Source organism: Siniperca chuatsi, linkage group LG16 (genome assembly GCF_020085105.1).
Source record: "Siniperca chuatsi isolate FFG_IHB_CAS linkage group LG16, ASM2008510v1, whole genome shotgun sequence".
Lineage (NCBI taxonomy): Eukaryota > Metazoa > Chordata > Actinopteri > Centrarchiformes > Sinipercidae > Siniperca > Siniperca chuatsi.
In genome coordinates, this window is record NC_058057.1 from 7,046,238 (window position 1) to 7,107,185 (window position 60,948).

Here is a 60,948-nt window from a genome sequence, read left to right on the forward strand (position 1 = left end):
GTTTGCAGGGGGGGAGCCAGGTTGTTCCAGCCTTGCGCAGCCTCCCTCTGCAGCAGGTGAACTGATGTCTTGTTCTTGTGATGCCCACTATCCACAAATGCTTTTCCAGCCTGGACACAGCTCTGTGTAGACACCTTTAGACAGAAGTAATGACATAATGAGCTCTTAGTTGAAATCTGCAACAGTTGCGCTCGTTGTGCCTTGCTCTAGTCCACTTCAAACACTACACTTCCAGTCAATAAATTAACAGAAAATGACATGGACAGAGTAACCCATACTCTGTTTAGGCCTTATTTGGGTTAAGCTGTTTACATGAGTCTTTGATACTCTGAAGCTGAGGCTCGCTGTTGCCATCAATAAAGCAGTTAGGAGAATATTTCCTGTCCATCTGTGGCATCCTGCCTGCAGACAGCACGATCTGCCAGCTAAACAGTATGAAAAGGATGTGGGTGCCAGCCTCTGACCAGGCCGTACATTACGTCTAACACAGGGGGAGGAAATAATGGTCCATTTGTGGGAGTGCTTCCTTTTTCTCAGTAAGGGTTTAAACTTTGGTGGGTGTGACCTTTTGCTTAGTGTAATGTTCGTCCTATCATCAAAAGCACCCATAATGCGATGCAAGTCTGAATTTGAGAAGTTTAAAACCAACATATTGCTTCTTGGTGACCGGTGACAGCTACATCTACTTGTGTTTACAGGAAATGCCTGGGCGACTGAATGCATGCAATGGATGGTGACAGGTGCGAATGAATGAATGAATCAGTAAATCACTGTATAAATAGAGGGTTGGATTATTGACAAAACAAAAGAGTGTGATACAATACATAGAAAATAACACATTCATCATCTCAGTTAACCTGAATGGGAGTCTCGTCCCTACACGTCTGCTCACCAGAGAGTGCTGCATGTCAGGCCCTTTTCTGTTGTGCGTCGTTGTAGAGATGCAGGCCTGTAGTGCCAAAGGGCAGACTGACGCCCCGCCTGCCCCTGCTCCAGATCTGTCCTCAGGTCCCATAGCTGCCATGGTGCTGCTGCACACAGTGAGGGGACTCAGTCACACCTCCCTGCAGCCAAGACACCAGGGACAACATGAGATTTGAACCAAGCAAAATATCTGACTGCATTTTCAAATGTTTCTACAATATTCCTAAATGTTCTGTCTGTTACTCACTCAATTTAGTTTTGCACTTCCATAAAGAACTCACAAGAGACAAAAAAGAATGATTGAAATTGAAGCAGCAGAGGTCGAGATATCCTGACTTAGTCTGTAGTGAGGGTCTAGCTTCAAAAACACTGGATCCTACATTTCCCACAATGCAACTCAATAGCGTTTCATTCAAACCTTTCAAACTCCACACCTCCAGTTTCCATCAAGTAATCCTGCCATAGACTGCATGATTCCTACTGACGAGCAAACTGAACTTCGTGTGTGAAATCGGTGGAGTGCCCCATGTATAAAATATATAATATTCCCCATAAATGTCACTTTTGTGGCAATATTTCAACTGCTTCCTTCTAAAAAGCATTAACCAATGAAGGTTAAAGGAAGCATATGCTTGGAATGAACCACGGCATCAAATCATAAATCTTATACTTTCTCTGATCAATAAAGATGTTGATCTAAACAAAAGGCCGACTATAGAGTGTTGGCAAACACTCCATTCCATCTTGCATTTCTGCCTGACAGTGCAGAGCAAAAACACCACATGGGATATGAAAATGATTGCAGGAACTTGAAGTGAACACAGACTTGTGTGGATTTAGATAGTGGCTGAACCAAACTCTTGCTGTAGTTTTGTTGTCTACTCTAATAAAGTACGTGACTGATAACGTGTTCCGGAGACGTAATCTGACGTTTGGGTGCATTCACTGTGGCTTGTCGTCCATAGAGGTAAAATGGGGGCAATGCTGCATTCAGGGCACGTAGGAATAATGAAGTGATCCAGTGGCTCAAAGCAGTGATTTTGCAGCATTCACCATCCATGATTTACTATATTTCAAGTATTATGGCAATTTTAGTCTGTCAAACTAAATGACTGGAGTTTCCTAAAGCGTCCGATTGGTCCTGATGAGCTATTTCACACTTGAACCACTACTTTCTGCAATTTTGCAGACTAACTGAAAAAACAATCGACAGATTAATTGATAACTAAAAGTAATTGTTAGTTGCAGCCCTAAACAATAATAATAATAATAATAATGTTTATTATGGTTATGATGATGATGATTTGTTTGTAGTACTTTTCTGTATTTGTTATATTATTATTATTAAAAATTAATAAAAAAACAACAACAAATAAATCAGTACATAAACACAGCTGCACTCCAAAATACTGTAGTCCTTATACTGTTTTGTATTTTATAAAATGTGGCTGTCACAAAGTGAACAGTGTCAAAAATTAGCAGTAGTTTATTTTGATAAATCCCTATGACAGGAATTTACTATTACTACTGATTTTCAAATAGAAGTGGAGGTCCGGTATACCAGTGCCACGTTCTCAAGTTTGTTACCATTTAAAACCCTTCGCCTAACAGTACTTTCAACGAGAAAGGTCAACTCTCCCATTATTTTCTATACACCCGAACGCAGCCTTAAGCCCGATTTTCTCCACCTTTCCACCAATCAGCGTCAAGCTTCAGTAGTAAACAAGTGCCACAAGCGGGCGGGGAGCCGCCGCTCATTGGCTAGGCTCTTATTTTCAGCTACACACCCCCTTTCTGACAACGTGTTCAGACACGAGTTTCGCCGGGGGACTGCTGGACGAGGGAATACTGCAGAAAATAACTTTATTTTGAACGCAAACAAAAATAGAAATGCACTGCAAAAAGTCCCAACTCAACATATGACACATCATGTAGCGATTAACAGAAGGATGAAACTGTGTAAACAGTGTTGCTAAAATAAAAAATAACATAACGTCATCACCCCACTGATGCAGTTGAGGTAAATGCAATTAAACTAATATTTATGGACACACATTGAAAATAGGCTACGGCAGTAAAATCCCTGTGAGTCCCTGTAAGTAAGCTACTGCAAATTTGATGCAAACTGCACACCATGACGGAGCTTTAGGGAGCAATTAACACTTTTCCAAACAAATATAACATTAACATTGTTTTTAGTGGTGGTTTTGGTGTGTTTTAGGATCATTAACCGACTAGAAGTCAGAGTTTATCATCCTTCAACAACATCACTGCTCTCCAACCGGCAATGCAGATTGAGATCAGGAGAAACACCCCCTCCCTCCCCAGCTCACACCGCTTTAGGAAAACAATATTGTTACTGTGCTCGCTGCATCATAAAAACCTATCCGATTAGGAAAAAAAACAACATATTTTCTCGTAGCTACTTACTCGTTCGGTGGAAACCTGTGTCCTGTCCGTTCCGTCGTAGCTGCATCAGCGGGTCGTCGCTGCCTGGCTGTCCCGCCGCTAGCCGGCTCTTCAGTCTGCCGGGGGAAGAGGGGGTTGGTCAGTCGGAAACGCGCCTACGTGTGTCTGCTTGGTGAACCAATGCAGGCGGTGACAGCTGGACAGAGCGCAGAGATATCAACCGGCAGCGCGCTGTGCACAAAAGGATGATCTAGGTGAGGGGTTACCAGAGCATCATCCTCACTCTCTGCCTGTCTGTCTGTCTGTCTGTCTCAAGCACATAGAAATCTGTATGTTTGTTCATCTGATGTTTCTCAGTCACATGCGCATTAGAAATGGTGTTGATGGTTTGGTTTCTGTCTGGATAAATAAAGAAATAAAATGTGCAAAATGAGAGTTTCAGCATTAAATGCATTGCACTGAAATGAGATTTTAGTGTATTTTTGAGATGCTACAAATATCAATGCAAATAAACTATAATATAGATATAATACCAAAATGGATATTCCACAAACTACCATGAGGTCACGCATACATCACTATTTAATAATAGTTACAACAGTTTTAATCCAATAGCTCAAAACTAATAAAACTGCTGACACCGTGGCATACAGCATATCATCAACCCCCAACATCACATGAGACATTGCCTGCATAGAGATCAAACACGACTTGCATGTGTGTTTCCAGTGTGTATGTGTGTTGCAAAGCCCGGGCTGTGTGTGTGTGTGTTTGAGACTGGATTAGTGTCGGCTGTCTGCACACTCTCCACTAGACATCCAGTCAGCAGGGATTTTAGGGTCTGAGCACTAACACAGTCAGAGGGAGAGAGAGAGAGAGAGAGATAGAGAGAGGCAGTAACCCAATCCTAGTCCCAATCTGATTCCTAAACCAGAGAGTATTCCTTCTCTTCCCATTTCATTAATTCATAACACCATGTAAGATCGACAGGCCTTCTGGCAACTGTCTCAACTGGTTAGACAGATTGAGATGGATATAATGAACAGAGAATTAATTTACATAGCAGGAGTTACCAAGTAAACATTTTCAAAAACTAGACTACAGTAGATTCTAACAAGACATTAAAGTTTTATTGTACAATAAGTATAAATGATTTTAAGGGTAGGCCTTAGTGGTCAGCAGGCAAATGTTGAAGTCAGTTTAGATGGGTGGTAGTGTTGCCTACAGTTTGGGTGGGGCCTAAAAATTGACCAATTTTAGGTCATTACAAAATGAGATATCTTCCATTTGAAAAAATGGCACCTACTCTTAAACAAGACTAAGAGACTACAGCCACACTAGAGAATGACATTGCTAACATGCTTATGCTTAGCAGATAAAATGTTTTCCATGTTCACCATCTTAGTTTAGCATGCTAGCATTTGCTAAATAGCACTAAAGATAAAGGACAACTGTTCCTGATGGGAATGTCATTCATTTTGAAGGTATCTGGTCATAAACCAAAGCACTGGACACATTTTGACCTGATGATGTGCTAGATGATTACAATTGATCACAATTCATCTTGAGGAGAAGGAGGGAGACACAATGCAAATACCACCTAGAATTTTTAAAATAGTAATAATGTAATTGTAGTGGTAACATTAATATTAATACATTAATAATAATAGGAATAATAATGACAGTATTAGTAAAAGAGCCAATAACAACAACTGTAGTAGCAGTAGTCGAGCAGGAACACAGGGGCAGCAAGTGGCTCACAACCACATATCCACACTCTGCAGCTCCGGAGGCAGAAATAACTGCTGAAAGCAACAGAAGGAGAGAGGAGAGAAACGAGAAAGCACAGAACTACGGGAGAAAGAAGATGTCAAGCTAGTAACATGCAGTAATGGGATAAAAATGCATACAGATGGAGAGGGAGAGGAGGAGAGAGGAAAGAGGTGCATCATGGGAACTCTCACAGCAGTCTAGGCCTATAGCAGCATAACTAAGGGATGGTTCAGGGCTCACCCAAGCCAGCCCTAACTATAAGCTTTATCAAAGAGTAAAGTCTAAAGCCTACTCTTAAATGTGGACATGATGTCTGCCTCCCGAACCCAAATTGGGATCTGATTCCAGAGGAGAGGAGCTTGATAACTGAAGGCTCTGGCTCCTGTTCTACCTAGGAACCACAAGTAACCCTGCATTCTGGGAGCGCAGTGTTCTAGTCGGGTAATATGGTATTATGAGATCTTTAAGATACGATGGTGCCTGACCGTTAAGAGCTTTGTAGGTGAGAATAAGGATTTTAAATTCTATTCTGAATTTTACAGGGAGCCAGTGCAGAGAAGCTAATATTGGTGAAATATGATCTCTTTTCCTAGTTCTTGTCACTACACGTGCCGCAACATTCTGGATCAACTGGAGAGTCTTAAGGGACTTATTTGGGCAGCCTGATAATAAGGAATTGCAATAGTCCAACCTAGAAGTCCAACCTTATGTCCTTGAAGTTTAACTAACTGGTTAGTTTCATCTGGATGGATCGATAGATATAATTGGGTATCGTCCGCATAACAATGAAAGTTTATGGAGTGTCTCCTAATAATATTGCCTAGAGGAAGCATATATAAGGTGTATAGAATCGGTCCAAGCACAGAACCTCGTGGAACTCCTCGTGACTAACTTTGGCGTGCACGGAGGACTCACTGTTAACATGTACAAACTGAGATCAATCTGATAGATAGGGTTTAAACCAATTACATGTTCCAGTCTCTGTAATAGGATGTGATGGTCAATGGTGTCGAATGCAGCACTAAGATCTAACAAGACAAGTACAGTGACAAGTCTATTGTCTGATGCAATTAAAAGGTTATTCGTAATTTTCACCAGTGCTGTCTCTGTGCTATGATGCACTCTAAATCCTGACTGAAAATCCTCAAATAAACTATTGTTATTTAGAAAGTCACACAACTGATTGGCAACTGCTTTCTCAAGGATCTTAGAGAGAAAGGGAAGGTTAGATATAGTGTAGGTCTATAGTTGGCTAAAACCCCTGGATCAAGAGTGGGCTTTTTAAGAAGCAGTTTAAGAAGCATTAAAGTCGGTAGGATTCATCCTCTGAGGAACATGAAAGTCTGTACAAACGTTCACGGAAATCCATCCAATATTTGTTGAGATATTTCATTCTGGACCAAAGTGGTGGACCGACAGACATTGCCATCCCTTGAGCCATCCCACTAGGTTGGCTAAAAATTCTTGTTAAAGCATCGGCGTCATCAACATCGGGCTTCCGGGGCTTTAATGTCTTTTGACTAGCCCCAAATCTTTCTGACAGAGGAAAACAGCTATAATCATTACGAAATGTAAATAATTTAATTCCCAACCACCCCCAACCCTTGCTGCCTGTGTGTGGATGTAGAGGGAGTGGGCGGGGCTGGGTAACTACCATTGGTATACAAGCTCAATCAGTCCATCTGCAGCCCTCTTTTGGCATGGATGCGCGGCGTGCAATGCTGGTTCTGCTCGGCTGTCGGGCTCACACAGCAGCAGTAAAAACTCTACAACAAAAAGGTAACCATTGTTTAGCTCATGGTATTTAAGTGTTTAAGTATGTAACATTATGCTACCTAGTTGGTTAATGGTCATCATGTGCAGGCCATTCAATTTCAATGTATTTTGCTTTCTAGATGTATAATACATCATAAAAACAACATAAAAACTTACACCCATGAAAGACTCACATAAAATTGCATTAAAACACAAACAATGCCATAAATAAAAAAGAGCAGATGTGTAAAGCTGCATTAAAAAGTAGTGACAGTCTATTTGGTCTTGTTTCAAATGGATATTGCAGTGGGAATGAAAGAGTTTTTGTAAGTTCACTTTTTGGCCAAAGGTACTCTGAAGCGGCTGCCTGATGGGAGTAGCTGAAAGGAGTGGTGAAGGGCGTATGAAGGGTCCTTAGTGATGGAATCTGCCTTCCTTTTTACTGCGTAACTGTAAAGGTCTGAGACTTGAGTTTGAGTGGTGCCGGTGATTTTGGTTGCATGCTTGATGATTCTTATGATTTTTTTTCTTGTTTTTCTCTGTGAGGAAGTTGTACCAGGATGCAATGTTGACTGTTTTGTATTAGAGCTGGGCCAGCTTGGTTTTGTGCTTCAGCTAAACAAGTGTTTCAATTCAATCTACTGTCATCAGGCTGCTGGTTTACTTTATTTGTACAACACAAAGTGCCAAACATTACAGCAGTCAAATAAAAATGTAAAAACAGAATAAAAAAGTATAGTAGCAATTATTTTCAGCTGCCCTGCAGATGTCTATAGCTTTTTCAAACATTTTTATTAAACTCGTTTTTGCAAAGCAGAAAAAAAACAACAATACACAGACACAATAAACCAACAGAAAATACAGACATCCAAACAAAACAAAAGGAGACAAAACAAACCAAGATAAAAACAACAAAAAGTGGGAGTCCATGGAACCCATAGTGGTAAGCCATCCTTACATCTGGAAAACCTGATACACTTTGCACTTCAATATCATACCAAGCTATAATTCCACATCCTTTTTCCAGGCCAGTTCTTCCACGTATTCAAAGAAGGGGTTCCAGATCCGGTAGAAAAAAGGGTTTATTCTTAAGGCTGTGGAGAAAGCTTCAAAAGGGATGATACTTGTTACAGTATGTGGCCACTGATTTAGAGGGGAGCTTTATCAGTGATTCACATGACTAGGATACATTTCCAAGCAGAGTGCAACAGAATATGCAAAAGGTATCTGTTATAAAAATCAGCAGGTAACTCATAATTTAATCCCAGCAGGCAAGCACCAAGATGTACATTTTATTAAGTTGTTTGTTGTTCGAACAATCGTAGTCCAATACCGCCAGACATGAGGCAGCTCCACAAACAATGAAAAAATGAACCAACAGCAGATTGACATTTAGTACAAAGATCTGATACAGTAGTTCTGGATTCATTCTGTGTCTGGTTTAAGGAGTAATATAAAGTGTATAAAATCTTAAATTGCCTCTGAATTGCCGCTGAATTAGATGCTAGGACAGTAAAAGGCTGGCTGCACAAGGCATTCCAGGCCTCTGGTTCTATTATGGTGCCCAGATCAGATTCTCACTTGCCTTTAACTTTGTCAGAGTTGTCCGCCTTGAGACTGCAAAGTATATTATAAAGCCATTTGTTATGAATTTAAGCTTCATATTATCTACCAACAGAGACTCTATAGGGGAGATAGCGAGTCCACCAGTGAACCCTTTTAACTTAGACAGAATAAAATTCCAAACCTGTAGAAATTTAAGAAAAATCATCATTATTGACACCAAACTTGTCATAGTTTGAGGTTTTGTCCTCTTTCCTATTTTATTTTGTAGTGTTCTCCTCCCCTTGTGTGTCTTGTGGTTTTACTTCCTGTCTTTGTTTGCTTTCCCTCCAGTTTAGATTGTTGGCCCCTCCTTGATTGATTGCACCTGTGTCTCGTTGTCTCACCTATCTCAATGTATTTAGTCCGGGTCTTTTGCTATGTTCCCCTTGTCCTGTGCATTTTGGTTGTGCGTTGTTCCTGTGTCATGCATCCTGGCAGTTGTTTCCTGTAAGTTCTGTTGGATTGATTTTATGTTTTCTTGGACCTGGCCTGTACTGTGGACTTATGTATTTTGCCTGCTCCCTGTTGGATTTGTTTGCTTGTTGGACTTGTTCTCGGTTTTGGACCGCTGCCTGCCGGTGGTCGTTCCCTGCCAGTGGTCGCGGCTTCCGGGTTCTCTCTGATGTCTGTAAAAGCTGCCTCCCTGTTCTGCCTGCCACGCTACACTAGCCAAGCCAGAACCACACTCGTCTCTGTCCTGAGTCCAGTGAGTTCTCCACTGACTACAAACGTTGCTACACTGCACTCGCCCACTCTGGAAGAGCGCTTATCAACCTTATTGCTTGCTGTATTACAATAAAACTAGTGCCATTACAATCAGTCACAACTTCCTTGCATTCTGCATTTGGGTCCTTAAATTGTGCACATAACAAAACTTGCCTTTTACTTGCTGAAATGTGAAGATCGAGTCTCCCTGAACCATGTCTCTGACTACTTTGATGCCTCTGCAGCTCCAATCAGCGAGTCCAGCCTAAAGGCCAGGTGGAAAGTTGGGGTTTTCATGAAGAGTTAATAAAGGGGAAAAACAGTTACTGTTTCCTGACTTGTTGCCATATATTAATCATATTTTTAAACATGCAAAACCATTGTTTTTAATCAGTATTGAAACTTTACCAGGAGAGATACAGGAGGTTCCACAGGGTGATGCTATCTGAAGAAGCTGATTCACAACTGAGCCAGATAAACTTAAGTTCATCTATGAACCATTCAAAAAGAAATTTGAACTGTGTACCCAATTGGTAAAATGGGGGGGGGATGTTCATTTTGATCAGATGGATACAACCCAGTAAGGCTAGGGGTAGGCCACACCACCCATCAAGGTCATATTTTATTTTATTTATTTATTTTTTTTTTTGTTAGAGGGGAGCAAAATTTTACCAATTTAACTTTTAACTATGGGGAGACTTTTATACCTAGATATGAGAAGCCTGCTGGGTACCAGCGACATGGTCGTGAGATGTTTGGGTCTAACATTTTGAGCTACAAAGTGCCATGGCTTCACTCTTTGTCGATTTTGTATCCGGAGAAAGAACCATAGTCACTAATTAGCTTAATTTTGGATTGCTCCCTCCAAAAGCTTTTTTTGGCGTCAAGAGAAACAACCAAGGCCTCGGAGCTGTACATTGAGGAATGCTGAAGGACACTGAGTAGTCTTCTTACATTGAGAAGAATACCTCCCTCATATGTAATCCGTCTGATCATTAGTGATGATAGAAGGGAGGACATTTTCTAAACGTAAAGCCAGGACTTTTGATGGAGGAAGGGCTCCAGCCTCAAACGAGGATTGTAGAATTTCAAATAACGGGCTGAATAGAATGGCGTTAATCCCTTTATAAAATTGTGCATTGAAATCATCAGGGCCCAGTGCTTTGTTGTTTGGGAGTAATTTAATACAGTTCTTAATTTCACTTTGTGTTAGTGGTCTACATAAATCTTCTCTCTGCTGATTTGTAATTTGTGGTAAATCTGCCTTAAAAAATTAATCATGTCTTGCTTTGAATAAAATAACTGCCAGGCATATAGCTGGTTGTAAAATATCTTGAATATTGATTTCTTATTATAGTTAAGAGTGCCCTTTGAATCTCTTATACATTAAATTGAGTATACATTGAGTATAGGCCCTGTTTCTAAGATTAGCCAAATAGTGATTAGGTTTGTTAACAAATGAATACATCCTTTGCCTCACTACAAAAATGAATTTTTCAGCTATAAGGTCTTTAAGGCAAGAGGTTTTGATTGTCAACTGGCAGAGGACAGATGGGAGATGGTGGAGCGTGGCTGGCTGGAGAGGTGCAAGGATAACAGGCAGGCAGGCAGATGTGTGGCAATCCTGAGGCACAACATGAGGAATAATTCTCAAGATTACTACACATAAGAAGCCTAAAGCACATAACTATCATTGTAGCTGAGACGATGATCTGATGACAAGTGGGAGTCGGGGTAAATATGCTGGAGAAGGTGATGAGCCAATGGGAGACAGGTGTGCAGGCTGAGCGAGGCGATGAGCTGATTGATGGCAGTTGTGCAGGTTGATCAGCGAGCCAGGAGAGTGAGAGCCACACAAACACCACGCCCACAGCACCGACACAGAGAGACAGACAGGAGCACAGGAGACAGGGAAATATAGGGAAACACAAGGGAAAATACTGGGGCATGGCCGTGACACATGGGAGATGAAAGCATTAGCTTTTTTTTTTTTTTGCTTCCTGCTTTCTTACAGTGCAGATGCACTTTTGCTGCTTGTTCTTGCCTTTGCTTGCATTCTTTTGCTGATATTCTTGTTTTTTTCTGCTAGAAATTATGAGCAGCTGCTCCAGGATACTGGAAATCATTGGGACTGTAATTTATTCAAATAAAGGAAGCTATTGCCATATCTTTTCTAGCACTTTTATGACCTCAGTACTACATCAGTGCAGCCTACCAACAGCACAAGTTTGTACTGCAGTGACTGGATACTTAGCTAAAGCTCATTAGCAGCAAGATGCCTCCCTTCTCCATGGACGATTTCCACAAACTTCTACAGAAAATTGCGGTGCTGGAAACCAAAATCCACCGGCTAGAAGTGAATGGACAATGTGGTAATGACACCACTTTACCATGGACTCAAAGCAGTGAACAAGAGCATGCAACACACGGTTAATAAGCACCAACAAGACTGCCAAGAAGCAGGAGGGCTGTGTACCAGGAAATAAATCTAAAAGTGGTAGTCCTCTCTGTAACTCCCTTGGTGCAAAGCCTAAGAGTAAATCATTTCCCTAGGCGCTTCTTCAACCCCTGTTCTTAGTAGGACACAGCCGTAGACAGCTGCAAAAGGGAGAGTTAGCAACAAACTTCCCCAACAACCAAGTGTGCAACTGCTGAACTAATTTGCTCCACTGTTGCAGGACCCTGGATCTCTGATGACCAGGATAACCTCTCATCTTCACACAGCAGGGTAGGGACTAAGAGTAAATCAGAAAGTAAAAGGGTGCAGGGAAAGCTAACGACTGGGCCTCAAACTCTGATTGTGGGTGATTTTGCTGTAAAAGATGCAAGAAGCACGTGCAGTAAAAACACCAAAATACTTGCTTTCCCAAGGATGTGGTCTTTGAAAATGTCGTGGAAAATATCATACTGCACATAGGGATCAATGATGTTGTGAAACTTAACTGCTGAAACTAGACTTTACATAGATCAGCTCTCTGAATGCTGAGGTGTTTATAAGTGGGCCTCTACCAGAAGAGGAGTTGAGAGATTTAGCAGATTGTTCGCACTGGCTCTCAACCGCCATGCACCATCCATTTAGTGCATTTTATTGACAATTTCAACTTTTTCTGGGACCGCAGACATCTTTTTAAGGCAGATGGACTCTGTCTTAACAAGTCAGGAGTAAAACTGTTCATCTCTAACACTAAATTTCTGATCTTCTGCTATGTTATGAACCATCCAGACCTGATGGGTCTGCTGTCTGTCCCCTAGGTATACGCATGTATACCCTGCACGATACTTTTTCAGTCTGCATTGCGTATACCCACTATACATTGTTTGAGAGAACTATAATGTTAGGTAACTGGATGCAACCAGCACTAATGCTAATGTAGCTCCTCAGTGATTGAAGCTGTTATTTCTCTAATTTTGACTAACCCGTGACAACACATTAAGGTTGTAAGGACTATGGCTGTCGGTAGTTGTTGTTGATTTTGTTTAAATATGCTGAATTGTAATTTTATGGGTTATTGTTGTTCCGACGATTAAGCTAAGATAGCTAATATGTGCTAACATCAGTTGTCACTTGTTGACATAGCATTGGTAAATATTCACATATTCTGCAGCCTGATGGAGAACAGTCAGACACCAGTGTCAATCCCAATTGAAACCCGGTGATAAAATGATAAACTGTCAGGATCCACACCACTCAGAAGTGGCAGCATCTTGTCCGCCATGTTAGCTTGACTGTTTTGGGGCGACTGAGACTTCTCCAGACTTTCTCTGAGTGCTTGGCATTCTCAGACTTCTGGATTCCCGCTCCCCTCTGCCGTCCTATGTCTGAAATAAAAACCAAAAACAGTAGTGCTGTGGGAGCCCAGGCGACAAGCTGCTACTCTGCCATTTGTGGCACGTGACCCCTGCAGATGTCCTGAGCAATTGTCTGAACATTACTATTAAAAAATGTAATTTCAAATGAAATGGAATGTTTGCAGTAGTCATACAATGCAGTAAAATGAAATGAAATTTAGGCAGTAGTGTTCCAGGCAGAACATGCAGGGACCAACCAAAAAAAATTTGGCTCACGCTCTGCTGGCGAACACACTGACCCCAGCCCCAGATGGTCTGGGCTTAGCCCCAGACCTTGTCAACTCCTAGAAACACCCGTGTTAAACGAAACTACGGCATTTTCTTACAACAGAAAGTGTCTGAGTGCCAACCAGCTAGTTACTAAAGAAAATAGTGACTGGTGAACAGGTAGGATATTAATCCAAAATTTTATATACAGTATTGCATTTCGCAGTAAACCCATTTTAAGACCCCAAACACTTTTGGTCATAGTTTGTTTTAGATTTCATTGTCTTTGGTGTGAGGGACTTAAAGCTCCCCAAAACTTGATTTCAAATCTTTTAATTTGTCTATGAAATTGAATATTAATGACTAAATAAGTAATCAAAGGTAATTATTTTGAGTTTCACACTCAAAAACTCAGCTTCTCTGCTTTATCAGGACTTTGTGGGTGTGGTTTGATTAGCTTGATTGCCAGTGACCAAACAACCCATGAGCTGTCCTCAAATATAGATTCAAATGTTGCTGAATCCTGATTGGTGTACTGACATATGTGACATCACCACTGCCCTGTCCACTTCAAAGTAGTGAGAATCAGACAATAATACAAATACAGAAATCTCTCATGTGAAATAACCAAAACTGTCTAAACTTAAGCAGAACCTTTTGTGTTCATGTAGGGCCACATTGCTCATAGTAGATGCTGAGAAAATAGGTTTTCAGGGCCTTTTAATGTACAGTGGCAAGAGAAGCAGTATCACTGACATTAGTGTTGTCTCACTTGGGTGTGTTTTATTTGGACATTTCAGTGGATTGATACAGCAATGAACAGCATGACAACTGGCATTACAAGAACGACAACTCCACCCTGCTTTGAGGTTTCGTGACCTTTGGTTCACTTTGAATTCTCAGTAAGCAAAGGTGCCACTCCCATCTCATCACAATCAGCCAGGATGGGATGGAAGGATGGCTTTTAAACTGTCTTTGTTTCCAGGACAAACAGACCTGACCAGAGTATCATGAATGCCATACATGTTTACAATAAAGATAATACTACAACATTATCTGGGCCAGCTGACCAGACCAGAGACTGTTCAGCAGCAGACTGAGAAACACTGGAATAAAAAGGGAAGAATACAAAAGAACAAATACAAACAGAAAGTTGATCCCTTCAGTGATAATGAAATTGCACCAAAGCTTAGAAAAATCCCCTCATCACAATTTTATCTTATCAGTGTCAGCACTTATATTACATAACCTAAAGTCACTTCCTCCACGATCTTCCACTATGCCATCCAGCACAACAGTAGCAAAAGTGTAGTTCAATAGTATGGTTTTGCATGTTTTAACCCCTATTCTACAAATCACATATACCTTACATTTTTGGCAACCACTTTGGATACATTTTTCTCACTGTTCCAGCCCTTGGTTTCCATTGATTTCCATACAGTATAGAAATCAGTTAGCAGACTGTTGAAACTTGCTTGCGTTGTGTGACATGAATTGATGGATTACAAAATTCATGCCAGTTTCAAGAATCTGCTAATTTATTTTCATACGGTACAGACATGAGTGGAAACCAGTGGCTGCCAGGAGTGGTAGGAATAATGCATCCAATAATATAAAAATTTACAATATGCTGTAGCTTGAAAATGGCTGGAAAAAAATATTAAAGACATAGTTTGATATTTTAGGAAGTATGCTTATTTGCTTTCTTGCCGAGAGTGAGAAGCAGCCAGTTAGCTTAGCACAAAGACTGCAAACGGGGAAACAGCTAGCCTGGCCCTGTCCAGAGGTAAAAAACATCTGCCTACCAGCACCCATAATGCTGACAAATGAACATATTTTATGTCAATTGTTTAATACATACCAAAACCAAAGTGTAAAACTGCCAAGTTGTGTTGTGTTTTACAGGGGGTTTTGTGACGGATTATTCTTGGCCGGGTGCAGTGACTTCCTCATCAACCTCATGGTGATAACGAGACTCCAGGAAGTCACTGGCCAAGAAATAGTTACAGCACGTAACCCCCCTGTAAAACCATAAGGTGTTGTTTTTATGCTTCAGTTTTTGTATGTGCATAATGTGTTAATTAGTGAGCTTTAGAGGTGCTGGTAGGTGATTTATGTACCTTTTGGACAGAGCCAAACTAGGATGTTTCCCCCTGCTTCAAGTCTTTGTGCTAAGCTGAGCTAACCATCTCCTAGTTGTAGCTTCATATTTAACAGACGCTTATGGGAGTGATATTGATCTTCTCATCTAACTCTCAGCAAGAAAGCCACTAAGTGTATTTCCCAATATTGAACTAATAAGTAAACACAATCTGTAGTAAGCTAAAAGTTTCACTGTAATGATCCTTAAACTGTTGTCTTCCATTGCATTCTACTCAGGAAAGAGCATCATGACAATCACATAATTTGATCAGCTCCCTGTACTGGGTTTCCTTAATAGTGGAAGGTAGTAATTTCCTAACTGGGTCTTAATTCATCTGCATCCTGGAAAGAGCAGGCTTACTGGCTGGACACCAAAGTCTCCAGTCACCAGTAATTCAGAGGTAATTCGAGATGTGACCGTTTAAGCGGCCACCCTAGAGTTATATTACCTCAAGGACTGGACAAATAAGCCTCAAATCAACACCTCAACTCCAAATATCTGTCGAGGTAAAATCAACACAGATGAACGCTAGTAAGTTTGCTGCTTTAATGACATTGTAACTGATTACAGCATTTGGCATTGTTTGGGCCAAGTCACAGCAAAGCGAGTTTTAAACTCTCAGAGTTAAATCAACCCAGACGATTGTATTTTGTGAATGATCAGTATAGTTCCTGTGTAGGTGATGACAGAAAAGAATGGTGAAAACATACAGAATCCAAACTCTTAAAAAAATCATAATGTAAAATACTCAATAGCTAGTCAATAGAAAGTCTTCAGATGAAAAGTTCTTGTCAGATGAATTCAGATACCATAAAGGAGAGACGACTTTAAAAAGAGGTTCTTCCTTTAAGACTGTATCCAGATAAGTAAAGCCTGACATCATGAAGACAAGGTCTGTGGATAATGGCACAGGCTGGCAGAGGACAGGGCCAACTTTCCCTCCTACCCTTCCTCTCTTTTTCCGTCCATCTGTCCATTTGGAACAATGTCAAGTGTGGAAAACTGGGGTTCTGTGCAATGGGATGTTGAGAGTGATTTGTCCTCTTTCCTTTTTCTTGCCTTCTGTGGTACATTTGTTATGTGGCTGTGGGGTTAGTGTTCAGGACTGTAACCGGGGCTTGTTAGTTGGTTAATGCGTGAGGTCTGTCCAGTGTGCTGGGAGGCATTTTGTGGTCCCTCCAATTTGAGTAGGCTACGGTATCTGGGTCTGGAAATTTAGATTAGAAAATGTAAGTGAAACGCAAACACTTGATTGAAAATTTGTTTCCATTTACAGAGAACTCACCGGAGGGTCCTCCAGTCTTTGTGCCAGCAGTCCCGTTGGCTCCTCCTTCTCCATTAGTCTGTCATAGAGAAAAACAGAAAGGATTATAAGGACAATAAGGACATAATGTACAGTATATATATGTTCAATATGAAGCTACAGCCAGCAGCCGGTTAGCTTAGCTTAGCTTAGCTTAGCGTAAAGACTGGAAACAGGGAAACAGCTAGGCTGACTCTGTCCAAAGGTAACAAAATCCACCTACCAGCATCTCTAAAGCTTATTAATCAACAAACTGTATCTAGCTTGTTTAAAAACGTGTAACATGTTATGGTTTTACAGCAGGCTATGTGCTGTATTATGGCCATTTGGACATATTGCAAATCGATATTTTCCTCAAATCTTTCAGCCCTAGATTTATGTAGCTATTTTACAACTGTCAGTAACTCCAACACCTAACTCAAGATAACCTTTACAAACTAAGCTCAACTTAAAATGATTCAGCATTTAGGGTCACAGAATTTTTGTTTTTCTGTGTCATATGTAAGACTGTAGTTTGAGGGCAGTTTGCAGTTTATTCCATTTAAAAGGCGCATAGTACCTGAAACCAGTTCTGCCGACATTAGTGCGTACATGAGGGTTATTTAAGGTTAGGTAGTTACTGGATTGTGTACTGTAGTTACTAGATTTAAATGAGAGAAGAGATGTGAGGTAGTTTAGAAGCTTCGACAGTAGAGCTTTATAGATGAATAACATGAGATGGCTATTTCTTCTTGACTGTAAGAAGTCCATCCAACTGTGTGATACAAGAACAATGATGAGTATGAAATTTGTCATTTGTGATAAAATGTAAAGCACTGTGATACACAGGATTTAACTAGTGAAGTGTCCATGGGACAGCATGACAATAAAGAATATCTTCATAGTCAAGGATAAACATGAAGGTTGAATGCATAGTAGTTTTACGGTTGTAAGAAGATAGACAACCTTTAATTCTTTACAAGAAACCTAATTTGATTTTTAAGTTTTCAGTCAAATGTTGAATGTGAATCTTGAATGATAGTCTGCTGTTAAGCCAAATTCCTAAGTATTTGTAGGACTCAGCAAGAGTAATATGGGTGCCATTTAAAGTTGTAATGGCAGGATAGTCAGAGTCACTGGTGGAGATGAAGAATACCATGTACTTGGTCTTTTCTGCATTTAAAACTAGTCTGTGATTAAAGAGTGATACTTGGCTGGGGTGGCACCTGGGGCATATAAAATAGTATCATCAGCAAAAAAAATGTACATTGGAGTATTTATTTGGAAGTATTATGTTATTTATGTATAACGTAAACAGCAGTGGACCAAGGATAGGCCCCTGTGGCAACCCATTTCTGATTTTAAGATGGCTTGAGTGAGTACCATCAGCAACAACAGTCTGAGTTCTAAGAATGGAACCAATTAAGCGTGGCTTCATCTAAATCTGTAGACTGTAGTTTGTGGAGTAGGATTTTCGGTATCAAATGCTTTGGAGAGGTCAAAGAAGAGGGCAGCACAAAACATTTTTGTATTATATAAAAAATATAAAAATATTATATTTTTTATTAATATTATATTACAGATATGCAAATGGTGAAAGAAGCTCATCAAGAACGTTTTGGAACTTGCTTTATGCATGGTATGCAGTAATGCCTATCAAACTCTCAAAGTGAGGCCACATCACAGGAAAGTAACAGCAACTAGAGTGGAACAAAACAACTTTTAACAACCAACAATGGGGTTTTTTTCATTGCAGACTGGCTGTGATCACAGTTTCCCCTTTCCATGCCTGGTAGTATCATTGATCTTACCTTAACCCTTCAAGGTAGACAGCACACCAAAAAGAGTTGGCACTTTGTCCAGCTGAGCGGGAGGACACTACACTTCCTGCATCAGCGTGAAGTGCTACAATGTATAGCTGTTTGGTGATTTTGCCCTTTCTGTCTCATTGCTTGTGAGTCCCTCTGCACTCCTGCTCTTAACTATCAATCAACACTTGACTCAAACTGCATTGTGTGGCATAATAAAATTTCCTAAGTGCATTACAGCATATTATATTATATTTTTAACATCTTAATTCCATCAGACATTTGCAGGTGTCATGTATGAACAGCCTTTCACAAAGTAGTCAATAATCTCTTCCTAACGATGCAGGATAGTGGTCAGTCTTTATCCTGCTAGACCTCGGTGCAGTATTGGACACAGTGGACCACAATTTTAATAGAGTGAGAAAAAACTGTAGAGAGATCCCTCAGGGGTCAATACTAGGTCCTTTCCTCTTATTACTGTACATTCTGTCATTTGTTATTGAGAGGCATACAAACTGCTCTCTCAGATGTCTGATAACTTTGTCATATGACTGTAAATCTGAGATCTTTTTAACCCTCACAAGTCAATAACAATTTTAGTTATTTCTGACAATCACATTTTGTGATAATGTTAATGAGGGCAGTGTAGTTTGTTATCTTTATACAATATCTTTTATTTTGTTCAGCTATTGTAACTCTATCTACACGTGTTTCTGCAAAACATCTGTCTTTATCTCCAGGATGTGTAATATGCTGCTGCTTGGATTTTGATACCTTTCACTCTGTTCATTTGGTAGCAAATTATCCCATTAATTCCACTGGAGTGTCCTTACACTGTTTTCACACTTAATTTCTTAATTGATTTTTAATTACATTAAAAATAACTGGAAGGCCTCTGTTATACTCCTACAAGCTACAGTACAATTTAGGATCATCAGACAAAGTCTAGAATTAACACTGAAGGAGGCCAAGTGTTTGCTTTTGGAGCCCCTGAACTTTGGGAAGACCTATGAGAGAAAATCCGACTTGCCAAGTCCATTTCGTCATTTAATAACTTTTTAAAAATGCATTTAATAGGCAGACCTTCTTGTAATTTGGTCTATACATATACATGTTTAATTATTTTTTGCTATTACCCAGTGTTTATGTTACCATTGGTTATTTTATATTCTTTAATTTTTGCCTTTATATATGTTATGGTAGTTAAGTGTGTAGTAGTTGGTTTTAATGTGTTAAAGCATCATCATCATCATCATTATTTTTATTATTATGGATTGTGGTATGAAGTATCATAATTATAATATGAAATTGTTATTACTCTGTATTCCATACCCAAAGCTTGTTATTCGAGCTGTCATTAATCATATTCAGAAAATAATGGTCATGATGCACTCATAATATCCTGACAAAATTATTTCTAATAGCAAAATTTCACATGATTAAACATTTTCATTGATGGCCTAATCTATTTTCATTTGTCCCATGGGTTTACATGGTTTGAATCTAATGAGGCCAATATCAGCTACAGTATCACAGCCTCTACCATCCTCCTGCTGATTGCCAATAATCAGCCTCTTACTGCTCCTAACTGGCAGCTAATGAACTGCAATAGATGCTACACGCTACATTTAGATATTGAAGGTGCTGTTGCATGAATGGAGTGAGGTATTTGCTGACAGACTGAAAGAACTGGAAACAAAGAAGCAGTTCATACCGTTGTGCCGCTCACGTCATATGCGTTGCCACTGCTCCTGTGGATGACAACAAAGGAAATGAGAGGTTATCAAGTGTTAAGATGGTTTGCCATATCTGTGTGTACTCAGTGTGTGCGGGGACAAAGGTGCATACAGTCCTATTTACAAATGTAGGTTTGATTTATGGCTGAAGACCTTTAAAACTCTGTCCGTCTGTCACCTGTTTTGTCTCTGGCTGTTTTCCGAGTTTGTATCCTGTATTTTCTTTGTCATCCAGGTCCATGCACATACAGGTATACCAGGCCCTCTGGTCACAGTCCCCTGCTCCCCTTCCAAAAAGTCTTTGTGTCTATAATGGCCATCATCCTGCTCTCAGCACTCTCCTATTAGACCTGACTGGCTCAGCTGAGCCCAGGCTGAATACAGTATAGAAAACTATAAGTCATTTCAGGCTCAAGTCAAGTTTTGGCTCTTCTGGAATCACTGTTTTCAGCCGGTTATAATATTTTGTTCTTGACAGAGCTGTCATTTTAATGGTCAGTATTCATAGACATGGCTTGATCTGGGACTTGCTTTGATAAGACTTAAGATTTGACTTGAGACAAAGCTTGAGACTAGACTTAGACTTGCTTTGACAGGACTTGTGACTTAGCTTGGGACTTGCTTCGACATATGACTTGACCAGGTCTTAATTGGGACTTGATTTAGACTTCAATCAAGTATATTTATATCTTTATAAGTATGGGTCTCCCTCAGCAATTGAAAGTATAAAACAGTTTTCAGCAATTATCAGTTTTCAACATTTATCAGTCACAAATCAGATTACTGTCACCTCAAAGTTTCCTTGAAGTATTCCTTGCACCACATCTGTTCTTTGTCTTAACTCAATCAACACACATTGGCACTAGTGTGTTCCCCTCCTTTAGATATACAAACAATGTGCTGATTCCCATATATCACTACAGTCCCATTCCAGTTTCATTCCTCTGAGTGACAAACAAGCCCTGGAATGTACAGAAACAGACTGCAGAAGATAAGACTGTTGTTTTACCCCACAGTTCCTCTGTGTCACTGTCACTGATATGTTTGGCGTGACAACTGCAGTAATGGGTGTGCAAATACACACATGCATGCATAGATATGTATGAAAACACCCACATACGCATGCACAAACACACACAAAAAGAGGCTATTGAAGGTTAATGTTCCAAGCCCAGTCCATTAGGCTCAGCTACCTCAACCCTAAAATGATATTTGACTGCACTTCTCTGCCTCCTCCACTTCAAACAGCCAACGCCCTTCATCAAAAACCACCTATCGAGTCGAACAAGTCTCTCTGTTCTGTGCTGCTGAAAAGTGATGAATAGCAATTGCAAAAGCCTTGCAAGTCCGGCGGACAGGAAAATGAATCAGCTAACATATTGTGAGCAGCCACTCCAAACAGGAGGAGACTTGCTTTATACTGGGTGGCAGTGTTGGTCACGATTACTCATACATTAGGTGACACTGTTCTTAATTCCTTTAATTCCCTTTGAGTGACAGTATTCAGGAGTGCAAATGGTCAAAGGCAGCTTTTTTATAGTATACTGGAGGAAATGACTCAACACAAATTTACTCAAATTAATGTCACTTTTCATCATCACGTTTCCCTCACCTGTGACACTTGGCACACAGGGCGACGAGAGTAATGCTGAGGATGAGGAAGACGATGAGGGAGATGATGCCCACCTCTGGGGATGAAACCAAACCCAACATGCCAACCATCCCTACTGGAGCCATTGTCCTAGTGCTCTGTAAAGAATGGCAAAACCACACCAAAAGTGTCAACAAAGTAGGCACACATTGTTAAAGCAAAATTCTTAAGCAACCAAAGTGAGTTGATAGAAAAGGCTATGTGAAATTTTTACAATCAATTTTTATCCATTAGATACAATTGTGATGATGTCCAGTAAACATACAGCATCTCACATATTTAGGTTCAGCACTTCTCAGATGAACATATTCTTCAAAAAGAACCATAATGATGCACAATATAGCAAAGGAAAAAAAAAACCCAGGGTTCCTAACTTACGTTGTATGCTGCTTGACTCCGCTGTAGCTCTGTCACTAACTGCTGTCAGTCGTTCAACTGTCTTTGCTTTATGTGGCTCACACCAGGCAGGCGACTTTGGGAGGGACTCATTCATTGGTGTCCTGTCTGTCATGAAGGAGGTGTTGACACAAGGCAATAAACAGCCCATTGTGTTGTTTAACGTTACTAAACTACATGCACACCTGACATGCCTGTGCCAAGGAATGTTGGAATGTTTTAGGAAAAAAATACTTGAATCTCAAAAGATGGTAGTTGATCAAGAGAAAACGCAATAAATGAATACAAGCCATTTTTTAAACTTAGACTGAAAATCCTCCTGTGGGGTAAACCTGAGAACTGAACCAACCGCTGATGTTAATTCATGTGTGTACTGTAGCTGCCTGCCAGGGAAAAGCTGATTAGGCACACACACACACACATATTATACATATGTATGTATAATAAATGTAACTATATAAATATATAGTTACATTTATTTTTTAATTGCACGTTAGTCTCTCCTTCTTGGTCTCTTTACAGAGAGCTCATTGGCTCAAACTACGGAAATCATACTCACAAGGGAGGTATTACAGAAAAAAGGATCATTGTTCCGATGTAGAGCAGGGTTTGGATGCAGAATAGGACTAGTGTAATTGGATTACCATGATTTGGATATGCAGTTTGAGTTCTGCACATGGAAGTGAGGACATTTCAGCTGATCACTTTGAAAAGGTCAAGTCATGAAAGTAAGGGATAATATAATGTAAATGATAAAGTTACCCCTGTAGTGGTGAGTTCAATGATGAATGTTTAGTGAGCAAATTAATGCAGCAACCAGGGGCGGTTTTAGTGATTTGGAGGCCCCAGGCGAAGACCAACGTGAGGCCCTTCTCCATTTAGCTTAATGCAATCATAACTAGTAGACAAAAACAATTTGGAGGCAACTCTTTTCAGTTAACAAAGCCACAGAACTAAGGGACAGAACCACATGAGAATTCTAACTGTTCTAACTGAAGAACTTCAAATGACCTTCACTCAGTTAGAAGAAGACAATATGGCAAGAAACAGATGATAAGCAGTGTTGGGCAGTAGCGGCGCTACAAGTAGTGGCATTACAAGTTTAACTACATTTTTCAGTAGTGTGGTGCAGCGTTGTTGTTTTCTGAATCAAATAGCTTTTCAGTAGCTACATTCCTACGACGTCTCTGCTGCAGGGGAATACAGACAAGCGAGCTTGAGTTTACACATTCAGGTCATTCCCGAATAAGCCAACACAACCAAGCTAACCATCACAATTCAGTGCAGTCTGCACGCACCAGCCAGCAATTTGTCAACCACTTGTAACCACTAGCTAGCTACAATTTTTTCACTGTTTGCAGAAAATGAATATAATTAAGCGTGATTGGTTTTGGAGCAGTGAGAGTAGACAGAACAGCTTATTGACAGTTTTATTGATCACCGAGATAGCGCTGACTTGGAATGAAGTTGGTTCAATGTAAAAAAGAAAAAGAAAAGCTTCGATGTAGTAAGCTACTTTTGCCATGTTGCTGTAGCTTAGCTTGCTACATTACTCTGGGGATAGCTTCAGTGTAGTATATAATCTTTAATTCTTTCAAGACAAAAGTATAGTACATGCTTTTTGGTAAAAAAATTTGAACATCCACTATTCTCTAGGGGTAAGTCCACAACTGTGTGTGTGTTAGCTCCTTCCATCCCATCATATTTTTAAAATGCAGCAGAAGACAACCACTGTAGGGGGCGTGTGACGCGAGAGGTAACCGACAAGAGTGACCCACAGTGTGGCAGACTGACCACTGCTCAGTGTAACAGGAAAGCCATAGAGCGGGTAGTCCGAGCTAATCAGCCATGAGCAGCTGCTGTCAGACTCTCCGTGTCCGCGCTGGAAACAGAGTCACTTGGAACTTTGACCGTCACTAGAAGCACATCATGGCCCTTTGTAAAAGTTTCTGTGTGGTACCTGTGTTGTAGCTGAGCTAGCGGCTCAGAGAGGCGAAGAGGCTCTCTGGTGTGTTTTCTTGTCTGTGGGAGAGTGTCAGTACGTAGCCGTAGCCTTGCTGTTTATCATGTTCATGTTACAGGCTACAGTTTGCCAGTGTTCTGATATTTATACTTGCCGGCAGCTGAAATATAGCCTACCTCAGAGTAAGGGTCCTGTCTAGATGGTAACCCTGGACTTGCGGAAACTCTAGTAAGATTTAGGTTTAGGCAATAAAACTACCTGGTTAGGTTTAGGGATGCGCACAATGAAAAAACACGTACAAATCTCGCGAGAGTTTCGCAAATCCAGGGTTACCATCTAAACACATTAGATGATATGATTCCAAATTATTTACCGGCCACCTGGCTGGTGACCCCAATTCATTTATTTATAACAAAGATAGTGACTGTCTTTCTCTAATGGTAACTTGAATAGCTTCGTCATTTGAATTGGCGTAAATGCAAGAGTCTACGCAGTAGTGATCGAGGTCCCACCCATACACCCAGCCGACTCACTCACGAGCCGGCCTCAGCTGTCAATCATGATGTTGAAACCGCCTTTTTGCGTACTTTGAGTTCTTAGTTTAGCTCATGTCCCATCTGCTAACATGGAGGGGGCAGGGTTTATCACCTATACTGCAGCTAGCCACCAGGGGGCGGTTGAGATGTTTTGGCTTCACTTTTGGGGAGCTGTCATATCGTCCATTTTTATATACAGTCAATGGTAGCAACCTAGAAAACCCCAAACCAAAAGAAATACCAGCATGTCTACAGGATATACTTTGTGCGTGGCTGTAGGAGGATACCATTGCATGGTGTGAAATTGCAGTGTGTGTCAATGACAGTTGTATGCATGTTTCCAGCCACTCCTGCACTATTAGCCCTGAAGCCATTTTTTTTTTTTTTGGTTAGTGGAATTACCTCATTCAGTGTTAAGGGAGCAGACCAATTATGTTATTCTGCATTCACGCTACATTAAAATAATTAAACACGTTTGCTCTTTTCCAGTTCGGTGTGTAAAATTACTTTAATAAGGATTTAAATTAATTTTTGTTGGGTTTTTAAAGGTGAGGTATGCAATTCTGTATTGGATTAGAATCGCATACCCCCCCTTTAACTAAAGCGAAGACTTTGTTCATTTTGTTTAAACTTCCATGTTTTGCCTTAAAAGAATAGTTAGACATTCTGGGAAATATGCTCATTTGCTTTCTTGCTGAGAGTTAGATGAGAAGACTGATATGACCCTCATGTCTGTCTGTTAAATATGACAGGAGACTGTTAGCTTAACCATAGCTAACATGGCTCTGTCCAAAGAAAACAAAAATCAACCTACCAGCACCTCTAAAGCTCACTGATAAACATGTTATATCTTGTTTGTTTAATCCATACAAAATCCCCCCTTTTTTAACCTTTGGACATACCCAAGCTAGCTGTTTACCCTGCGTCCAGTCTTTATGTTAAGCTAAGCTAACCGTCTCCTGGCTCCGCCTTCATATTTAACAGACACATATGAGAGCGGTATCGAAGGTGTATTTCCCAAAATGTAACTATTCCTTTAATAACGTAATTGCTTTGTAGATACAGAGACACAGAAAGGTAAGGCAGAGGAAGGATTGCATTGATTTACCATGACACACACATCCAAACTCACACACCTCACCACCCCTGACTCTTTAAGATTACACACACACACACACACACACAAACATCTCTTTGTTAGTGATGAAACCGACACCACGTAACACCCACACCCATTACTTGTTTAACAGCCCTATTCTGTCATAATCATCTTCTGAAGCCCCGCAGAACAGGCAATCTATAGCGCTCAGCAATTTTCATTTGTTCCCTTTCTGGGATCTGTATGAGATTTGCTCAGTGGCACACAGCAAAATCAATAGCTACACTTTTACAGCAGGGGGACAGGAAGCCTACAGGAATCATGACCAATTTCAAATATTTGTAACATAATCCTGAAAGCACAATTTGCTCATAGAGGAATGAACCAAGCTAACAAATCATCTCTATTTGTGGGCAAATTGAAAAAATAATAACCTTCCTGATGCTTGCTGAGTTTAACCCTGCAGAGGAAAGTGGGACTACTGCATGAGCGTATAAGACTCTAACAATGCTACCACAGGGTTCACTAACACACTGCTTGGCTCACGTTTTTTCATTCAGACTATCTCAACAACTGACAATAACACATTTTCTTTGGACAGAGCCAGTTTCCCTCTGCTTCCAGTCTTTATGCTAAGCTAAGCTAACAGACAGATATGGGAGTGGTATCGAGCTTCTCATTTAACTTGGCAAGAAAGCGAATAAGATATATTAACTCTAATACTGAGTCATCCTGAAACTCATCCTGAGGGAATTTACTTTACATATTTACTTAACTTTACATATTAGAAGGAAAAGGTGCGGCTACCATCTTAATATGGCTGACATACAATATGTATCACCTAACAAAGAACAGGCAAAACCACAGAGACACACTGACAATATCCTGGTTTTCTCCATATGGACAAACAGGGTCAACAAGATATATTCATGTTTATCATTAGTGTCTAAACACCCTTGATTTGTTTCATGGCCTGTTCTAAATATTCAGTATTTGCCAAGGTTTTTCCAGCTTTTTCCATTTTCCGCTAGATTCTGTTTATGTTATCTCATGCTTTCCATGTCGACTTGTTACATAGTAATGCTTGGCCTTGCTGGATATCTGGCTGGTGTAAATCTACTAAATATCTTTACATTGAGATAAACCACTCTTTCATCTGCTCCCACTTCTGCCAATCAAAACCCTTTAATTTAGGAACAATACGATTGAGTCAGCCCTTCACCACATCTTGAGGGTCTTAAGTAATTTTATTGGGCAGAGAAATAAAACCAAAAACATGTAGTTGTTGCCTTTTGTAGTGTAGTGTTGTCCTCTTTTCCAACCTCCCCCCCCCACCACACACACACTAACTGGATCTGCTGAGGGATTTTACCCACGTGGAAGACCGTTCTGCCAACTTGTCTCCATGCAGTCTATCCCACTGCCTCAGTATTAAACTAGCCTCTTTGTTCACCCAAATCCCACTATCTGGCTAGTCCACTTCAATGAACGCCGTAATCCAGATTTGCTCTTTCACTCCATCTTTCAATGTTGACACTGCTGCTTACCTCAGAGAGCAGAGAGCCTAAGGAAACAAAACAGGAATGTCCAGTATTGTAAAGCTTGAGATGCAGGTTTTGGAGTAGCAGTATGTCCAGAATTGGACAGTAAACAAATTCTGAATATGCAGTTGCTTGTATTCTGTATCAGAATAGGTAAAAATGCAACATATTTCTTAAAATTAGGAACAGAAATACATTTAGACACTATTAGGTTTACTCCTGGTATGTTTGAGACCAATAGCCTTCATCAGAATTCTCCTCAGAACAGACTCCGTCATCAGCAGCAATTAAATGAGAGGATAATTCACTGAGGAAAACTTTACTGAGACATGGTTAGCAAACAACGAAGTCCACAGAGCCAACTGTTTCTTCGCTGAATCAGCAGTTAAACCCTTCGGAAATTTCAGATGACCTGTTAATTGTACCAGACAATAAGCTCTTTCACATTATTTTATTGTTCGAATACTTTAAGTAATCACATTTTTCACAGATAAACTGATTGTTAAGCAAAAACATATAAAGATATAAAGATGGCTTTATTTCATTATTAATATTGTTTGGTACATTTAAACCTACCCCCCGACACTCACACACACACACACACACACACACTTACAAACACTCACTTGTCTCTGTCTTGTTTACCCTGCAGTTTCTTGTTCATGTGCCTCATTGTGATAAGTGCTGTCAGGATGCAACACAGGAACAAGACAGGGAAGGATACACAAGCCCACCACAGCTGCCTCTCTCCAAATACCTCCACCACTGTATCCCTCCGTCTGGCGTAGTCCTGGAAGAGAGCCTCCAGCTGGCACACAGTGCACAGGGACAGAAACAGGTGGAAGATCTGGTGACCCTGACCCATGAAGTCACAGTGGCCCGGGAAGAAACTCTCAGGGATGGGACATGAGAAGAAGAGGGCAGACAGCATGAAAAAGGCAATATGGAGGGCGTGGAAGGGCAGTGAGGGCTCCTGTGTCCAGGAGACGGTGAACAGGCGATGGGCTACAGGGCTGATGTCCAGCAGGTATGCTAGGGTGGTAGGGATCAGCTGGCAGATCTTACGCTGCAATGGATATGGCCGCCGGTACCTGGACTTAGCGAAACAGCAACCTGCACAGGAAAGCCACCCAAAGAAGACAGCTCCAGGTAGAAACAACAGCCCGATGCAGCTTTCTCTCCACTCTGGCTCTGACGCATAGAAATAATGGCCAAGTGAGCAACCATACTGATACACTGCTACACCCACATAGTCCATGAAGAAGAAGAAGTAGTGTGCATGTTCAGAGTGAGACTGCAAGAGGTGTGCTGCCACACTGAAGAACAGATAAATGAAGGAAGACACCAGGAAGACACTCAGAGGTAGAGAGGCTGCGTCCAGGGTGTACCCCAGGGCGCCTACGTTGGCCCACCAGCGGAGCAGCAGCACAGGACCTGCCAACAAGTGAGTCCACACGTTCAGGGATTCATTGTGTCTCTGGAAGAGGCTGAGGAGGTAGCAGCGCCAGTCCTGCTGGACAGGACGGTAGCCCGACAGGATGTAGGGCTCTCGGAACAAGCTGGGGACCTGGGATGCGGTGACGGTTGGGCTGGGTGAAGGGATGATGTCCGAGAAGTGGGGCAGGCGGCGGAGGTGTTTGATGCTTAGGGTCAAGGTGCTGAGCCGCTGGAGAATGTCACCTGACATAGCTGGGTGATGGGTGGAGGAGAAGAAGAGGAGATGGAATACAGACAGAGGAGGATTGCTGGACAGAACACCCTGAGAGACAAAACTGAAAAAAGAGACAGTACATTATTGCAGGAGTTGACTTTATAGGATAGGATGCCACATGGAATTGAATGAATATTTGAAAACTGCAAGGTTATTTATTAAGAAAGACCTTATAATAGCTCATAACCTAACCCACAATGCGCTTTGATGTGATGCCAACAAGCATTATCTAGGAGGCATTTTTCAATCTGCACAGTGAATCAGAGATATGAAGGTGGGGATATAAGAATGGAAGATGGAGAGAAAGTAAAGTCTGAGTTTAATACAATCTGAGGGGTTTAAAATTGGGAGAGAAAGTTAATAAAATTTCCAGCCAGGAGCACATGCTGCGAAATTTCGATAGACAGATTAACAAACTAGGGCTGTTTTTGTGAGCCCTGAAATACAGCAGCTGCAATGCTTTCAATGTTTTTAAACTGATGTGCGAGGAACCATGTGCAGCATCGCATGTTAATGTTTTCATTTGACAGATCGTTCCAGATTTAACTATTTTCACCTGCAGTCTCTTGGCACATTACAATTAAAAACTTACAGTCAACACAGTAATAAAACAAATGTACACAACATGAGAGCATTTATAACAATAGGCAGACATTCTCCATATGTCATGTATACTGGAAAAGCAGGTATGAAGTCAAACCTGTAACCATCACCCTCATGTTATGACACAAGCACAGAGTAAACTACTGTTGTCACTAAGGTAAATGAGCACCTATGGAGGCAACAAGCCACCCATCTGAGGATAGACTGCTACTGAAAACAGCTACTTTATCCCCACCCAATGGGTGCGCCCTGACCATTTCCCCCCTCTATTGTTGGTACAAAAAAACCTATTCCTCTGACCCTGTATGCCTGCACCTGTTTATCTTTGAACTAACCTTAATGTGCATTTTTAGCCCATAAAGAAATAATATAGAGAATTAAAATGCTCTTTTCCTTTAATATATGTGCTGCAGAGTCCTTAGCAGAAAACATACGTTCCACACATCTTATCCTTCATGTCAACACAGAAGAAATGGCTACAATAAACATTTGCAATAACGTTAGTCGCAGAAATTATTTAGATGCTTACAATGATGCGTGTCCAAATTAACACAGGCTACTGTAAGGTATAGCTGTGTGAAGTTGGTGATAGGATCTAAGAAGAAGAAACATCATCTCACCTGCTTGTATCGCCAAAACACCTGTTGCCCGTCTGGAGTCGCACGTCTCTTCAAGAAGAAAAAGACAGCCTAACTATCCTGCAGGCTTTCCTCCCGTAGAAAGTGCACCGACATAGCTAACTACAACATGTTGAGCTAAAGAGATATTTGGGAAGCTGGAAAGGGTAAAAACACAGCCGACCCAACAGCCCGGAGAGTTTGGAGCGTGGGCGGGGTTACAATGACCTGAAACGCCCCGAAGTGCGGTCATCATCGGCCATTATCATTACCGAAAAATGACACTATATTCTTATAGTTGACATTTATCGTCTTTGACAGAGACATTCAATGTTAAGTTTGTGTTTTATATCGTGAGTATTTACCTATAAGTTTTAATAGAAACTGAAGTGCACTGTGTCATTGTTTCTAATGACCAGAATTCTTTATAAATATTGTTGCCAAACGTCCCGAAGAGAGCATATTTTGGTAAAACCATAATAACGATGATACACTGGGAGAAAAAAAAAGATAAAATGCATGTTTAATTTTGCATGTTTGTGTCTCCATCTACGGTCCAGTACTAGAAAACAAGCACCCATCCGTACTGGATTGACTTTTATGCTTCTGGACAGCCACCGTTTATGTCGCCATCTCCTGGACAAATTGACAAATGCTTGGTTAGGTTAGGTACGCTTGGCTTTTCCTCCTTTTTAACAGCCCGCCCCTTCCTGATCTGTTTTCGCGCGAGTTCTAGAGGGGGGCGGGGTCATATGGCGTCACGGTGGATTGTATTGGACAGCTGCACGTTTACCCGCCGACTATGCAAAATGTACGTGCCGAGTTGACCAATCGCGTCTTACGCTTTACTCGTACCCGGCACGCAGAGGCGCGAAAACTCTGCAGTGTGTGGTTTGACTGTAGCAGAGCACACACCGTGCGAAACTCTGTGCAATATTGTGAGATTTTTTAAAGTATAATAAATAATCGCTTGCAATGGCAACCGACGTCGTAGATGACCGGGAGATGAGAGAGGCTCAGAGGGATTACCTGGACTTTCTGGATGACGATGTAAGTCTGACTTTTATCCGGTTAAATACTTTATTGTGGCATGAAATGAGAAACCATGCGCTCAAAACAAAAGAACTACGCTTCATTTGATTAGTTTGCAAGAAACATCGCTGTTGACAGTTAAGTGACATTAGTTTGCCACACGTAACTATGAAGCTTAGTGCAACAGTAAAGTCTGTTTTGAGTTAGCTATTTGTGTTTAGTTAGCCGTGAGCGGACGCATCGTTCTTCTTAAGCCCAGTGAAATCCTAATCAAATTGTTTTGGGTTAAAAATGATTCAAACACCAACCCTTATGCCCGTTTTCTGCAGCAAGACCAGGGGGTTTACCAAAGCAAAGTCCGGGACATGATCAGCGAGAATAAAGCTCGGCTCCTCGTCAACATCAACGACCTGAGGAGACGCAACGAGGCCCGGGCTGCAAAGTAAGGAAGGGACCTCACTGTGTGTGCATGGGAACTGATGTGTGTAATTTCCAGGGCTTAATAATTTGGATAACGTTCTGAAAACGTTTGGGAAAGAACAGTGAGCTGATCTGAACATTTGGCTATATATTTTCACTGGTTTCGGTCCTTGTCACACATTATAATTAATTGCATAGAATAATTGTCTGTTGAACCAAGGTTTAACGTTAAAGCGAGACTGTAATAACTGTTGAAAGATGAGATAACAGATCCTTGTTGTTCAGTAAAAGTTGGATAGTTTGGCTTTAAATAAAAAAGAGACAGGATGGCGCTATAGGAGGTTGACAATCTCATCTGTTTCATCACACTAACAGTGGTTTAGTTTTATTGGATACAGGAAGTAAATAGTCTTCTGTAGCATGTTGTAGAGGCCCTGAATACACATCTTGACCAGTGGAACCAACTGATAGTGACTTTCAATGTTTAGGTGTGTTATTATTCCCTTTTTATATGATGACATAAAAAGCACCCAGAGTAAAAGTAAAAGCCATAATTACATCCATGACCGAAATGTTTTCTTGTTGCTGCCAGGCTGATGAGCAATGCCTTTGAGGAGCTGCTGGCGTTCCAGCGGGCTCTGAAGGACCTGGTGGCCTCGGTGGACGCCACCTACGCCAAGCAGTACGAGGAGTTCTACATCGGCCTGGAGGGCAGCTTCGGCTCCAAGCACGTCACCCCCCGAACCCTGACCTCCCGCCTGCTGGGCAGCATGGTGTGCGTGGAGGGCATCATCACCAAGTGTGAGTTGTTTATTTTCCCCCTCTTTGGGTTCTACTGATCACTACTTGTCTCTTTGACTGCTTTGCACTTGATGTAGTCTTTGTTTCCCTTTCAGGGTAATATGTATATAATTTCCCTCTTCGCATTCTTCTTCAGGTTCTCTGGTGCGCCCTAAAGTAGTGCGCAGCGTTCACTACTGCCCGGCCACCAAGAAGACAATGGAAAGGAAGTACACTGACATGACCTCGCTGGATGCCTTCCCTTCCAGTGCTATCTACCCCACCAAGGTAACTATGCTTACAGGAACCCAGTACATTTCAGGTACTTAAAAGGCACTATTACCCAAATTAGTGATTAGTGATGGTCTTAATTTTTTGGTTAGTGTTTTCCTGCTTTTTCACATGTCTTTACTACTTCTTTTTCTGTCTCTCTGGACAGGATGAGGAGAACAACCCTCTGGAGACAGAGTTTGGTCTCTCCATCTACAAGGACCACCAGACCATCACGGTGCAGGAGATGCCAGAGAAAGCCCCCGCTGGCCAGCTGCCTCGCTCTGTGGACATCATCCTGGACAACGACCTGGTGGACATGGTCAAACCCGGAGACAGAGTGCAGGTCATCGGAACATATCGCTGCCTGCCTGGCAAGAAGGGAGGGTTCACCTCTGGCACTTTCAGGTGAGATGGGATAAAGTGTGTACTGGAGCAATGTATCATAACCGCTAAAGCTGCTGAGTTTACCCTTGTTCTTTATTATTAATTTTTCATCCTTTTCTACCCAGGACCATCATGATAGCCTGCCACGTCAAACAGATGAGCAAGGAAGTATCCCCTTACTTCTCAGCGGACGATGTAGCCAAAATCCGAAACTTTAGCCGGACTCGATCCATAGTAAGGCTCCAATCTTCCTGCCTGGTTGCTCACAGCTGTTACTTATGAAACTTGAACTAAATGAGGAAATCAATTCTCTCTCTTCTGTGTTTACTTAGGATGTGTTTGATCAGCTGGCTCGCTCCCTGGCTCCCAGTATCCACGGCCACGAGTACATAAAGAAGGCTATCCTGTGCATGTTGCTGGGCGGTGTGGAGAAGGTGCTGGAAAATGGATCACGCATCAGAGGAGACATCAACATCCTGCTCATTGGTACAGTTTTGTTTTGTTTTTTTCTGCTAATGTACTCATTCAGCCAGGAAACTTGAATTTCACAAATCTTATCTTTTGTTCTAATAAGCTGTCTGCTGCAAAATCTCAAGATTTGTTTGGGAGATGGTGGTTAATAGCAGATGCCTCTCATCATGCATTCCTCTTTACCAGGTGATCCATCAGTAGCAAAGTCCCAGCTGCTGCGTTATGTACTTCACACAGCACCCAGGGCCATCCCCACCACTGGACGAGGCTCCTCCGGAGTGGGTCTGACTGCTGCAGTCACCACTGACCAGGAGACTGGTATGACGCATGAAAACACTGGCACACAAACGTAGATCTTCACTTTTCTGGCATTTACTGTAGCTGTGTTTTTTTTAAACTGGTCAACTCACCAGCCACTAATTTCTTTCTCCCCAAGGCGAGCGCCGTCTGGAGGCGGGTGCCATGGTGCTGGCTGACCGCGGTGTGGTGTGCATTGATGAGTTTGACAAAATGTCCGACATGGACCGCACAGCCATCCATGAGGTGATGGAACAGGGCCGCGTCACCATCGCCAAGGCTGGCATCCACGCCCGCCTCAATGCCCGCTGCTCTGTGCTGGCGGCTGCCAACCCCGTCTACGGCAGGGTGAGTAACTAATAAGAACTTGTTTGACCTTTCAACCATATACATGTTTTGCTTAACTCTCAGCTTATATATACATATACCCCTTCCTGATTTCTTATTTTTGTGTTTGTCACACTTAAATGTTTCAGATCGTCAAACAAATTTAAATATTAGGCAAAGATAACACAAGTAGCAGCAACAACTGCAATCAAGCGTTTGCGATAACTTGCAATGAGTCTTTTACAGCGCTGTGGAGGAATTTTGGCCCACTCATCTTTGCAGAAGTGTTGTAATTCAGCCACATTGGAGGGTTTTCGAGCATGAACTGCCTTTTTAAGGTCATGCCACAGCATTTCAATAGGATTCAGGTCAGGACATTGACTAGGCCACTCCAAAGTCTTCATTTTGTTCTTCTTCAGCCATTCAGAGACCCCACAACAACATCCAAAGAACTGCAGGCCTCACTTGCCTCAGTTAAGGTCAGTGTTCATGACTCCACCATAAGAAAGAGACTGGGCAAAAATGGCCTGCATGGCCAGTTCCAAGACATTAAACCACCGCTGAGCAAAAAGAACATTAAGGCTCGTCTCATTTTTGCCAGAAAACATCTTGATGATCCCCAAGACTTTTGGGAAAATACTCTGTGGGCTGACGAGACAAAAGTTGAACTTTTTGGAAGGTGTGTGTCCCATTACATCTGGCGTAAAAGTAACCCTGCATTTCAGAAAAAGAACATCATAGCAACAGTAAAATATGGTGGTGGTAGTGTGATGGTCTGGGGCTGGTTTGCTGCTTCAGGACCTGGAAGACTTGCTGTGATAAATGGAACCATGAATTCTGCTGTCTACCAACAACTCCTGAAGGAGAATGTCCGGCCATCTGTTTGTGACCTCAAGCTGAAGTGAACTTGGGTTCTGCAGCAGGACAATGATCCAAAACACACCAGCAAGTCCACCTCTGAATGGCTGAAGAACAAAATGAAGACTTTGGAGTGGCCTGACCTGAATCCTATTGAAATGCTGTGACATGACCTTAAAAAGGCAGTTCATGCTCGAAAACCCTCCAATGTGGCTGAATTACAACAATTCTACAAAGATGAGTGGGCCAAAATTCCTCCACAGCGCTGTAAAAGACTCATTGCAAGTTATTGTAGAGATATATATATATATATATATTCATTCTCTAAAACTGTTAATCCTGCTCTATCTTTGCAGTACAACCAGTATAAAACCCCCATGGAGAACATCGGCCTCCAGGACTCCCTGCTGTCACGTTTTGACCTCCTGTTCATCGTGCTGGATCAGATGGACCCTGAGCAGGACCGCGAGATCTCAGATCACGTGCTGAGGATGCACCGCTACCGCGACCCCCGTGAGCAGGAGGGAGCAGGTACGGTGCATCAGGACTTCTTAAAACTGTATTCTGTGTAACAAGTTAGTATTTCTTTAAAAATGTCTAAAATTGTGTATTTCCTTGGTTTGTCTTTTAGCCATGGCTCTGGGTGGGACAGTAGACGTCCTGGCTACAGAAGACCCAAACGCAGTAGCAGAAGAGCACGAGGAGCTGCAGATCTACGAGAAACACAACAACCTGCTGCATGGAAGCAAGAGGAAGAAGTACGCACACAATATCTGCCTTGGCATGGAATAAAAACACCACAATCAAACTTTTCACTTTTGATAAATGTCCTTGTTATCATTGTGTAACTGATCTGCATCTGGATGATGGTTTAAGTGAAACAATAAAACAATAAAACAATGTTTCCTTTGATTCAGGGATAAGATTGTGAGTAAGGAGTTCATGAGGAAGTACATCCACATCGCCAAGGCTGTGACACCTGTTCTGACAGAGGAGGCAGCCAATCACATCGCAGAAGAGTACTCGAGGCTGAGGAGCCAGGAGCAGATGGGTGCTGATATTGCCAGGGTGAGCAGAAGCATGCATGTAACCTTTTTTATATGTACATAAAAAGGTTTATTGAATATACACACAAACAGATGCACTGTACTGATTTATGGTGGGGCAACTTATGCCTTTATCACACTTACGAGTGCGTGTAGTGATCTCACCTCATTCCCAGCATTACTCCGCCCCAAAGTCAACCTGAGCAGAGGTCTAATAGGCCTTTGTCACAGCAGACATTTTGACTTGTCATAGCAGGAAAGGCACAGGTGTTACAAATAACATTAATGATGCCTCTGTTCTTTTCAAGTGTCACAGTGAGCCAGCTTGAACAATGCCAGGACCCTGAAACCGAAGCAGCTAAATGGAATTCAGCCATCATTAGTGTTGTCATTTACACTTGTGCTTTTTCTACTGTGACATGTCAAAATGACTTCTGGGGGGAAAAAAGGCCCATCAGCCAGAAAAATCGAAAACCCCTGTGTTGGTGTGCCGGTAATTTAGTGAAACTTAAAAGCTGTGTCCTGGTTCCATAATACCCACAAATTCTACATACCAATTCTAAGCAGGTTTTGAGTATATTGTGTTCACACTGAAAGTGACAAAATGAAGTGTACCCAAGTCATTTTGCATACTAAGATAATGATTTCACTTTAAACATTTTGCTTTGTCTTTTAAGTTTAATTGGCAGTGGCAGTACTATCTAAGTTGCATATTGCATCATGTTTGTAGAGAACAAAGTGTCCCAGTGAACCAGCATGCACAATACCAAGACCCTGGAACTGACGTGTTGTAATTAATGTTATTAATTACACCTGTGCATTTCCTGCTATGTCATGTCAAAATGTCTGAGACATTTTAATTTAATTATATAAGTATATTGTAATTACTTCTGTGTCTTAACGGGATAGTAAAAATCGCCCACAGTGAAGATGGCTTAAACTTGGTCATAATATGTATATTAACTATTTAGATTTTTATTTACACAAATTTTTTGTTAGATTCCCGAGTTTAAAAGGATCATTGTGATATGCTAGTAGAAACCATGCACATGTACAACTGCTAGTACCCAATGCTCTGACCTCTGACCTCGTTCCCTCTCCTCCTCAGACCTCTCCAGTGACGGCCCGTGCGCTGGAGACTCTGATCCGTCTGTCCACAGCACACGCCAAGGCCCGAATGAGCAAAGCCGTGGAGCTGGAGGACTCGGAGGTGGCTGTGGAGCTCGTCCAGTTTGCCTACTTTAAAAAGGTCTGTGCTGCTATGTCTGCCCGAAGAAAGGAATGATGATGTTTTTGCCCCCAATCACCGGGGTAAAGTAACCCCGCAGATTTCTGCAGTAACATGGGATTTAAAGCTCATATCTGGGCTGTCTGGTTTCCTCTGCAGGTTCTGGAGAAAGAGAAGAAACGTTCGAGACAGGAGCGGGACTCGGGTTCAGAGGAGGAAGAGGATGAGGAGTCGTCCACTCAGCGTTCACAGAGAACTGTGAAGAAGAGGTAGACACTTGATGACACACAGACACACACTTTCTACTGGCTTTCCTTACTCTGCATCTCCCACTATACAAAGTAATAAATAGCTGCAATTTTTAAAGTAATTAAATTTATTTTAAAATGCTCGGATTGCTATTGTCAGCATTAATAACACTAACCTGTGTGTCCTGCAGGGGGCGACGTGGTTCTCATGGCAGCGAGCCCTACAGCCCTTATGACTTCAGTGAAGAGCAGAATGTCCCTGAGAGTAAGCGTCACTGTTGTTACCGTCTCACACTGCTGTAGTCTGCTTTCACAATGACTCATCCCAGACACAACTGAACACTCATTTTCAGTTGAGGACATCTACTTTTCCCATGGGGCAGTTTTTTTTTTTTTAATTGTATTTTTTTTTTTGTCGTACTGTTCCTTTTTATGGAGGATAAACTGCAAAAAAAACCCAAAAACGTTTGCATATGATTTTGGAGCACAAACACTATTGCATCGCTAAGATTTGTGAATTTTAAATCATAAAATAGCTAGTGCCCAAATGGAATAAAAAAATTAAAAAAAATAATTCTTGCCCAGAATGCCTTTGGAAGCATTATGTAGTCATGGGTTCCTATAAATGATCAAGCCGGCCAAAATGATTCCAAATAGAAGTAAGAAAGAATAGCAATAATCCATTATTACTATTATATTACTATTATATGCTGCACAACAAATACTTTTTCTTTTGATACTTTAAGTACAGTTTGCTGATAATTACTACTTTTACCCTTACTTAATAAGTAATATTTTGAAAGCAGGGTTTTACTAGTAAAGGATCTGAATACTTCTTCCACTTCTCCTGAAAATTACAATATGGCTGGCTAAGATATTTAGTAACCTGATCTTTAACTTTTGTTTTTAACTTTGTTTTTTATTTAGTAGTGAATATTTAGAAATACTTAGGATTTGAAAGTTTCCAGGGGCTTTAGAATCCCGTACCTTGTTGTTTTGATAGCATGCAGGTTTCCACGCATTCTCTGTATGCATTCGAGTTCTCACATTGGTCTTTATGCTCTTTAGTTCAGGCCGGCACCCCGAAACCAGCCAAGCCACAGCAGGAGGAGGAACCTATGGATGCCACAACACAGGCTGAAGACACTGAGCTCTCTGCAGAGAGGTGGGTGATGAATTCAAACAACTTGAAATAGTCAGAACTGCTGAATATATTATAGATCATTTGTCATGATCGGTGCTGCTGCCTGCTATCGCTTAAAACAGAGTGGTTACAGGGGCTGGAACTGACGTAAATATTTTCAGGGATGAAGAGGTATTCTATTAGTTGCCGTAGGAGACTTGAGACTTAAAGGGATGTTAACTTAAGTTTGATCAAATAACTCCAGTGCCATAAAATGTTATATATGTGTGTAACATCCTGACAGAAGTTAGTGTGCTGTGAAATCAAAGCTCTCCTCGTTTCCTCCGGCAGGCTGAAGGAGTTCAAGTCCTCCCTGTTCGCAGTGTTCCAGTCTGCTCACGCTCAGTCAGTGAAGATGAAGACCCTGATGGACGACATCAACAAGGAGCGTCAGAATCGGTTCTCGGAGCCAGAGGTTCGATCTGCTTTGGCACGCATGCAGGACAACAACCAGGTCATGGTGGCCGATGACATCATCTTCCTCATCTGAGGGAGGGGCAAGATGACTGTTTCTGAAATTGATTACATGGACTCAGAAAGAAAACAGTGATTTATATTCAAATGTACATTATTTTTTTTTCCACCCATACTGGGCACCTCATCTTGTATTAATGCATCCTTTGTTTTTCATCTCTCATTTTCTCAATAGGCAGTCTAATGTTGCGCACTCAATAAAACCAGTCAGACCCCTGACCTCTAATCTGTGCTTCCACACATGTAGCACCAATAATTACTCGAAACAGTTTATTCTTACGATGGATTTGGATCCACTATGTTGCAGATTGTTCCATCAACTTGTATGTTTGCAAGCGATTCCAGTGCAAAAACATCATGTTTTAATCCATTATGCACTTGTTTCTGTTCAGTAGTGGTAATGTTACTTTATAATGTCCTTATTACCATGTATCAACAGACTGTTAGTGTAACTGATGAACATTTCAGTTCATTTGAAGAAGGGTGTTGCAGCCCAGGGCAAGTACAAGTTTCATTTAGCAATGAAATGTGCATTATTACACCATAATAAGGACATTATTAAGTCGGTTTACCAACACTTCTGTTGTCTGGATTTGTATATAGTTGAAGACAAGTTTTGAAATGAATTAACTATAGTTGTGTATTAAAAAAATAAAATACCATGCTTGGGAAATGACTTTGGTTCTTAAATGAATATGTTTCACCTTATCCTTAATATGTACATTATGTACATACTATACATCCTTGGGAAATCACTGCTTGACTAATGCCGGTAAATTAGTGATCTCCCAAGTTTGGCAGGCAACTGATCTTGGCTGTGGTTTATTTTTTTTCGTGATAATATTTGCTGGAAAAATGGTCTGAGATGCTGGGGAACTTGTGATTTTCCAGAAGAGCTGTTCTCAAAGGTTTAAACCTCTTTCTGCTTCTGTACCAGTGTGTTTTCCAGAAGCCTTTTATTTGAATCCAGACCTCACTTTGTGTGAGAGGCAGGTACCACAAAGTTCATACACCTCACTGGTTAGGAAATCACTGTTCAGCATCCACATTCCTTCTCACACTTCTTTACCCCAATTAATAGATGATATTTCGGAGGGGGCACACAGTGTTGTTGCACCCACACATCGTAAACATACATTGTCTGACACTCAGCTCTATAATGTAACTTAATTGTGGTTCCGATCAGTCTGAAGATAAGACCAAGAGTCGCTCGAACCCCAGACGACGAGCCAGCAACCGTCACTGTTACCGTCATCCAGGACAGGAGGACGTGAGCTCTGACACCCACGGCTGACTCATATCACATATACCAAAGGCTACAGCCTGTAGTTTAGTTTTAGTTTTTCTTTTACAACTGGGTTTCAGGATGGTCATGGCAACTATTTTGAATAAACAATATATTCAAATCATGTTACTATTATCCTGTCAAGCCTCAAAGATGTGAAGTACACTGAAAAAACAGCAGGCAGGTTAGCTGTAATTGCCTGTGAGTGTTGGTATTAAAGCCTGGGGAAAAGCTTGAGAAGCTTGCATTTGGGTCATTTTGTCTCTTGTCTATGTCTTAAAGCAATAGTTCAACATTTTGGGAAATATACTTATTTGCTTTCTTGCATAGATGAGATGATAGAAACCACCTTCATATCTGTCTGGTGAATATATGGCTACAGCAAGCAGCGGGTTAGCTTAGCTTAGCACAAAGACTGAAACAGGGGGAAACAGCCTGGCTCTGGCCAAAGGTAACTAAATCTGCCTATCAGCACTTCTGAAGATAACTGAAAGTCATGTTATAATGTGTTTGTTTAATCCCTACAAAAAAATAAGTGTAAAAACGACAGGTTGTGGTTTTCCGAAGAATTCTGCTACCTTCAGACAGAGCCATGCTAATTGTTTCCCCCTCTTTCCAGTCTTTATGCTTAGCTTCACATTTAACGTACAGATAAATAACTCTTGGCAACTATGTAACACAACTACTGCTTTAAGACCAAAAAAAAAAAAGAAGGTCTTATTGTCTCCCTAAACTCCCACCTTACATAAAAGTTTCCTTCCTCTCCTGGAAGTTTTTCAACCTGGACAAGAGGGGGGAAAAATGAAGCTGCACTTCCGCTGGGTTTCTAAATTAGAGTGTGGTCCTCTGTGAAAATGTTGTAGTGGAGTAAATGGAGGACAGTTTCTAGAAGCACCTGTTCACATTTACCTTTCTTTTCTTTCTCTGTACTTCTCTCCTTATTAGTCTTTCAGAGTATTTAGTCATTATTTTATGATGCTTTCAGCCACAGGTCAATACTTAATTAATATTTGTTCTGGGACCCCGAATTACAGACCAGACCAGGCAGACCAGTATATTTGTCAAGAGAACTGTAGATCCATCAGATGCAGGTCACATCGTATCATGCTACTGCGTCCACAGAAACCCATTGAGGTTTACAGACCGATAAACCAGTGCACTGATAAATCGGAATTAATGTTTGATCCTCCCATGCACTTCCTGCAAGGGGAACTTCATAGTATCTTTGGTTAGGAAATCTTTGCTAACAAACTTTATTTTACTTTCTTGAAGAAAGAAAAGCACCAGATGAGGAGAAAGAAAGAACATGGGAGGAAGTGGAAGTGTTTTTCTGTCCCTGCTGCCAGTTGCCTTCTTTCATTGCTACCATAACCACTGCACTAGGGCAGATCAGCTTGGTTGATATCTTATGCTTTGTTTTCTTCTCTGCCTTTCATTTGTTGCATTGCAACATTATCATTTTGTCCTGTGATTGATTATTGATTAGTTATATGTAAAGTCCTCTGTGCCATGCTTGTGATGAGCAGCTGTATAAATAAATGATCTTGAACTTGAGATGTGTCTGACTTAGAACTAAAGTCGGCTGGCTTGTTGGTGCACTTCGCTGTGAATAAATTGGAACAGAGGAAGTGCTATTTGGCAAAAGAATATAGAAACAGTATAAAAAGAAGGAAAGAACTAATGCAACTCAGCTCAGTTAATGTTGAATTCACATGAAAACTAAAAACAGGCAGAGTGACTTCTCAGACTTTGTTAAAAGGACAACCTGCAAGATGGATGGGCAGCTGTTGAGTCCAAATTGTCAATAATTTTTTAATTTTATTTTTTGTTATTTCACTTACTTATGTGTCTTCATAAGTTAGTTGGACTTATTTAAATTTGTATATTAACAATGGGTCAAATGGCTATGAGTAATGTGAAAATGGTAACGAAAGTGGTGATGAACCCACAGAGAAATATCATCCAACTACAATTCAGCGTCTTTCACCTCATTGTTTTGGTTTTACGCCCTGCAATTTTACTGTTCTGGTCTCAGTCTCATTAGTGTAGTTTTCAGATGTAGCAGGCAGCTGTTTTCAGGGCTTTGATAAACCCACTGTTTGTTACCTGCTCAGCACCAAACAGCACACAGGCAAAGTTAGCGACTTAGCGGCTGGTGAACATAGTGGAGCAATTAAAGCAGCTAAAGAGCCAGATATTTCCCTTGAGAGCTGGCAAAGACCAAAACAGAGCTAAAAGGCGAGTTAACCCTGATGATGTCATAAGGGTTATTTTTTTCAGACATTATAAAGCTCTCTTCAGAACCACAGACGACATTATACAACTGTTTTCACCCCTTTTACCCCTTGTGACGAATAAATTGATCCTTGTGTGTAAAATTGGTGGATTGACGCTTTAAAATTGATCAGTGTGATGGCACTCTCTGGGCTCCATAGGCTGCAAGCTGCAAAACTGCAATATTTAAGGGTTTGTTTGAAAGTGAGGCTGCTCACGTGAATTGTTTTACTGTGATTATTATAAGCTTCAAATGGATGGATTTCACAGGCCCATCGCCACACCAGATAGTATATTTTTTACAAAATGGAGAAGGGCACCAAATGATTTTTGCAGACAGCCGAAGCACTGTCTGCAAAATTTGATAACTCAAGTTATCAAATTTGTAAATTTATGATCAGCTATTTTCTTAATTTATCATTGATCATTTGCGTCTATTTTGTATGTGAGGAACATATTATTGTACAATTTTAATGGAGTCAAACTGCTTGAGCATCTCGTTCTGAAACCATTTATCTTTACTCCACTGTACATCCAGTGCAGAGAGAAGATGCTATCTCACGGTTTGTCTATGAATAGTAATCATGCAGATTTTTTTTTACCAGAACCCCAATCAGCATTTCCTTGACCTACATTGTTTAGTGTGGGTTGGCAGTGTGTAGGAGTAGTAATGTGTTTTATATGACTCGGATAAAAAAAAAAATCAAAGTTGAGGTTGAATGATTAGTCTCTGTTAGTTTTTTAATGGTATAATGTAACAAAATGATGCCAATAGTTTGTCATTCTTTACTGTTGGAAGGTTCTCTGGAGTCATGGGGTTGAATTTTATCTGCTTTAAGAAATGGGTCCCACTGGGGCGCCACGGCAGCTCGCCTGATAGAGTGCGTACCATGTATCAAGGCTGAGTCCTTACAGCAGCATCCCGGGCCTTTTGCTGCATGTCATCCCCTCTCTCTCTACTGTGTCTATCTGATAAAGCAGAAATGTCGCAAAAAATAATCTTTAAAAAAAGGAAATTAAACGGGTCCCACTTGCAGGTCTATTTCAAACTGAGATCTGAGCCAGATTTTTTGAAAGCACAAAAAATTTGGCTCTGGGCTGACAAAATCCCCTGTGATTTGTTTAGGAGACTAAAAGAACATTTTCTAGCTTAAGTTGCAGATTTTCACGTCAGTGCCTTTTTCTTTTAGCTAAAACAAAACGCAAAGAAGTAGTGTACTGTTTTCACAGCCACATCAAAAAGATCTAAAGGTGAGCAAAATGTGTTCGCACCTTTTGGCAGGATGCTGCAGATCAGACATATGAAGGTGTCACCTGACTCATTACACACTTGAAATTTCACACAGGGGAATTATTGCTTTTTCCATGTACTGTGACTTAATTATGATAGGTCACAAATGGGTCAAGTAAAAAGAACAATGCTTTAAGTGACTTTGAATATTAAAGAGAAAGTACAAAAGATCAGCATAAGCTATTGTGATTTGTATTTGAGTGTAAGAAGGTCTTTTCAAATCTTTTTCTTCTGTTTGTATGTATGTTTGAAATGTATGTTGCAATGTACTGTAATGACAGAATCCAAGATAATGAGAAATTTGCATACACAGGTAGATGTAAATGGACACGGACAAAGAAAGAAATGCCGACCACAAAGAGACACACCATTGTCTTGTTTACAGATCAACATGTGTATCTTTAAAATCAGTGACAGTCAGCAGAAATGCACCACAGGTCTTGTCACCACACACCAACACAGTCTGCCTGCATATAAACAGGGAGGCAATGTAAACATAAGACTGCGGAAGAGCTCTTCACAGTTCAAGTTAAGCTCTGCAGGCGAGACGACACAATCATGCTGCTGGTGAGTTGGACCACTGTGCTCATCTTAAACTCTTATGACTGATCACGAGATTACTTTTCAGAAGGGTGACTTAAAGGTTCATGTGACATAATGTGAAATGAACTGATTTTATGAAAAGTCAGTGTACCATCTGACTTTTGACTCCAAATGTCATACTGTACTGTAGGTCTAAAAATCGAGAAGCAAATGAAAGATATCTGAAACTTTTCTGTCACTCAGGTTTTTCAGAGTGTGAGTGTTCAAAAATCAATAATACCACCCAGGATTTCCACTTAATCAGTTAAGTGGAAATATAGCCAAACAAGAACTGGCAACAGAGAAAGTAAATGAAGCATTTTCTTTTAGACCACCCCAATTAGCTCTTTTCTCCATCCTCTGAATTTCTCTTTAGCTTCTGTTTGTTTCATGTCTAACCGATAAAGCACTTAGAAAGCCTCTGGCCCGCCTGGTGTTCTCGTGTTTAGGTGTTGAGAGCTTTGCTGGTGCTGGGCCTGGCCACGCTGTTGTACGCCACCAGGAAAGGCCAGGAAGTCTCGGTAAGGTTGGGGAAGGGAACCAGACTGAAGGGCAAGACAGTGAGACTGGTCCTGGATCCCTCAGTGCAGTCTCAGATCAACAGCACGTCTTCCTCAGCCATCGCCAAAATGTCTCTGTCACCATGGACGTACAGGTGAGGCATCGCTGAAGTCCGTGGACCCTTAATGTCAATTTTCTTTCAGTGCTTTACTTAGTTGGTGCCAAAAACCACCAGTTTGACATGTGTTTGGTGATTCAGTTATCCGTTTTGAACTTTTAAAGCGTGGAATCCCAATTATAAATGTATTATTTCCCCCTCCCTCTCCAGAGACTCCTGTGTAGCATCTCGGTTGCCTAGGCGGATTTCTCATGCTCAGTGCCTGACCTCTGGCTGTTTGAGCCTGCAGGGGGGAGGAGAGGATGCAGCCCTGGAGGCCAAACCTATCTACCACCAGGTCCTGGTCCTCCACAGGTGAGCCACCTCACTACAAAACAGCTAATGATGCAGTTTTTGCCTCTGCTTTTGTTTCTAGTGCAAGTTACAGTGCTACAATCGATCTTATGTGCATGCTTAAAAAATAAAGAAAGTTCTTTGAGGTTGTCTTGGGTCAACCTAACAACGAAAGTGAAATGGAATTTAAAGAGCGATTTTCTCTCGTAATCTTTTGCATTTCCTGATGATACAAGAACAGAGAAAATTTTTTTGGGCATTTGTTAATGAGTAAGTGTACATTATGGGACGCATAGTTGATAAATCAGTTGGAAAAAGTAATTTTGATTGTGGCTTGAAGTAGTGGGAATATGAAAACCTATAGTAATCTAGTGTTTATTATCCAGTGTCAAACACTGAGGTTAGACTCTGCACAGCCTCACGACTTCAAACTGAAATGTTCTGGAAAACTATGCATGACAAAAAAACTCATAGACTTGGAAATATTTATTTCAAAGACAGCGGTGGCAGTTTTCTTTCTGTTTGACCTGCGATTGCTGAATGCATGGTGAAAATGGTATAAAGGGTTTGGTTTGACTTCAGTTTACTTTTGCTCGTTTCGTTCCTGTCCATTCCTGTAATATCCACTACAGTCCAGTTTATTTAACTTTATAATGACATCATCTGCGTATATTCAACCCTCGCTTATTTTCCCATCCCACTCCAGAGTCCCAAGGCAAAGGCACAGGAACAAAGGAGGGAGGAAGGCAAAGAACAAGTATGACTTCAGACTGGGGACTGAGGTGATCACAGTGGGCTGTACCTGTGTGAGGCCGATGGTCGTGCCACAGCAGTAACACAGGAGACAGGATGTTAGCAACTCTTTCAGCACACTGTAAATGTTGTTTTTGTCACTTTCTAATCTGTATTCAGCAGTATTTTTTTCTGTTATCTCTGAATCAAATCACTCTGTGTAATGTGGAAAGGTTTATTTTTGACTGTTGTGACTAATTACTGCTAGCATATCCTGGTGTGTTAGCCATTAGCTCGCCAGTTACAGTAGTTACCAACACGCCCTGCGGTTTTCATTATTACAAGCATTCATACAGCATTTGTAAAGTTTTATTATTATTATTGTTTTTATCTTTAATTATTGTTGGGTATTTTATTTCACTTTGTTTTTGTAGTATTTTTAATTGTCTGATTTTATTTGCCTGATTGCAGTCCTGAAATGTTTTAATCCTGGTTTAACAACGTAAAGCACTTTGTGACTTTGTTTTGAAAAGTGCTGTATAAATAAAGTTTATTATTACTGTTATTCAATTCAACACATTTACTATTTTCTCAGGACAACTGAGTCATGAGTCAGACAGACTCAGTCAAGTGATGACTCTTTCATGATAAAGTAATGAATTCATTTTGCAACATGTAACTATACATTAGCTATAGATTTAGGTTACTTTGTGCAGTGGTGTTTCATGTAACGTTATCTATGGCTATCTTACACCATAAGACATTAGGTAAATATTTACATTTTAATCCAATCATAGAGTACAGTACAGTAAATTGTAGGGATGCTATTAAACCCCACAGCGCTCCACATTAGACAGACAGCAACAGTAACAGTTGACGTTAACTAGCACGTAGCGTTGACCCAACATTAGTCGAAGTGTTTTCTTGCTGAAACAGCTGAGCGCCACATAGCAACAATGGCTACAGGGAGAAAGGACGATTGTATAATCATGTCAGTATTTTCAAATTTTTATATTAACTTGACTACCATAATTGTTGAGCTCAATGCAGCTGGCTACATGGCTGGCTGGCCACAAGTACCTCAGCGAAGTCTCTCATAATAGGACTAACGTTAGACTGCTATATGCTAATTTTGACTGTTTTGAATCAGTCAAAAGTTTTTAAATGATTAATTCACAATCATAATTTTTTTTTAGGAAAAGTGATACTTTTATTCCGCACCTTTCTAAAAGCTCTGTCAATGTATTTTAAAAAAAATATCTGTCTACATAAAAATTTTATCAATAAGACCTTTAAATGTAAATTAAAATATAGATTAAATTATATTAAACAGTTTGCAAAACCTTTTTACAACTACAGTGTAGTTTCTGCAGGCATTCATTTCAGGGTGCATACTGCCCCAGCAACCTCAAGGTAGGGCAGCCTGTATGTATCCTGAAAGGCAAGACCCAGAGCAAAAAATTCTGAAAAGTATTCGCTGCAGCTCATTATGCTTGTTGATTTGAGTACACAGTATTCACTGAAGACGACTCAGATGAGTGTATCAACATTTTTCTCACATCTGGATTATGGTGGCTAGACAGTAAGAAAAATGTTGAGAGAAACTTGAGTGAGAAAATAGACCTGAAACTGTAAAAATAAGGGGGATATGTACCCCCACCCCCAGTGGAAACTATGCCTTTGTGTGTGTGTGTGTGTGTGTGTGTATACAAGTGCATGCAAAACATTGTACTATCAATCCACAAATGAGAAATGATGAGAATCAGAGCAAAGTGTGAGTTCAGTCAAGCAGTTTTTACTGACCATGCCAAATAGATGCAATCAATCCAGCCTTGAAGATAAACAGCCACACACAGTTACAGCAAGTACAAACCCCATGTTGGGACTCTCCAGTTACAGTGCAAACATTTTAGACATTTCAATCAAGTCAGTATGACTCAACAACTTGAGCAAATTTCATCTTTCTGTATACTCTTTTAGGTTTAAATTCCCTTGAAAATCATAAACTAACAATAAGAGCACAGTGACACATGCCAAAGCAAAGTGAGACCACTGGTTAGCCAGAAACCCCCCAAACTCATCCTTTCAAAACCACATCCGTCCAAATTCTGAGCTGCTATCACTCATTACTTTGCCTCCTTGCTTGTGATGTTATTGTTGTTTATGCTGTATATGTTTACTGTCCTTCCTGTAAGCATATGTGCTTTTTTGAGTTGTGCTTAATGAAATAAGAGTGCAATCAGTGCTCTAAATCTAAGAGACTCAAATGCATGTCACTGATCTACAACTACACTACAGTTAAAGTTTCACAAAGAGCCTGAAAATGGCAGAATACAGCAGAGCTTCCTCCCTTTTCAAGCTTTTTTTTTCTTTTACTCCCCTAGAGCACTGTAGAAAGAAACAAAAGGCCGATGCTTCATTTTATATTCATAAACCATATTGTGAGAGTCACTGAGTTTAGCACACGCAGACTTCCCCAGACAGACCAAACAATCCCAAAAATGGTGCAGCGAAGAATTAGCGTGAGAGCGGTGGACTTTGGGAAATCAAGTTTTATTTTTAATTCGGAAACAGCAGAAACTTGTGTGTTACGTCATGTTTATGTGTACTGAGTGGCTTAGGCCTCTTCGATTTGACTTGTATTGGTTGTGACTGACTAGGGCTCCTAAACTAAATCTGTGGGTCGACTTTATTTCAAGCACGTCACACCTTTTTTCATGTTTTACTTGGTACCGATTTAGATTACAACTCCCTCCTCCATAGTTATAGTCTATTTGGAAAGAAACTGTGTTGCTGCCAACAGCAAGAAAAACACAGCTCAGTTACCAATGCGAAAATATCATGCAGGCAGTTATAAGTTCCTGCTTTCTGACTGAAAAGACTGTAGACATGAGAGAGTTATGATTTAATTTTTAACCTTCTCTTGTTTTGATGCAGCTGTCATTGCTCACCAAACAGCCATTGTCATCCCTCTTTGAAAAACTTTGAAATGTTTGTTTTGATGACCCCCCCACACACACTTTCCTTTAGAAAAAAGAAAAAGATTTCTTTTTTAATTTCAACATCAAGAGCTGGCTAAACTTTGTACAGCTTGTTCACTTGTTTAGAATCATTACAGCATACATCAAATATGAAAACTTGCCTTTTCCCTTTGTTCAAGTTGCTTTTGAGTTCTTTTTTTTCTTTCCTGCACTGTTTTGATTTCCTTTTTTTTTTACCGACTCAAAAAACTCCCAGTCCTGCTTTTTCTCTTTCTTCTTTCCCGGCTCCACTCATCTACCGGCAGGCTTCCTCCTTCATCTCCTTGTTCTTCCTCACTTCTTCCGCGTGTTTGTCCTGCCAGACAAACACAGAGAAATAGCAACATTAGGGTCATTAGCATTCATGAATATATTAGCATTAATGAGGGAGATGCCAGAAGAACAAGGCAACGGCTCAGCGACTGTTCATAAAGATTTGAACGGGGGAATGATACAGAGTGGGGAAGACTTTTCCACCTCATATAATATTCATGATTACTGATGAAGCTTGAGAATAATGTTAAAATAGAAATGCAAGCCCAGTTAATGATACTGAAGGCTTGCCTCATTTGCACTCAAGAATTTTTTTTAGTGCTGGTTAAAGGATATAAAGGACATTTTGGAAAATACCAATACCACTGTCATGTCTGTACGGTAAATATGTAGCTGTAGACAATTCACTGTTTTATGTCCTGGACTATTTCTTGGCTGGGACCGGTTATCTCCTGGAGTCTCTGCTGGTTGCCTGGCAACTGGTTCCGCCAAAGAAACAGTAACCTACACATGAAACAGCAAATTGTCATTTTGACACTTTTTGTGTTTTTTTTGCACAGACTGGGCAAGCAAGATATAATTTCTTAATTAGTGAGCTTTACAGGTGCAGCTTTTTTACCTTTGGACAGAGCAAGGCTAGCTGTTTCCCCCTGTTTCCAGTCTTAGCTAAGCTAAGGTAACTGGCTGCTTGCAAACAAATAGGAAAGTGGTACTAATCTTCTCTTCTAACTCTTAGTATGAAAGTGAGTAAGTGTATTTCCCTAAAGGCAAACTATTCCTTTAAAAATGATGACACACAACTAAAAGAATAGTGAACGAATTAGTTCGACATTTTGGGAATTTCTCTTTTCTTTCCGAGAGTTAGATGACAAGCTTGATACCACTCTCATGTCTGAGATGGAGCTGGAGCTGTGAGGCTGGAAACACGTAGCCTGGTTCTGTCCAAAGGTAAAAAAATACTCCTACCTGCACCTCTAAAACTGACCAATTAACGCATTGTATCATGTTTGTTTAATCCTTACAGAAGCAGAAATGTAAAAATGACAATATGTGGTTTACTCTGCTTTCAGTCTTTATGCAAAGCTAAGGAAATCGTCTCCCAGCTCTAGCTCCATACTTAATGCACAGACATAAAAGTGGTGTTGATCTACTCATCTAACTGTCGTAAAGACCGCTGATAAGCATATTTCTCAAAATGTATACAGTAGATGTAGCTGGAAAGAACATTAACAATAGTAATACTAAAACACCAAGTTTCCAGGCAAGGAAATCTGTCTCTATGGAAGAAATTCCATATCTCTCCTGGTAAGTCTAAACTAAAGCCCTTGGTCTTCTGAGGGACTGATTTCAACACCTAACATGTTGACATTTTATACAATGAAATTTTAAAAGCCACCATCATTTGTCCAGTTATGCATGAGAATAAGTAATGTGTAACAACAAAAGTGACTCAGAAATGAAAGGTACATTGCCAATAATGATTTTTTGTGTAGAGTGTTTTTGAGTGTTTTTTTCTAAAAGTGTGAGACCTTAAGTTTGAGAACACTGTAGAACCCGTTGGAAAAGCCCCTTACAATCTCTCTGTAAAGGTTGGAAAGAATCATATCAACAGGACCGTACCTTCTCCTGCAGCCTCTCCAGCATGGCAGCCAGCAGGGCCTCCCTGTTCTCCTTGTTGGCCTCCATCTTCTGCTCAAGCTTTTCCTTGGCGTTCTTGATGAAGTTGTTGTTCTCCTCGAAGGCCTTCTGGATCACCTCGCGCTCGTGCTCCCTCTTCTCGGCCAGGTGCTTCAGCAGCTCAGCCTCCTGGCACTACAGGGAGATAGAGAGCACTGAAGGTAAATCAACAGGGAATTTTCACCTTTGTTAAACTGCAAATGATAAAGAGGGTATTAGCTGCAATCTTGGAGGTCTTGGGCATTACAAGAGGCCGAATAGGCTTCAGGGAAGAAGACACCTGATCACCTGACATGCACCATTAACAGGAAATGGTGAAAAATTAATCATTTTTTGAATTACCACAAAACAAATGCAAAAAGTAGACATGACGGTATGGTCCTTTAAGGACCCTGAAAACATGGCTTCAAATCTTCGGTATGTCTCTAATTAAATATTCATGACTAGGTAAGCACAATCAAAGTTTAAACTTCTTTAGGTATCATTTATTAAGAGTTCAACACTCAAAGCTAATCTGCATCATCAGGACTGTGTGATTTTTTCAGATGGATTGACAGTGACCAAACAACCCACAACTGTCATCAGAATCTGATTCAAATGTTGCCAAATCCTGATTGATGCATGGAAGTACATGACATCACCTTTTTCAAACTAAGCCCTGCCCACTTCAAACCAACTAAAATGGTACGGGGAAAAAAAGAAAAACTTAAATCTCTGATGTGAAAGAAGCTGTGAACCATGAAAATGGTGTTTTCATGTAGAACCCCATTACTTATAGCTAGGGTTAGGGTTACAGTTTAGGGTTAGGGCCTGTCCAATTGGGCTTTTTGTGGGTATGATCATACAAACACCCAACCCCACCCCTTCTCCCCTCACCTTCCGCCTCTCCTCGGCAGCCTCCAGCTTCTTCTGGATCTCCTCCAGCGACGGGTCGCGGCGCTGTGGCATGGAGGTGTTGAGCTCTGGCACGCCATCGAAGGACGGGGGCTTGAGGATGACCTCGAAGGCCTGGCCCGATGCCCGCTTGTTCAGCTCAATTACCTCCATGTCTTTAATGGCGCACCAGCCCAGGTCCACCGCATCTGTGGTGTTGGATTGTGGCCATGTTTAGATAATTTTTTTACTATGCAATTTTAATACAGGAAGGAAACACATCATCAATATGTGATTTTTGGTGCATCATGTGGTTTGTGGTTTACCTACATTACTTATTACTACATGTCCCTTTAGCTGAACAAATTCCTACATTTCCCAGAATGGCTAGTGCCTAAATTGGCTATAATGCAGTATATTTGTCCCTGGATGATTATGTGTGTGAAAGGGATTTATTTTTACCTTCTGCCTTGTATGTAGGTTTTTCTGGAGTCTGTGGGTTCAGGCAGGCACAGAACAGAGACACCAGGGGGAGCTCTTTGACCTTCTCTTTGTAGGCTGAGGACACACACACACACACACACACACACACACACGCACACACACACACACACACACACACACGTTTTTGTTCTGTTATGCTTGACATTGTGTTGACTCAAACTAAATGATGACCAAGCATTCAAGGACTGATGATTCTCCTTTTCAGTGGCAGTGACTAGTCATTCTCATTATGTTATTATAACTCATCTCATACTGATAACAAAATACATGGTTCAAATGATAAAACTGCTCTCTTGTTATTATTCCCACAAAGGATTCATAAGCAGTATGTGCAATAAAGGAAAGGGGAGCTGTGAGGTGTACGACTTTCTGCTGTGGCTGCATTTACCTGCCAGAGTCATCTTCTCACTGCGTATGTAACTCTTCAGGGATGCTGAAGATCCTTCTCAGTCTGCCAAAGAAAGACATGCAGAGACAGAGGGAGAGTTGGAGGGGAAGGATTGAATGAAGCAGCTTCAAAGGTCAAATAATGAATGTGAGAAGCAGTGGCTAAAGAGAGAATTCACAAGACCGCAAGCTGCAGCGCACTTGTGTAAGCGCCTCCCATAAGGTTTAACTCAACCAATTAGAGAACAGCTCTGCCTTAAAGAATAAATGTGGGCCAAAATAGAGGGTAATTCTTGCCAAATATAGTCAGTCGGAATACCTCAGCAGGCTGGGGAAATCAAACCAGGGAAGTAAACAAGTAAGAATAAATAAAAAGACATCATCACACACATAATATCATATAACATTTTGACCAGAGGTCCTCATCGTACATCATCGTCCTGTTCACATGTGAACAAAAATGGACAGTTTGACACATAAGTGCTTTAAAGCTCCTTCAGTGGAAAATTGCATTCTTTTTTTTTTACCCTTGACACTGTTATATATCACTGATCTGTGATGCTATGTCCACTCTTATGTCAGTGATTTCTTGTGTTTCCCAAAATGCCACTGGACAACTCTCAGAGAACAGACTTAAAGATCCCCTCCAGACATGTTTGACGCATAGACTACATAAAACATGGACGTAGTGTCACCCATAGGTTTCTGAAGAGCTGTTGTGCAGCTCAAAGTGGGTGGCTCCTGGTGGCTCTGGCTGTCGCCATCTTGGCAGTGCCTGACTCCGGCTAATCCAAAAATGGGCAAAGAGGTGGAGCTGAGGCGGGCCAAACCACCTAGCAGCAAAAAAAGTACAGTTTTCACGAAAGGGGAAATTAGCTAAAGAGACTAAAACCGTTTTTTGAATCAGGCTGTAAAAATGTTTATTTGTGCTATAAAGTTGGGCATTTTAACATGGCGGTTAATGGGGATTGACCTTATATACAGTCTAGAGCATTGATTCACTTTTGGAGCCAGCCTCAAATGACCATTTGAGGAACTTTTTCCTCCAGTTTTTGACACTTCCATGTTGGCTTCATTTTTCAGCCCCAAAGGTTGCCACTTGGATTGAAGACATATAAAAACACAAAATTTTTGTCTGATGTGTTTTCTTTTCCACAAAAAAGTTAAATTACCTCTTAAAAACGTCTTAAAATTACATCTTTTTATTGTCCCTCACTGAAAAATCCACAGTCTATGAAAATGCAAATATTGTTCATTTCAGATGTTTAACTACTGCACACAAAAGATGTCTCCTACTTCAATAGCCAAGTTTCCATCCAAATTTAGCGCAAAATTTTACATTTTCCAGGAAATCGGCAAAAGAAAATGCAAATTAATGTGCGTTTCCATTCACTACTGTTATATAAATATTAGGAGTTGGTTCATCAAGATAAACAGTTGGTGGAGCTAATTCGAGAAGGGTCCAACTGCAGTCCTCCCTCCTGAGGCCTCTAGTTCTGTGAGCCAATGGGGTTTGAGCATGAGCAGTAGGGTTCGTAAACTTTCACTTAGTTCACCTCAGCAGTCCACCAAAATCTGTTTCTGATCAAATCTGAGACGAGAAATATGCAGTCCAATTACTGAATCTTCACTCATTTTAGATCTACAACGTCTAATTAGCTTGCAGTTTACTGCATAAATATAGAAACATTTCTATATCTATGGTTTACTGCATACAGCCTGTGGTAGCTCATTAGCCGCCAGCGTCTAGCTTTCCAACAAATGCTTTTCTAATAAACTTAAGACGTGTGATCAGCAACTAACAATAGAACTAAACTGCCATACGGTTTTCTTTCTCATTTTCCTGATCCTTATTATTATTATTGTTATTATACACTGTTAGACATCTTGCAAGCTAGTATGTCTGTGGTCATTTAGTTATGCTATAACTGGCCACTGATTTTACATGTATTGCTATGTCATATTCAGATATTAAGGAATGAGTGAATGATTTATTTATGTTACATCCTCCGACCAGCAGGGATCGACAATACCTGCATGAGAGGGGTCTGAGGAGAGGGGTCTGAGGGGCCTGAGGAGAGAGGTCTGAGGGGCCTGAGGACAGAGGTCTGAGGTGCTGCAGTTGGACCCTTTTGGCTAATTCTCCAGTCAGGTGCAATTAAATCATTGCAGAAGAAGAGGGTGCAACGAGATGACGTAATTAAAAGAGCGCCAGTCAAACCTCAAACAAACGAAAACCATGTAGAAAACATCGCTCCGCACAGATCTGATGTTTTCATCTGTCACTATTTGTCGTCTCTTTGGTTGAAGCTTGAGTGACAAATAAGTCACATGCTTCATGTACGTTATGATTTATTCGCTAAATCTGTTTCCTTTGCACTTTGTTGCATTTTGTTTTTATCGATACACCAACTTTTCCACCTTTTTGCTTTTGCCATATTTAGACTTTTTTTTCTAAATATACTGGTGTTTCCACACACCATTTGAAAATGTGCATAAAAACGGGTGGATGGAAATGCACTTATTGAAAAGGCCATTGTCACTGCACATGTACTGGGCGTTTCAAGTTTCCACATCACACTTTGCAAGTTGCATACTGGACCTTGACAGGCTACCAAACTACTTGTGATGTCACAAAATCCTGTTTGTATGGACACACGTTCAACTCAGATTTAAGGTGGGACACTTTCCGCCTCTAGCAGATGAATGTGAAAACAGCCTTCTAGTCTTCTAGTGTCAGACTCTGCTCTTACATCATTCTGCACAGTGAAGCTCGAACATCAAAGTGAAGTAATAATAAGCAAAACACATTTTGAGTGGAGGGGGACTTGGGTGGAGGTTTTTTTTCTCTTCCCTGCCCTCGGTGTTGCAGTGAATCACAGCCGTGACACAAGTGGGAGAAGCAGCTGTAAATCTCGGAGAAGATGCAAGAAAGGAAGAGGAAAGTATAAATAAGTAATAAATCAAAGTGAGGCATCAACCACGACACCGGTCTGTTTCACCACCTGCTGAAAATATACTTCAAGCCTTTAAACAGTGCTGTGCAGCAATATGTGTTGTGATTAAGGCAAATATGTCTCCTGTGATACTGACTGTGGCCTGTTAATCACATCAAATTATACTCATTAATGTTTGACTGGGGAGGGAATGAAAGAAGGAATTCAAACAGTGATTGAATCAAAGTGAATTGTAGTAAGAGAGAGAGGCAGCAAAGTTGCCAACTGTCTCACCAGACCTTCCACAACCTGCTATCACACTGCCTGTCTCTCTCTCTCTCTCTCTCTCTCTCTCTCTCTCTCTCTCTCTCTCTGTCTGTTTCCTGTCAGATGGTCTCATCAACACTGAATTGATGGGCCTCTGAGGGATGCTGTAAATTGGTCGCTCTCATGCTATATAGACTTTAGAAAGCTTTAACTCGAGTAAACAAGCTAGAGAAGGAGATGGTTATAAATTTCCTCACCCTCAGTCTCCTATTTCTGTATTCTGTAATATTCAACTTGATCAAGTTAGTAAAAGATGGACAGAACTTCCTGCATCCTTGCTGTTTAGAATTAATCATATCAACAAACACTGAAAGGTCTTGAATACTTGAACACCTGCTGTCAGCTAATTGGAGAATTTTATCATGTGAGAATCCAGGCGTGCCCTGCACAGTTTGTTGACCTTTTCACAGCTGACTGCACACACTAATTAAATTTTGCTTTAATTCGCCCGATCCAATATCATAAACACTCTCATCATGTGGACACACACAAGAATCAGGTGTTGACACAGACTGTGGAGTGATATTAGAGAGGAAAAGTAGGCTTGAACTTCATAAAACAGATTTCCACTACAGGGTGAGACATGCCAGTGGTTTCTGGCGTGGGCCTAATTTAATCAAACATCTGTGATGGGACGTGTCTGCCAGAATGCCCAAATGTCCCACGTGCTCTCAACTACCTCCCTTTCATTTTCTAAGATAGGGTTCTACACAGATGATCATCCAAACAGCACATGTGGAAGTCATACAGGAATATACGCTGGTAAATACTGTATGCTAATCATCCTGCCTAAATTTCAGCCAAAGACAGAATCCACTACATGCAAAAAACAAACTCTTTTTACAGTTTTTATGTATTGTTTGTTTGCATTGCTGTCCAACATGTAGGAAATATTTTCCCTGGGGGTATAATTTTTTTTAGGTTAAAGAAAACTTGCTGGCAAAAAAGAAACTGGTCAAGGAATTTCTTTTTTGTTTTTACAGTAAATGCATTTAAAGGTCTTCTGTGCAGCATATCTGCTGGTTGCTTAGCAACCCTACGGTAATAACAAGACTCCGGGAAGTCTCTGCTTCTGGTTGTTGTTTGCAAAGACAAAGTTGTAGCACATAATTCCCCATAAAACCACACAATTATCATTTTCACAGTTTTGTTTGTGCACAGATTAAACAAACAAGATACAACATGTTAATTAGTGAGCTTTAGATGTGTAGGTGTATTTTTGAACTTAGAGCCTGTTTCCCCCTGCTTCCGCTCTTTATGCTAAGCTAAGCTAATCACCTCCTGGCTCTAGCTCCATAGCGCTACCCAACTATTTACTGGAAAAAATAGCTCACTATTTGAAGCGTTACATGATTTTGTAAGCAGCCACACTACCTGAAAGCTACTGGAAAATGTATCAGTATATGTGGTGTTGCTACTCCAGAGAGAGAGAGAGAAGTGTACTAATGAGACAACCCATGACACAGAGAAGGACGTCTCATTGCAGTGCAGCGCACACGCTCACTTGACATTCTTCCGAGTGGGACATAGACACACAAGGACACACGTGCGCATATATTGACACATGCAACATACATGTACAGATACCTTAACGTACACAGTTGAGCGCACACATACTACTCAGGCAGTAAATGTACTGCTTTGCTACACTGTTGGCATGCACACATGCACACACACAGCTGCTTCTCATCATCTGAAACCACCCAGGCTGCAGATCAATGCACTGCTTCCTGCAGGAGTGAGAGTGCTCCATTTCTTGTGTGTCAATACAGAGAGAGAGAGAGAGCAACTTGTAAAGGTCTTAGTATATTTCCCATCAACATGACCCAAATGTTCCCTGTGTATACCGACAGCTATATCATAGTGAAGTTTTTCATTATACTATTTTATGATATTCATGGAATTTTTGACCCAGAAGATCACAGTCCTTCCCATTTCATGAAGGTAATATTTCTCCTTTATGGTCTCTAAAAATTGGGCGGACACATAATAATGGTTTTCAGAACAAGAAATAATTGCATGAGTTTGCATATTAAAACAATAAAAAGCATAGCCAATGATTCATCTTATTGTGTGTACTCATGTCTGTTTTGTCACTCTTTAAATGTTGAACCTTAAAGTAAAAGTTCAACATTTTGGGAAATACGCTTATTCACTTTCTTACCGAGAATTAGATGAGAAGAACGATACTACTCTTGTGTCTTTATGCTAAATATGGAACTACATCCAGCAGCTGTTTAGCTTAGCTTAGCATAAAGAGTGGAAACAAAATCTGTCTACCAGCACCTCAAAAGCTCACTGATGAAAACATTATATCTTATTTGTTTAATCTGTGCACAAACCAAAGTGTAAAAATAACAGTTTGCCATTTTATGGGGCCATTTTATGTGCCAGATTAATTTTTGGCTGGGACTAGGTGCCAGGCAACCAGCGGAGACTCCAGGAAGTTACTGGTCATGGCCAAGAAAAAGTCCAGCACATACCTCCCGTAAAACGGTGAATTGTTGTTTTTACACATTGTTTTTTTGTACAAATCACTGTTAACCGACGAGACATTATCTATACTTACAGTAGTTTTACTTTCTGCAGTGCCAGCAGTCATTTTGCTTAAACAGATATCAAGTTTTCTGAAAGTGGATGTCTCTTATTCATTTTTCATATAAATCATGATGCACTGATACTTTCAGTGTTCTAGAAGAAGCCTCAGTCTCCAAGACGTCAAAATGAAAAGTATTTTCCTTATTGACTCTGTTTCCATGGGCACAGTATTTGATGTACTTATAAACATTTTCATATTCTCGCATGAATAATAAACAGAACGTTATGAAAATTCCATTTACATTAATCCTGAACACCATCTAATGATGTTTACACACATCTGATTATTTCTAATAATATGCTGAGTGTAATATTTTGATTTCTTTTAGGAGGAGCAGTTATAACAGACTCTAACTTCACATTAAACTTCCCATACAGTATGCCCTACGCATCAAGAGAATATAGACATTTATCAAATTTAGCCCACAACACCCATGTATATCGACATTTTTATGAGCCATTTTGACTCAGTTGGTTGGTTGGTTTTATAGCTTTTACAGAGATTGCTTTTCCTTATTTTCTTACCTGATACATGCACTTAAAAAGACACAATGCACACACAATAATAAACCTGGAACATGGTACAGCTAAAGGTGAAAATAACACAAGTTAAGTGAAATTAAGACAAGACACTTTGCAGGTTCAAAACCAGCCAAGAATATAAGACAAAAAGGAACTTTTCTCAACTATTTTTTCAAATTTTTTAAATTTCTGTTGTACCTTTCTGTCTTCCTTTCTTTCCTGCTCTGTCTTACACACACACACACACACACACACACACACACACACACACACACACACACACACACACACACACACACACCTTTTCGCCACATAAACACGTACAAACCCCCTCATTTTCCTCTCCCACTCTCTCTTCCCAATATCAGACACAACGCTGCATCTGCACATATGGAGCATCAATAATAAATGACACAGGTTACACACCATACAGTTTGTGGCTACACCGAGATCTCTCCCTTTTCCTCCTTCTCCTGTCAGCAGGAACCACCGCATCATCACTATACTCGCCCCATTACACCCAATGCACTCACTCGCAAACACACACGGAGGCAACCTTCAGTTATGCAATAAAACTTGAGACCCCAAAGTGACACAAGTGAAATGCAGATGTGTGCAGCTGTGTGTTTTGTGATGCGGACTTACCCCCCTCTGTCCCTGTCTTGTCTGCTGCTGATGGTGGATCGGTGACTACGGTTACCCCCGTCTGGCTGCACGGATACAGGCGCCGGGCAACAGCATCAGCAACAGCATCAATGCTGCCTCCATGACATCACCTTGGAGACGTCCTATTGGTCTGAGACTCTGCCAGCATCCCAACCTCCCAGCCAATGTGAGGGGAGAGGAAGGATGGGGGGAGGGTTATCAGCTCTTTGTGCTGTACTGCAGGGTGGGTGGTAGAATCACTGTTTTATTATATGGCGCAGGAGTATGTGATTGTGTGTGTGTGTGTGTGTGTGTGTGTGTGTGTGTGTATTATGTATGGGGTAGATTTGAGTGAAGTAGTTTGAGAAATTGGTGAAGATTGGTAGTCTGTGTGTGTGTGTGTGTGTGTGTGTGTGTGTGTGTGTGTGTGTGTGTGGGTGTGTGTGCATCTCAGCAGGGGGCCCAGCTAGGAAGCACGCAGGACATTAAATTATTTAGATCCTAACTGTAAATACAAGAACAAGTAGAAAACCCTTTGCAGTGTGAAGCACATGCACTTCATTATATTGAATATTTGTTAGGACTACAAATACTGGTACTTCCACTACTACTGTACTTTTACAGCTACTTTATAACTCCTGCGCTAGGATAATAATAATAATGATGACGATGATGATGATGATAGCTAAGGCCTGTCATATTTCATTGTCATATTATATATTCTGTTGTGTATATC

At 40.8% G+C, this 60,948-nt stretch overlaps 5 protein-coding genes across 7 annotated transcripts in view; 2 read left to right on the forward strand and 3 right to left on the reverse strand.

Moving 5' to 3' along the window:
• Positions 1-3,617, reverse strand: part of znf395b (zinc finger protein 395b) — a 14,948-nt gene extending 11,331 nt beyond the window's left edge. The window contains exons 1-3 of one of the 2 annotated variants that reach the window (XM_044170370.1): positions 3,355-3,617; positions 893-1,064; positions 1-134 (exon numbers count right to left, since the gene is read on the reverse strand). The exon at positions 1-134 is cut by the window's left edge and continues 57 nt beyond it. In XM_044170370.1, coding sequence (XP_044026305.1) covers positions 1-134; positions 893-1,024 — 266 coding nt within the window. In that variant the 5' untranslated portion in view covers positions 1,025-1,064; positions 3,355-3,617. The remainder of the gene's footprint in view (positions 135-892; positions 1,065-3,354) is intronic. The other variant, XM_044170369.1, reaches the window with a different exon arrangement.
• Positions 3,618-13,988: 10,371 nt separating this feature from the next.
• paqr8 (progestin and adipoQ receptor family member VIII) lies at positions 13,989-31,031 on the reverse strand. 2 transcript variants are annotated; one of them, XM_044170374.1, is made up of 8 exons: positions 30,317-31,031; positions 28,009-29,154; positions 24,383-27,405; positions 22,226-22,351; positions 21,809-21,945; positions 20,175-20,211; positions 16,656-16,713; positions 13,989-16,577 (listed from the first exon to the last, which is right to left on the reverse strand). In XM_044170374.1, the coding sequence occupies exons 2-3, from the start codon at positions 29,067-29,069 to the stop codon at positions 27,390-27,392; spliced, it is 1,077 nt and encodes a 358-aa protein (XP_044026309.1). In that variant the 5' UTR covers positions 29,070-29,154; positions 30,317-31,031; the 3' UTR covers positions 13,989-16,577; positions 16,656-16,713; positions 20,175-20,211; positions 21,809-21,945; positions 22,226-22,351; positions 24,383-27,389. The 2 variants fall into 2 exon arrangements, 1 of the variants encoding a protein (XP_044026309.1); XR_006375057.1 differs by lacking the exons at positions 24,383-27,405; positions 28,009-29,154; positions 30,317-31,031 and adding an exon at positions 24,204-24,338.
• A 117-nt stretch (positions 31,032-31,148) lies between these two features.
• Positions 31,149-40,011, forward strand: mcm3 (minichromosome maintenance complex component 3). Its single transcript, XM_044170373.1, has 17 exons — positions 31,149-31,363; positions 31,675-31,787; positions 32,358-32,566; positions 32,703-32,833; positions 32,985-33,223; positions 33,328-33,436; positions 33,535-33,688; positions 33,860-33,991; positions 34,110-34,318; positions 35,512-35,686; positions 35,787-35,913; positions 36,073-36,223; positions 37,310-37,450; positions 37,589-37,698; positions 37,869-37,942; positions 38,746-38,842; positions 39,152-40,011. Exons 1-17 carry the CDS (start codon positions 31,289-31,291, stop codon positions 39,348-39,350), a joined length of 2,445 nt encoding a protein of 814 aa, XP_044026308.1. The 5' UTR covers positions 31,149-31,288; the 3' UTR covers positions 39,351-40,011.
• A 4,596-nt stretch (positions 40,012-44,607) lies between these two features.
• il17a/f3 (interleukin 17a/f3) lies at positions 44,608-47,045 on the forward strand. Its single transcript, XM_044170376.1, has 4 exons — positions 44,608-44,751; positions 45,216-45,421; positions 45,596-45,739; positions 46,425-47,045. Exons 1-4 carry the CDS (start codon positions 44,743-44,745, stop codon positions 46,552-46,554), a joined length of 489 nt encoding a protein of 162 aa, XP_044026311.1. The 5' UTR covers positions 44,608-44,742; the 3' UTR covers positions 46,555-47,045.
• A 1,180-nt stretch (positions 47,046-48,225) lies between these two features.
• On the reverse strand, positions 48,226-60,360 carry stmn4 (stathmin-like 4). Its single transcript, XM_044170377.1, has 6 exons — positions 60,213-60,360; positions 53,186-53,248; positions 52,756-52,851; positions 52,297-52,502; positions 51,364-51,555; positions 48,226-49,786 (listed from the first exon to the last, which is right to left on the reverse strand). The coding sequence occupies exons 2-6, from the start codon at positions 53,196-53,198 to the stop codon at positions 49,727-49,729; spliced, it is 567 nt and encodes a 188-aa protein (XP_044026312.1). The 5' UTR covers positions 53,199-53,248; positions 60,213-60,360; the 3' UTR covers positions 48,226-49,726.
• Positions 60,361-60,948: the final 588 nt, after the last annotated feature.

Bases quoted from the DNA above. Each gene is read 5' to 3' on its own strand.
- paqr8 (XM_044170374.1), bottom strand. From the start codon at position 29,069: ATGTCAGGTGACATTCTCCAGCGGCTCAGCACCTTGACCCTAAGCATC.
- mcm3 (XM_044170373.1), top strand. From the start codon at position 31,289: ATGGCAACCGACGTCGTAGATGACCGGGAGATGAGAGAGGCTCAGAGG. The intron at 33,437-33,534 runs GTAAGGCTCCAA...GTGTTTACTTAG, and splicing joins TTAGCCGGACTCGATCCATA to GATGTGTTTGATCAGCTGGC. The intron at 38,843-39,151 runs GTGGGTGATGAA...TTCCTCCGGCAG, and splicing joins ACTGAGCTCTCTGCAGAGAG to GCTGAAGGAGTTCAAGTCCT.
- il17a/f3 (XM_044170376.1), top strand. The intron at 45,422-45,595 runs GTGAGGCATCGC...CTCCCTCTCCAG, and splicing joins CTGTCACCATGGACGTACAG to AGACTCCTGTGTAGCATCTC. The intron at 45,740-46,424 runs GTGAGCCACCTC...ATCCCACTCCAG, and splicing joins CAGGTCCTGGTCCTCCACAG to AGTCCCAAGGCAAAGGCACA.
- stmn4 (XM_044170377.1), bottom strand. The intron at 52,503-52,755 runs GTAAAAATAAAT...CCAACACCACAG, and splicing joins ACCTACATACAAGGCAGAAG to ATGCGGTGGACCTGGGCTGG. The intron at 51,556-52,296 runs GTGAGGGGAGAA...ATCTCCCTGTAG, and splicing joins CTGCCGAGGAGAGGCGGAAG to TGCCAGGAGGCTGAGCTGCT.